At 50.3% G+C, this 55,026-nt stretch overlaps 3 protein-coding genes across 4 annotated transcripts; all 3 read left to right on the top strand.

The window, feature by feature from the left end:
• Positions 1 to 1,575: 1,575 nt before the first annotated feature.
• On the top strand, positions 1,576 to 10,159 carry bcl7ba (BAF chromatin remodeling complex subunit BCL7B a). 2 transcript variants are annotated; one of them, XM_088906756.1, is made up of 7 exons: positions 1,576 to 1,739; positions 3,250 to 3,325; positions 3,774 to 3,885; positions 5,161 to 5,325; positions 5,783 to 5,862; positions 6,085 to 6,197; positions 7,101 to 10,159. In XM_088906756.1, the coding sequence occupies exons 1-6, from the start codon at positions 1,648 to 1,650 to the stop codon at positions 6,175 to 6,177; spliced, it is 618 nt and encodes a 205-aa protein (XP_088762882.1). In that variant the 5' UTR covers positions 1,576 to 1,647; the 3' UTR covers positions 6,178 to 6,197; positions 7,101 to 10,159. The 2 variants fall into 2 exon arrangements, with proteins under 2 accessions (XP_088762882.1, XP_088762881.1); XM_088906755.1 differs by having other exon boundaries at positions 5,783 to 5,967.
• A 1,563-nt stretch (positions 10,160 to 11,722) lies between these two features.
• On the top strand, positions 11,723 to 24,322 carry mks1 (MKS transition zone complex subunit 1). The gene is made up of 18 exons (XM_088907071.1): positions 11,723 to 11,820; positions 12,603 to 12,724; positions 13,620 to 13,684; positions 14,682 to 14,837; positions 15,793 to 15,890; positions 16,519 to 16,647; positions 17,298 to 17,402; positions 17,643 to 17,751; positions 17,970 to 18,026; positions 18,337 to 18,379; positions 19,718 to 19,780; positions 20,254 to 20,324; positions 20,811 to 20,880; positions 21,165 to 21,272; positions 21,421 to 21,554; positions 22,094 to 22,176; positions 22,790 to 22,887; positions 23,887 to 24,322. The coding sequence occupies exons 1-18, from the start codon at positions 11,744 to 11,746 to the stop codon at positions 23,988 to 23,990; spliced, it is 1,692 nt and encodes a 563-aa protein (XP_088763197.1). The 5' UTR covers positions 11,723 to 11,743; the 3' UTR covers positions 23,991 to 24,322.
• Positions 24,323 to 26,264: 1,942 nt separating this feature from the next.
• Positions 26,265 to 48,003, top strand: baz1b (bromodomain adjacent to zinc finger domain, 1B). Its single transcript, XM_088907007.1, has 20 exons — positions 26,265 to 26,991; positions 29,620 to 29,736; positions 31,017 to 31,161; positions 31,332 to 31,524; positions 31,680 to 31,801; positions 32,360 to 32,557; positions 32,710 to 32,904; positions 33,218 to 34,841; positions 35,128 to 35,266; positions 35,793 to 35,923; positions 36,196 to 36,316; positions 37,125 to 37,223; positions 37,524 to 37,701; positions 37,999 to 38,184; positions 38,619 to 38,766; positions 40,061 to 40,208; positions 40,577 to 40,692; positions 42,365 to 42,504; positions 45,240 to 45,346; positions 45,699 to 48,003. Exons 1-20 carry the CDS (start codon positions 26,873 to 26,875, stop codon positions 46,447 to 46,449), a joined length of 4,977 nt encoding a protein of 1,658 aa, XP_088763133.1. The 5' UTR covers positions 26,265 to 26,872; the 3' UTR covers positions 46,450 to 48,003.
• Positions 48,004 to 55,026: the final 7,023 nt, after the last annotated feature.

Here is a 55,026-nt window from a genome sequence, read left to right as displayed (position 1 = left end):
AGCGATCATAGGTCTAGGTCTAGCTTAGGTCTAGAATGATATGAAGACTGATTTTACACATTAAAGAGCTTTTGCCCTTTGTAAAGTTGGCTCATGACAATGAGTCTGTTTACAAGTGCTTGAAAAGGCAACATACTGATCTTTCTTCTTTGACATTTCTGAGGCTGTAGCAACGGCCACAGTGGTTTCGGGAGGGAAAAGCTGTTCAGATACAGACAGGGATACGAGCTCATATCTCACAACGTGAAATGAACACGGAACACGGAAAAGATGTGATCAGTGTCTCACTAAACAGAAATAAAAATAAAAAATAAATAACACATGGAAAAGGCATGCAGTGATTAAAACCCTGACTGAACAGGTGAGTATTTAGATTTCAAAACTGTAAAATAGCCTGCAGCTCTCCTGTCGACGGGGAGTGAGCCCCAGAGCTGTGGAGGAGGGCGGCTGAGACACCTGTACCTGTAAGAAGGGACTAAAGATGCTTCTCGGAGTAAAGCCCTGCTTGGGCCAGGGGCGTAGGGAGAGGGGCGCTGTGCTGTGGCAGTGCTGGCCAATGGGGAGCCAGGGAGGACGTGTCAGAACTGGGGCGATGTGATCACGTAGCCTCCAACACGCTAGAGAGCGAGCGGCCGAGTTTCGGGTCGTTTGACGTTTGTTTAGGAGCTGGTGGGGAGACCTCTGTCAAGCCTGTTAACATTTCACCCGTCCAGTTGAGCTGTGAAGAAGTCTCTGATCAGGGTTTCTGCAGTGTGATCAAGGGAAGACCGAGTGCAGACACTGTTTCCGAGCAGAAAGTACAAGACTTCACAGGTGGCTTCAAATGAGCATCCAAAACATTTCATAAGAATTTCATAAATCACATGTATCTTCCCTGGAATTTATGCACACGCATCTCCTCAGTTTCAGTCAAGTTTAAATGGGGGGGAACTGAGCCCTCTTCGTGTGGGGGGAGAGGCGATAAGGCCAGGCCAGCTGGGTCTCCAGAGCATGTGAGAGACAGAGGCACAGGGCCACAAGCTGCAGTCAATCCTTCACCCTTTTCTGGCTGCATTATTTTCACAGCAGGGTCACAGGGGAGTCGGAGACTGTCCCAGCAAGCAACAGGCCCAAGGCAGGGTCCACCCTGATGGGGACAGCTGTCCATCACAGGACACACACACACCAGGGCCAGTATTCCCAGAAGCCAATTAACCTACTTGTTTGCATTTAGATATTGGAGGGAAACTGGAGCACCCAGAGGAAACCCACACAAACCCAGGGAGAACATGCAAACTCCACACAGACAGCATCCCAGGGTCCCAGCAGTGCGAGGCAGCAATTCTAACCACTGTGCCACCATACTCTTGTCCTTCCACATGCACTATGATAATAACAACAACAATAACACTAATAATAAGGAACGAGTGAAGGTTTATTCCGTGCTCAGGAGAGAGAAACACAGCGCTGCTCCTCCGGCGCGCGCACGCTTCAGGCGGACCACGTGGGGAGCCGGGCGGGTGCGGACTGGCGCGCGCGCGCGCGCGTGCGGAGGGGGCGGGGAGGGGGGGAGAGAAGTCTCGCGAGGTTAAAAAACCGGACGGCGAGACCCATTCGGTCGGATTGGCGACAAGAGGAAAAATATAAAAACCTGAGCCCCGAAATAAGATGTCAGGCCGCTCGGTTCGGGCCGAGACCCGGAGCCGCGCCAAGGATGACATTAAGAAGGTGATGGCGGCCATAGAGAGGGTCCGGCGATGGTGAGTGTGAGGGAAGAGCGCAGGAAGAAAAGATCGAGCAAACAATCCTGTAAGAGAAACTTCGGGGACGAGGAACAGGCGGGGCGGCGGCAGTGACTGGCGGGAGAGTGACGGGGCTGCTGGCCTATCGCCGGGCGGGAGAGCCGGTCTCCTTGGAGACGGGGGCGGGGCGGTGGCGGAGGTGGGACGAGTCGCCGAGAGCTGATTGGCAGGCGCGGACGGGTGGGCGGGCGCCGCTGCGGTGACTGACAGCGGCGTGTGCCGAAATTACCGAAGGGTATCGGCAATTCAGCCGAAACGAGGAAATAATGTATTTTTCCGTATCCTAGCTCGAACGGGTCTGCGACAGGCCGCGCCGACGGGAGCCGTGCCCTTAGTCGAGTGCACAGGGAGGAGGAGGGGGAATGTGCGCGGAGTTGGCTGTTAGTTAATACCCCAGGGAACCAGAAGTTTGAGGGTGAATTCTTTCAGACGTTAAAGCCGGGGCTGGAACAGGGGTTTGCCTGAAAATAGTGCCGAGTTTGCGAAAGGGGCAAGAACGGCGCCAACTGCAGGGCGCAGGAAACTGGTGCTGTTCTGTTACAGACCGAGTAACGAAATAAATGAACTGAAAGTTCGTCAGATATTTCCTCCTCCCCCCCCACGCAGTGAATGATTCCTTGAAAAACACGAGTGTGGTCAGTCTGGGCGGTGTGTTGTATATCCCACATGCGGCGCTCCGGAGGCATGAGCAGGGGTACCGTGTGACACGGACACGGGTGGCTTCGTGCAGCCTGAGGAGCGACTTCCGCTTCCCCCGTGCGTGGAACTGGCACGGGGCGCGAGGCTTGACCTGCGGAGGCTTGGCCTCACTGTGCGCTGCAGGCCAGCAGTCAGGACACCGATGTCCACAGAGACTGCAAACAGCCGCATTAACACCGTGAGCTTGACAGCCGACCGCGGGAGAGCGGGGAGAGCGTGGACACCGTGACACCCCACTGCAGCAGAGCTCGGGTGAGGAACCCAGTTTCTGGGCTCCCCCTCTAGTGGTCGCGGGATTCCTAGAGGTCCCGGCGGGGCCATGCCCAGGGGTCATTGTAAAGGTGATCCGACAGAAGTCCGGCTCTTCAGTCTCCCGTGTTAACTTGCTGCTCCTGCGGCTGTAACGCCAGGGGGTTTTAAATGAAGCTAGCCGTCTTTGAAAACTGCAGAGATCTGCTGTATTTTTGTTTTTAGTAGAATCAAAAATTAACCTTGAGAAGTATCCCTTGGAAGAGCTGAGGGGGTGGTGTGGTTTTGAGGAGTCTTGAGTGCCGCCTGCTCCTCCTGAGGCTCTGTCACAGAGCGTCTTTCCCCCTGATGCGGGGAGCGCTGTCTCTGTTGCTGAGTAGGGATTCGAGTTCCTTTTCCAGCCTCCTTACTGAAAGGAGAGGTAGTGTCTCCTCGGGTGAGAAAACCGCCCGACAGCGATATGGTGCTCCTTTGGAGGGTGTCCAGTTCGTGGGGGGTAACAGCTCTGTCGCCCCTACAGGGAGAAGAAGTGGGTGACCGTAGGCGACACCTCTCTGAGGATATTTAAGTGGGTGCCTGTTGTGGATACCAAGGAGGTAGGGCTCTTCGTGCTACAGTGTTTATCGCTCGTCTTTCTCTTTCTTTTTTTGCTTTAAAAATGTCTTCAGGTGAAATTTGCACAGAATAATGTCCATGGAAGGTTATGAGTGGAGTTTGCTGCTGACACCAACCTGTCCCTGTTTGTGATCAAATAGACAACTAGAGTACAAGATGCCACAGGGCTGCTGCTGTGGAACAGGAGGAATGCAGAAGAGAGTAAAATAGAGGTGTTTTAGGAGCTCTGTTGCTTAGAACATTAAGGTCAAGAGCAAAGGGTGTCCTTGTTTGATTGCTAGTAGATAGTCAATCTGAAGATCTTGTCCAGTCCTGCTCAGGCCTTATCTAGAGATCCTGCTCCACTTCAAGCGCAGCCACTGTTCTCTGTGAGCGTCTGCGGCAGGTCGCTGTACTTCAATGCAAAATGATCTTCTTCCTCTCTTGTAGAAAGAAAAGTGCAAAACCAATGGCAGCGCAGGGAGGGAGCTGAAGGGCTACCCTGCAGACCCCGGGGATACGGCTTCAGAGAACAACCGCTCTGTCCTGCTGGACTTCCAGGGTGCGACACTGTCCTTCGCACACGCACAGCGACTGCCTGTACAGCTCGTCAGCTGCACAGATCTAGGAGCTCAGAGGTTCCTCTGTGTTTACTGGCCCAGGGGCCTCTCGTCTGTAGGACTGTACCTCTCCTTGTTCATCCCAAAGACAAAAATGTGGTGTCGAAGTTCACTGCGCTAGATCGGGATCTGTAATTTCTGATCCATTGTTCACACCCTCACCAGTTGTTAAACGTGTGCCGTTCAAGTGCCCTGCAGTCATTTTCGAAACGCTGACTTCCAAATTCTTGTTTGCGTCATCTGTGGGTGTACCTAAAAATCACAAGATCTAAAAAAGCCTGCACTTCCGCAGCAACAGATCGTTGCTTTTAAGATCGTAATTATGTTCTGCATTTTGTTTGGATAATTATGTAGTTGGAGTCCACATGCCACGGCCTGAGCTTTGTTTTCTCGAGTGCACATTTTATGAGCTGCGGGTCTTGTTGAGCTGATCGAGTACACCATAGTCGAGAGGTTAACCCTCTGCCACGCCCAATATAGTAGAAATCTGGGTGACGAAGACCCCCTGTACCCCGTCTTTTTCCTGGCATTAGCTCCCCAGTTCCTTCCTCCTGGGGGGCGTGTGTGGGGAAGTGGGTGTTCAGCATCTGTGTCCTTATGGCCAGGCTGTTGTTCCCCAAGTCAGCGATCGATCAGGATCAGGGTCTTTCTCCTGCTCTAAACTGCCCAAAGCTCTTGAAATAACTTACCAATATTACTCATCTGCCCCTGCATATTTACCCCATGATAGTGAAGACATAATATTTAAATTAGCCAGAGGTGTTGCTGGGGCACGTTGGCGCAGTGGTTATTGGTACTGCCTCTCAGAGCTTGGACCCCCTCTTCATTCCTGGGGTGCTGTCTGTGTGGAGTTTATATGTTCCCCCCCATATTTGCGTGGGTTTCCTCCGGGCCCTCAGGTCCCTTCCACTGTCCAAAAACATACTGGTAGCTTAATTTGCTTCTGGGAAACCTGGCCCTGGTGTGAGTGTGTGTGTGTCCTGTGATGGACTGGAGTCCTGTCCAGGGTGCACCCTGCTATGTGCCGGTTGCTTGCCTGGATAGGCTCCAGCTCCCCCGTTATCCTGGATGGGACGAAGTGGGTAGGAAAGGGATGGATGTTGCAGGTAATCCAGTAGCTTAGAAGCCTTGGAGTTCCTGAGCAGCCTGAGTCTTGCCCGTGTTGCTTCAGGCCTCAGTCTCCTCCTCATTGCCACTGTGGTTGCGGTGCCTTGCAGATGACAACAGTAACCAGAGCTCGCTGTCGGACATGTACCAGCCCAAGGTGGACAGCAGCAGCAACTCCAGCCCCCAGCCCAGTGAGCCGGTCAGCCCGGCCCCCACCTCCGACTTCCGCACCGACGACTCCCAGCCGCCCACTCTGGGGCAGGAGACGCTGGAAGGTACGGCTCCGGACTGGGGGCTTCTGCGCTCCTTTCAGCGGGATGGGCGTGGATTTGCAGGCGGGCCGGGCTTTTAGCCGGAGAGAAGGGGCTTCTGGCGCAGGATGGCTGCCTTGCACTTCAGTGCAGGCTGAAGGGGGTCTGGGAGGGATGAGAGGCTCCATCTGAACATGAAGGATTCATTGTGTTGACCAGTTTTACAACACTGGCAAGCAGATTGTGTGTGAAGTAAAAGCTGATTTACCCTTAATGGGCTTGTCTGCGTGACGTGACGCTTCTGCTTCCTAGTCCTGTTTTCATTCCTGTGTAGACAAGAAATTTGTTTGAGGTGTTTTGATCGGAGTGAGATGGAGACTGTGGAGAATAAGCACAAAGACTGGGTGATAAGAAGGTAAGGTTCCCTTTGAATTTCGATTTTAAAATAACGGAAGTCTGTTTTTGGAAAAACAACTTCCAGAGTCGTCGCTGCAGACTTGCGAAGTTGCCGATGAGCCGCCCACTCTGACGAAGGAGGATCTGCTGCCTCTGAACGCCCAGGTAAACGGTGCTGCTTCTCCCCCATGCTGCTCTCCGATCTCCGGCGGTCTCCCTCTCGCCTGTCTCTCGGCGCCAGCCCTCACTGCCACCCGGCGCGGCTTTAAAGTGAGAGAAAGTAACGTATTTAACTTTTGCTGATTTTATGTTATTTTTCTTAAGTGAATTTATTGCTTCTTGCTTGTGTATGTGTGCAGTGCAGTAAAGGTGTGTGTCTGCACGCAGGGGGAGGAGGAGAGCCCTGAGGCAGGAGCCCCCCCGCTGAAGAGAGTCTGCACGGAGCCAAGCTCAGTCCTCCAGCCCTCGACTCTCAGCTAGCCCACGATGCACCTGGCTAGGTTGGCGGGATGGTGGTGGTGGGGTGGGGGGGGGCGCACTGCTGTCGGTCCAGCTGGGAATGACCGCAGACGTGCCAAGAGCACGTTTGTCTCGATCTTCAGAACAGCGCTTACGGCTGTATTCACCTCGAACGAGCAGTTTGTATCCTCTTTGCTTTCCTTTCAGTGTCTTTTGGAGTTGCTGTTAAATGTGTCCTGTGTGATCCCAGGGGCTCCCCCAGCCACTGGGGGGCGCAGTGGGGGCAGTGGCCCCTTGTGTCCTTGGTCCTGCACCCTCTCTAGGTGTCATAAGGAATAACAGTGGTAGAAACTCTAGTATTTGTAAGATGCCAGAAGGAAATGGAACAGATGATATCAACTTGTCAAAAATGACCGCATTGCCTAAAACATGATTTCGTCGTTTCGCTAGATCTCTTGTGCCCCTCTAAGGGGCCCAACAAGAGACCCCGAGCCAGTGGCTGGGCTTGTTTGGTTCTGGCTCGGTTCTGAGGTGAATACAGATCCTGAGGCGTTCGTGTCGATGGCCAGGCAGTCTCCCGTGCTCTGGAGACGCCGGCTGTGTGTTTGAAGCCCCGCTCTGGTTTGAGCTGGGAATGTGTGCACAGGGAGCCTGACTCTTCCTCAGACCAGCGCTGTCCGCGGTATCCCCGCAGAGAGAGACCGGAAATGGGGGCTCTGTGCTTCACCTTTCCCCGAAGGGGAACGTCGAGGAATCCGGAATAGTTGGCAATCATTCCCTTCTGCGCCACCGCTGCTTTCTTGCTCTGTCCCAGATCCCGGGTGTGAGAGGAAGTGTAGGAATTCAGATTCTTCCACATGCCAGTTTTGGAGTGAAGGAAGCCAAGGCTGATGTGGGAGACGTGAAGAAGCCCCAGAGCACTGACCCGCCTGCTTGTGTTTCAGCAGCCACAGCAGCGCTCATGGACGCCAGACCCGCGGTGGTGTACCGGCCGTGTGGGGGCGCTGTCTGCACCCTGAATCAAGGAACCCTCCTGCTCCGACGCTGCTGTGCCAGGACTGTGCTGCTCCCCTGGGGAGCCTGGACAGAGTCAGCGAAGACCCTCTGGGGCGCAGACTGCCTCCCCTGGAGCCTCTGCTGGGACAGAATATTCCTGAACCATTGTGGGACGTTTGTGTCCGTTATCTCGAGGCAAAGATCATGAGCAGGAAGCATCCAAGTGTGGAGTAGAAGACAAGATTGGGAAGTGTAAGTGGGCCTGAAAGTAATCTGTCTCTAGAAAAGCCCCATGTGTTGCTGCAGGCGTTGGATTGCTTCCGGTACCTGTGGCTGCTCCCTTTCAGGTCTTTCTCTCCAGCAGCTGTGAGTCAGGTCGAACAGAGAACATGCCCCCAGGCCAGACCTGCTGCTGCCTGTAATGTGTCAGACTGAGGTGCATTGTCCACATTTTCTAGGGATGCTCAATCACTATTTTAAAGCAAAGAGTCTGCATAGATTCTGATCTGTTTAGAAGCTTTGATAAAAGTCTTTCATATACACACCAGCTCGATTGAATGCCTGTTTGGAGCAATCACGTGGCCCGTGACTGTACACAGTCCTGTTAACTCCAGCAGCTGTGGAGCAGCGTGATTCAGTCCAGTCTTGTAATATTGGCAGTCTGCAACAACAATGAGGTAATGTCCTGGAATGTCCCAACTACTGCTTGCTGTGACAAATGAATGTGCACTTGAAGAGGGTGTCCTTAAGTATCTGGGCCTGACTATTTTTGCCTGTGAGCAAGGGGTTGGGAATCTGATTTGTTTATTGCGGAATGGGCTGTTTGCACATCATTTGCCTAAAGGGAAAATAAATTCCATTATGATCAAAATTTGGGGACTTTTTGCAGAGAAAGCATGTCAGTACATATATCTGTATCTTTCCACATACCCGTGACACCAACATGTTATATTTAAAATACAAAAAGTTGGGTTTCCTTGTAGCAATGGGGGACCAGATGTGAAAATTTATTTTCACCATTTTAGAAAGGGAAGGCTTTTTTTTTAACCTTGTGTGTGTGTGGTGGTGGGGGGGGGGGGGATCCATGCTTCATGTTTCTAATGAAGAGGAACAACAGCTACACATTTTGTTTTGCCCACTGAGTGAAGGCACTGATATTTACTCCTGGTCCTGGTAGCTACATAGGTAACTTACAAATCCTCAGTGGTTGAAGACCTATGAAACAGTAGTAATACAGATTAGTAAAGTGAACAGTTAATTGAAGAGTCCAGGGTGGAATGAAAACCAAAACATAGCTCTTCAGGAGCAGGAGTCAATATCCCTGCTTTCAATTAGAAATAAGTGTCCTATTGCATAGTATTTTGATTCATTTCAGTTATTTAAGTCTGCAATCTCTTATATATGGATGTTTATGGCTTATTCAGTGCATTTGCATATATCTATTTAGTTAAAATGCAATTAGTGCTTTTTATGCTACAGCTCTTACCAACACTGCAGCTGGTAATTCCTGGAGTGGATCAAAATGCTCTGTTGGGGGAGGTGAGTTCTTTATTTTTTTACCTGGTCTTTTTTTTCCCCCAAGACTTTTGCAAGCAGAAAAAGGTTGTCACATAGTACGTCAATATTTTGTTAAATGACTGCTCATTTGCTTTTAAATTGGATGCCTTTGCTGGAAGTGAGTTTTTATTGTGCTGAGCATGTTCATTGTCTGGGCTCGACGCTGTGTGAGTAGCAGAAGCAAGTCTTAGCTACTGTTGCTCATGCTTCAGCTTTGTGATGTTAAGCTATGTTCAAGTGTAAATCGTTAAAAATCATGTCAAATCAAATTCCTACAATAACCGGTTTCCAGAGGCTTCAAATAAGTAGTGCTGGGCTGTATGTTTTTGTTTTTTGTACAGAACTTTGAAAATTTGTTTATTTAACTTTTTTTTTTAATTAAGCGAATTACAGCTTACCTCCATCCTCCAATTTTTTGAAGAGGCTGTAGTGGTGTGTTCTACAGTGCTTCTGTACTGCTGCTACAGCTGTTTCAGTGACACACCTGCGCATTTTAGAGATGTCAAGATCAGACATTTCCTCCCACACTCTAAAGACATGCTGGTGGGTTAATTGGCTTCTGGGAAGATTGTCTGTGCCCTGTGATAAACTGGGGTCCCATCCAGGCTGGGTCTTGCCCTGCGCCTGTTGCTTGGGTGAAGAGGATGGAGAGTTCAGGGTCATGTTAGTGCCCTGTTGGTATGACCTTTGACCCTCTCCCCAGTACAAATAAAACGAATGTGTTGAGAATGAAGATGGTTATTAAAGCCCACTTTTCCTGAACTGAAAGCAAATCAATTAAGATGTACAATTATTGTGGAACGACTCAAAGGGCACAGCAGAGAGTCGTGAGTGTGCTTAGAGTTCAGCCTTTTTAGTTTTTCCCCAAACTGTCAAGATGTTACACATTAGCACTGTAGAGGCGATAGGTCTGTGAGTGAGACGGCTGAAGCAGTAGGAGAAGAGATTTAGAGCCCTGAGCCTGGCTCTGCCAGATCATGTTCTCACCAGATTGCTGGTGTGCTGGTCCTGTAACAAACACATCCACTGAGAGAGAAGGCTGTCAGTCCCCTATCATGAAACAAAGGCAAAACCTCCTGTTGGTTCTGCAAAGTCTGCTTGAGGTTTCTGATTCATAATTGTGTATTACTACATTTTATTTTTTCAAAAAGAAGGAGGAGTTGGAGGAAGAAAAAAGAATTTGTATACAAATTGTATTTTAATGGAAGCTGAAAATGTATTTTTAAAGTACTGAACAACAACTTTTTATAAAGGAGCTGTGGATTTGGATGAACTGTGTGTTTTTTTTTTTCAGATACTTTCTTACCACATTACCTTGTTTAACAATTTGGGGTTCAAGGAGTATCTTCCAAAACAAGATGATTGATTATACATGTAATATCTGTGAATTCAAGCTTACAGGAATATCTGTAAAAGGCCCACATGGAACAATAAAAATCTTGATGTGTAACTCGTCATCTCCATTGAGCATCTGAAAAGATGTCCTGATTAAGAAGAGGGTCTGCATTCTTGTACCGCTGGGTTTGATTGGTGGTTGTGGGGCCTGTCTGTGTGGAGTTTGCATGTTCTCTCCTGGTGCGTGTGTGGTTTTAGCTGTGGTTTCCTCCCAGGGGCTGATCAGGAGCTCTTGCGAGCACACTGAGCGGGGAGGGTGGGCTGTGTGTGGAGAGGGGGGGCTGTAGTCTTAGCCCTGCAGTCCAGCCTTGTCCTCTCAGGATGGGCTGTCCTGCTCCAGCTCTCGCCAGGACTGGCGGCCTTCCGCTCGTCGGCAGGGCCGCTGGGTGGATGAGGCCTGGGGCTTCTCCCGTGCTGTTCAAGGGCTTCGGCAGTGCACTTAGCCGTGACATCGTTACGTCTACTACTCCCTTACTCTGCAGTGTATAAATTCAGCTTCCCTGCTGCTGTCTTCACTGCTGCCCTGTGCTGGTGTCCCTCTCACTCGGGGGGCTGGGGTCTTTTGCATTAGATTGCTTGGAAACCTGTTCACAGCCAGCACAGCGTTCTTATGGCCAGTGAGGCGGTGTAGTTGAATTTGATGTGTCTTCACTGGACTCTGGGATGGTATGTAGAGTATTTTATATTTTTAATAACGCCTTACTTAGAGGCAGATCGCAATAACATAAGTGTGCAGTAGAAAGTTCAGAGACCTACAATACTCAATTTGTCACAGAAAGTAGAGGAATGATGACCTTAGCGACACAAAATACTGACTGACGAAACGGTACACACTGTAACAAATAATTTGATTAAATCGTCTCAATAACAAGTCTTTCGCATGAATTTGGACTCTGTGAGGCACAAAACACCAAAGTCACGAGTTTGTGCTGTCTGTACTGGGGCCAACTTCACAGAGCTCAAGGTAAGCTCTGCATGGTATTATAAATACAATATTTCGGACATATTTTGAATCTTGCACTCTTGCCTTGTGTTCATTGTGTTTTGCAATAAAATATTAACTTCAGAGTAAATTGTAAAACTACAGAACAATCTAAAAGCAGGCATACGAAATACTTAGAACTGTTACAGGCAACAAGTGAAAATGAGCTCTTGCAGCTTTTCTTTAGCTAAAGACAAAGTCCTCATATGAGAGACCTTTGCAAACTAGCTGTCAATTGAACGGGAATTTGCCGACTCTCTAGACAGTGACGAGATTATCGCCATATTCAATTCCAAGCCCCGACGCCTGCGTCTGATCTAGAAGGCCAAAACCTCACCAGAGGTAGGAACTGATTGTTTTTTATATGTGTCCGCCGTGGCTCAGTAGCGTACAGAAGCCTCTGTAATTGTTGCTTAACCTGTGTGTGAGAGAGACAATATGCATGTATAAGGTTCCGCTAATTCTGCTGTTTGATTATACCGCTCGAGGATGGCATTGTAAATTGAAGGGGTGCCCCTATGCTGGCAGGACGGTCAGTTAGAGCCCGGGCCACCACAAAATCAAGTCCTGGCTACACCCCTGCCTCCACCGCCCTGTGTCGGTAAACCGCAGGAAACGAGCCCTGCCGTTACCGTGACAACGCACACGTCCGCAAAGATGGCGGAGGGCTGGAGTGTGGATACGGGGGAAGGAGTTTATCGCTCCAGGGATCCAGTCGAAAACCTGAAAATAAGGTAACCGGGAACGACCCGAAAACACAAGAAAGAATTGAACGTACAAGCAGAGCACTTCACAGATTCGCGCTGGTTTTTATTGCCGGGAGTAACGTGGTATATTCAACGTTGCGAGTTCAGCTCGCCGGTTGAACATGACGATAACGCGTGTAAAGTGCACGTTCAGACAGCATCTAATCCAGCAGCGTTTTTAAAAATAAGAAGTGCAGCATGTACTTCGACGTTTGCTATTGGAGGTATTCCCGACATTCGCTGCTTTATTTCTTCTTATATTTTACATAAACGTAGGGGGTTGTTACATCCAAATGTAGTTAGAGCTGTTTACAGTTTGTAAAAGAGGATTGTTCTCGTACAGCTCCGTTTACTGTCGTATCGCAATTCAGTACTGTGTCAGTCTGTCAGTGTGGCGCTGGAGTGTAGCAGAATAACCTGTCAGTGTGGTGCAGCACTGTCTCAGTGTGTCAGTGTGGCTGTGTGTCAGTGTGGTGCAGCACTGTCTCAGTGTGGCAGTGTGTCAGTGTGGTGCAGCACTGTCTCAGTGTGGCAGTGTGTCAGTGTGGTGCAGCACTGTCTCAGTGTGGCTGTGTGTCAGTGTGGTGCAGCACTGTCTCAGTGTGGCAGTGTGTCAGTGTGGCAGTGTGTCAGTGTGGTGCAGCACTGTCTCAGTGTGGCTGTGTGGTGCAGCACTGTCTCAGTGTGGCAGTGCTGGTGCTGGAGTGGAGGAGAATAACTTGTCAGAGTGGCCCAGTACAGTGTCAGCACGTTGTGTCTCTGTGTTGCAGAGTGCGGCTCCAGCGCATCACGTCCCCCACAGTGTTCTCCCAGCAGCTCCAGCAGCAGGCTTCTGCCCTGCAGGAGAAGGGCCTTATTGAGCTCCTCACCTTCAGTGCTCAGGCCAGCTCAGGTGAGTATGCGTGCAGGGCCCAGGCCCTCTTTAACTGGGACCAGTTTCCTGGGGAGATCCATATCCAAAGGGTGTTAGTAGGACCTCTTAATGCCTTCGTGTCTGGATCTCAGGTCAGGGAGAGCGCCAGCACAGAGCTTCCAGCATGGCAGTCGCTGATATGGAGCAAACCAGAGAACAATACAACCAGAGAGGATATATTTCCTACTGACGTCAGCTGGTGCTGATACCGTTTCTTGAGTGCTGGCAGTTCTTTAAAGAGATGCATTTCTACCTACATGTTGTTCAAAATAACATTTTTCACACATGGGATATAATAATTACCTAGATTATTGCAAGAAAATAAAATCTAATTGTTGTAATTTAAACTTTTTTCCTTTTGGTAGCCATCTGACCCTTTTTTATACATGGTGGCGGAGCAGAGCTGTGAGGGCTTGTGCTGGGAGTGTGCGGCTTACAGAGCAGTCTGAGAAAGTGCAGCTGTCACACACGGTGGAGAGAGGAGGATCCTGTCTGCTGTGCTCAGTCCCTGGGCTCTCGCAGGTTTAAACAGGCTCACAGGGGTCGCTCTCTCCGAGGGGGGTCCGCTGGGGCACAGGCAGGTTACAGACCACGTCAGGGTGGGGAAGGTTTTACAACAGTGATGACCTGTCCTGATCCCCAGTTGTGCGTTATCAAAGGTTATAGCAAATAGGGTGCAGATACCCCGTAACCGGGGGTCGGGGTCCTCCCTGCTGCGCTGCCAGGGTAAGGGTGTCCCGCCACACACTCGCACGCATTGTAGGAACACGGGTTCTGGTTGGTTTGTTGGCAGTGAGGACTGTGGAGGAGCGCAGTGTAAGTGGCGGCCGGTGTCCGCTGGGGCGCTCAGTAACGGGCCTGTCTTGTGTTCCAGTGGGCGGTCAGCAGGACGACAAGGAGGACGTGACGGTGGGGTGGCAGGAGAAGCTCTTCAGTCAGGTGGGGGCCGCAGTGTCCCCTCCCCGGGATACAGAAGGGCCCGGCTTCTACACAAGCAGGAAGCGACCCTTTCTTAGCTGTAGCGTGAACACTTACAGAGAGAGCGCAGCGATCCTCCCTCAGTTTCCCTGACCGTCAGCCAGGGGGCAGAACTGCCGCTCACCCAGGCTTATAGTGCTTTAACAGGTGTGTGTGCTGATCATGCAGGAGATGGAGTCCAAGAGAGAGAAGCAGGAAGCACACAGATAAATAAAACTTTCTCCCTTTCTATAGGCAGAGGTCACAGAAATAAAAAAAAACATTAAAGCCATATAATTTGAACAAACACCAAAAGTAACATACACTTAAAAAATATACAGTACAGTAAATATATTAATTAAGACAGAACTAGGTTTTAACATATATACAGTATATTGTGTTACACTTACTAATTACTGTTCATTAATTACAGATAGATACAGTAATAAAATCAGCTGGGCACTTCCCTGTCCTGATGGCAGTAGGGGTTACTCACAGTCTTCAATGAAAAAGCAGGAGGTACTGTAATGTGCTCAGGCTGCCACACCTGAAGAGTGTGACAGGGCCCTGGTGCTGTGGTGGGGACTGTGTTCCTCGCACTCTGCGCTGGCCGTCCTCGGAGAGAGTTCCCACACTCCCTTCTCTTCACGAGTCCAACCGAGTGAGGCTGCACACAGCACAGTCCAGTCTTAGGAAATCCAGGGAGAGGAGCGATGGATGTTTCTGAAAAGTGTGAAATGAATCCAGGAAGTCACCTGATGCTGCATCATTATTGGGCTTATTTTGTTCTACAATGATTTTTTTCTGAAAAACCATGTCCATGTTTTTATCTTTAACATCTTGGCAAGAAACAGTGTTGGTACAGAAGGGGGGACCTATTTTTTCACGCCAAGCGCTAGCGTCTGCAGTAGGAGTGTAGTGGGAGCTGGGCTTTGTCTTTTCCCTGAGATGTTTCTCCTGACCTGTGGGGTGTGTGCAGAGTGAGGTGGCCCTGCTGCAGACCGAGGCGGCATGTCGAAGCCCCCTGGAGAGGCAGTACCGTGCTGAGATCGCTGCTCTGGAGAGGGCAGGGGGGCGGTCCGGCCGCAGGATCTTCACCTACACCGACTGCGACCTGCTGTCCGGGGAAATGGAGGTGGGTCCGCTCTGCCACCGGCTCGGGCTTTAAAGGGCCAGAGATTATTTTCTTACAGAATGGGGCTCAAGAGATCATTGGTTTTTGTGTGCTGTGTTTCTGGGATTTTACTGTGGAGCGTGCTGTTTATGAAGAAAACTAGTCAGAAGCTACACTTGTAATTGAGGAATGAAAGATGCAGACAGTAATCAAGTTCAAGTTCATTGTCATATGTACCTCAGTACAATGAAATGTTAGAACTGTAAAAGTATAAAATGATAAGTAAATAAACATAGAAAACATTGTGCACTAAAATAATAAGCAGCCACATGCAAGTTTTAAATAACTGTTTTTTACTTGAAAGTGTTCATTTTGAGATTTGAAGTTTTTTTAAGTTAGCTGTTGAGTCCTGGGTTCAATTCTGAACAGGGCACCTTCTGTGTGAGGTTTGCATGCTTCCATTATGTCCATGTGGGCTGTCTTTAGTGGGTCCCATTTCCCCCCACTATCCAAAGACACACTGGCCAGGTTAACTGGTGCCTGTGGGTACGCTCTGCAGTGCACTGGTGTTTCGTCCAGGGTGTAGTCCTGCCCTGCGCCCCCTGCTGCTGGATTAGGCTCAAGGTTGTCCATCCCTTACTAGGAATAAACAGCATTCTGGTAACAAATGGGATATTAATTTTAATTTGAAAGTAACAAGCTTAAATATGAAATGTGAATGCGGGTTGATAAAGATGTGTTTTTGGCTGAGATTTAAAAACAGTAGGAGAGGCCGACCACACAGACTGGACTGGCAGTGCCACATTTGAGGAGCTCTTAAACAGAAAGCTCTGTGGAGCTGAAGTGTCCTTCTGACACATGTTTATTGTGTGGCTGCTGCCCTTTCCTTGAATGACTGTCTGTTGTTGCCTGTAGGATGCAAGGCAGAGTGCATATAAAGATGAGAGCACTAAGTCGCATTTGTGTGTCTCTGCAGCACAGTCTCCCAGTGCTGAACCCGGACTGGGCTGCCCCCACCTTGTTGGCGGAGAGAATGGCGCATGTGAGGCACAGGAGACAGGAGAGGCGCCCAGTGTGAGCAGCAGTCTCTTCTTCCCCCTCTGGCCGTACACATACACACAGCGCTGATAAACATTACTTTGCAAATAAATACAGCATTACATAAAATATGTAATATTTATTTGTACATTTCTATGTTTTTTGCAAGTTTCTGTGTTGTGAAACATGGCTCTTGGATGCAAAACAAATTCGTAAGAAATCTGACGAAGTATTATCATTTTGGATTATACTGTGCCCATTTCACGGCCTGAGACAAGATGAGTGTTACGTTTTTTAGGGACCTTTTAGTTACTCTCTGCCATTCTTGAGGGCTCACAGAATGATTTGGTGTCTAAGCTGAAGGAAGACGCTTCAAATTAGATCCGAAAATGGTGTTGCATGGTGTAAGGAATTGTAACCTCCAAATATCACTTTGCCACCTTCACCTTATATCCAGGCCCCACTCTGCTTCTCAATACGTTGTGACCTGTATGATGTTAACCTACAGTTCACAACAGAAAAGAAAATTGTAAAATCTTCAGCCACATCACGACGTGATGTTTAAGACCAGCATGGTGCTGGCTGGATGCAGATCTACTTGTATCGTATGAGCCTGGATCTCTGTCTGACTGTGACTTTCCTACACCTGGCCTCTGCCCTCCAGGGAAGGCAGTGTGCCCAAGTCCCGGACCGTCACCTGGGAGCCCACGGAGGACTTTGTGAAGAACAACCATGTGATCAACACACCGGTGCAGACCATGCACATCATGGCCGACCTGGGACCTTCTGGGGAGTGAGTGATGCACTGGCCGCCTCAACCTCAGTCTCTTACCCCCTGTGTCCAGGTGTCCAGTTAGTTTCCACCCCACGTTCTGAAGCCCTGCTGCTCTACGTTAATTCTGAAGCTTCTGATTTTCACAAATTTGTTCTAGCATTAGAGTACTAACATTAAGCAATACAGATGAATGCTGGCTAGGAGTATTTTAAAGCTCTGCTTGCTGAGCCTTAAAATACCCCTGATATGTGGAATTAACCCCACAGTGGGTGGGGAGCTAGTGTCTGGGAGTCAAATGATTTCAAAATAATGAGTGTCCCTCCCTTACTCAGTTGTTTTTTACTTCTAGGAGTTGGAAGCCATAAAGGACACAGGCTTTTATGGAACCATGAGGGCTTAATAAGATGGAATGTTGTTGAACTTGATTGTTCCAAAATTAAACCACTTGCTTCAGGGCGCAATTAATCTGTCGAATGCAAATATTCAAACCCGTCACTCAATTCAATGTGCGTTTTTTAATTGGTTAGGGGGACTAAGTTAATTGAATCCGCGTTCATATATTATCATTTACTTCTGGTTGTGATGGGTGGGAGTAAGCCCTGAATGGCGTCAGAGCTGACGTCGTGTGTGTGTGTGTGTGTGTGTGTGTGTGTGTGTGTGTGTTACAGGCTGGGCCAGACGGCGAACGAGCGAGTGCTGTGCACTGTGCGAGTGGACGCCAGTGGAGTCATCACCGTCAAGCCCGACTTCAACAACAGCAGAGGACCTTACAGGCACGTGGCTCCATCAGCCTCCGCTCTTCACCCATCTCTCGCTGTGCTTTCTTTCACCGAGTGGCCTAATGGCTACCCAGCAGAAAAACAAACCGCAGCCCCTGCTGTGCCCTGTGAGAGGAGGCCACTGTGCCCGCTTTGTTACTGAGGTTGCTTCTAGCTGTTCAGCCCCAGCAGCGCTGCTCGGTTGGCGCTGCGCTGCCGGTGCTGTCGGCTCAAGCGGTCTGTGTGCTCTGCCAGGCTGGAGATGGAGGGGCAGCGGCGGGAGCGGTGGCAGTACACCCTGGAGGACGCGTCTCGGACCATCGGCCCGGAGGAGAGGGAGCGTGAGCAGCGCATGTTCAGAGATGTGAGTGAGGGGCTCCTGGCCCCCCGGTGAAGAGAGAGAGACACACCCTCTGAAATGTCTGCTGTACCGCATTTTAATCTTATTCATTTCCCTTTGTATGCCTGATTTGCTTTCTGTCTTGTTTTTCCTTCCATCCAATCACCTGTCTACAGTTTATACGAAGGTTTTGAACTGAATGCGCTGCCTTGTTGGCTAACAGCGAACCCCTCTCTTCCTAGCTCTACACACGCCACAGAGAGTATCTGAACAGCCTGGTCGGCCAGGACTTTGAAATGGTGCGTTGCACGTCAGTGTGCTGCTGAGAAGCAGCTTTTATGATGTCTTAGTCCTTGGTTTCTTATTTGACATACAGTTTATAAGCATTGAATATATTGTACTGGATGTAAACAATCCTCCCTTAAATCTGTAGTTTAAAAGCTAGGTGAGCAACTTTGGGATAAATTACTTCCAGAAATAACAGCTGGAACGCCTTTCCAAGATAACACATTAGACACTTTCTCCATTTTAAGTTGGTTAGTAATACATGAAGGTTTTTCCCTGAAGACGATTGACAGGGCCCTAATCATTACTGTGTCCCCTTTCCAGCCTCCCCCTGGCATTCTGCGCCTGCTGGTGAACGGAGAGATCGGTGAGCCTGGCTCCGGCCTCAGACCGGCCTGCGGGCTTGTGCGCGCTCGTGCCAGAGTGACCGCGTGCCGACAGCACGTGGCCCTGCATTCTTGGGGAAAAACAGTTGTGAGACAGTTTTGTTTGACAGCTAAAACAACAGGAGACTAACCTGATTTTGAAACAAACAGGGGCTAAACCAGGAACAGCACAACCTCTCGTTATCTCATCATCATCCTGTTTTTTTGTAGCGTACTCATGTTCTTCAAAGCCTTCTGTTCCAGTGCCAGTCTGCCTGATGCTCACTTTCAGTCTCAGCCTATCAAACCGTTTTTGAAACCTCCTATGATACAGAACATAATTGAACATATTAACATATATACTGTTTCTCCGGCTTAATAAGCAGTTCAGCATGTTAGATCCCTCTGCCTCAGTGCACAGCATCACAACACAGCAGCACAATGGCTGGGCCATGGGCAAGAACTGAAAGAGATAGCCACCACTGCTGTGTGTTAATTCAGAGAGCCATCGTTTTGACCAGATTTAATTGATAAGAACAGAAAGAAGGTTAAGAGCTAGAAGATGCCGTCTAGCCCACCCAGTGCAGGAATGCACAGTCCTGGGGCTGGAGCTGCTGGCCTCCACTCCTGCTGAGCTCCCTTACACAACTGAGACTGAAATAGCAAGCTGCTGGATTGGAATATTTAATTGGAATTATTCAACTCAAAGTATATTTTTTTTACTTACAAAATGCAATAGTTAAAAGGCAAACACCAATATATTTAAGAGCTGAAAACAATCAACCAGTTCAAATTAACCCTCTTATTAAGGGCTGATTGTGTAACTTACAGCTGTTTTTTCACAATTGTGTAACTGAAATTGTTTGAACCTCCAAGTCCAGCTTGTGAACCCCTGATCTAGTGCAGCTTCTTGGAGGAATCCATGGTATCATTTTTAACAAAGTGACTGATGGGGTGGCTTGTTCCACACTCCTACATCCTTTTGTGTAAAGATGTACACCCTGTTCTCAGTATCAAATTTGTTTTCTGGTTTATATTTTGCTTTCGACTAAAGAGGTCTATTAGGTTGAGCTTGTTTGTATTTGTAAGGGGTTTGAATACTTGAATCCAGTCCCCTTGTACTGTCCTCTGTACTATTTAATATTTTGGCAGGGCCTTTGTCTCTTCTGTCTCTATAATGCAGGCAGATTCTTGGTGTAGTGTTCTTCCCAAAATTTGGCATTTAGAAGGGAATGTTCTTGTCCGAAACCTTACATCTTGTTCTGCTGTCCTAGATTCTGTAATAGTCTGAAGGGTCAGACTTGCTTCTCTACTGAAGGCTCTGTTTGATCTGTTTGCAGTCTCTGCGAAAGGCTATGAGTACGACAACCTGTATGTCCACTTCTTCTTTGAGCTCCCCAACAGTAAGTTGCCATCCGATGGAGCACTCTCTCGTCCGCGGGGTCGCGCTCCGCAGTGGGCCCAGAGAGCACAGCTGTGGGGTGCTGTAGCTCTTCCTGGGTCTGGACAGATTCTTTCACACGAGTCTCCCTGCTGCTCTGGAAGAATACAGTGAAGGGTGGCATTGAATTTAAAACACCCAAGAGACAGAAATAATATTGCATATACACCATGCCTGTGTAATTTCATGTCCTTAGTGCCGAGCCACCAAATTTGAGGTTTTATTTTTATTTTAGTAATCCCTTAAGCTCCATTTTCAGTTAACTATATGAGGCTTTCTTAGTCCCATTTAGAGACATATGTTAATTTGCAGCTTAGCAAAGGTCCATTTGTGTGTGATTTTTCTAAAAATTAACAGCTCTAATACTATGAATTCCAACCTGCCTCAAGAGCCGAGCAGTTTAACAGTGAGCTGGTCTGGTGTTTCCGATTCCAGACTGGTCCAGCCTGCCGTCCCAGTCTCTGTCTGGAGTCACTCAGACCTGCCGCACGCGCACGGTGGGCCGGGTAAGATGGGGGCGGGGGGGTCTTGTTTACGTTTCTTCTCTGTTATGGTCGATTGCGGGTGTAGTAAGTGTGGATCAACCTGAAGTCATTGTGACTTTCACTGTAGTGTACACAGTGCGCCCCTCAAAGCTTTGTGTCAGACACAGAGCCTGTTGTTTTCACAAAGATCTCCATTGCTTGATGCCTGATGTCCACAACAGGTTCGACTCTGCTGTGTCCCTGGCTGCTGTCCTTAAACTTGCATTCCCTTCCTCCACTGTCTGACTGACTGGCTGTGTGCTTGACACACAAGAGCACCTCAAGTAGCCGAGAGACCTCTGTTGTACAGTGACTGGAAACGTACCCCACAAAATCACCTTCCAGCTTGCAGCTACTGCTCAAGTATTGATCAGCAGGCTGTCACATCAAGCTAGACTTATTGCCCTCTGTGGGGAAAAATCGAAGTGCCTTGTTTAAAAAGTATAAATGTGAAACTTGTGTTTCCAGGAGAATGCTGCCTTCTTCTCTTACCCCTTCAACTTTGAGGCTTTCTTCAGGAAAGAAGATGAGACAGAAGGTCAGGCTGCAGGACAGTTCTTAATCTTTCTTCCAGCGTTCCAGTGGGATCCCCAGGTCTTAGTGAATTTAAGGATTAGAGCTTACTTGGTCCTACCTAGTATATCTTTTACTCAATATAGTTTTTAAAACATCATGTGATTGACTTTAATGAAGACTAAATATACTCTACAGCCACATTGTCCGAGTATTTTGTCCGTGTTTCTAACTGGTCATGCTGTTCTGATTGGTTCTGCTTTATTCCCACGTGCTTCGCTCTGTGCGGATGACTGTCTGCTCCTGCAGACTCCGTGCCCCAGTGGCCAGTGCTGTACTTTGAGGTTCTTTCCCTGGATTTCTGGCAGCGCTACAGAAATGAGGGTTACGGCTACGTGGTCATGCCTGCAACTCCAGGTAGGCTTTCATAGGGAATTTGGCCATTTCATTGGCCATGTCACTGTTTGCTCCTGAGAAGGTAAATTTCTGAAGCATTGAAAGGAAAGAATCAAGTTATTCAACATGAGCTGTGTCAGATTTGGACGTGATCCCTTGTTACCCACAGGGCACCACACGGTGACCTGTACCACATGGCGGCCTGTGCGGATGGGAACGGTGGCGGAGCTGCGACGGTTCTTTATTGGAGGAGCCCCAGAGCTGGAGGACGTCAGCTACGTCCGGGTGCCTGGGACCTTTAAGGTGGGTCATGTGAGCAGTTGGCACTTCCACTGCAAGGAGATACAACCGTGATCACCCTGCAGGAGATCGAATAACACTGATCCTTCATTATCAGCTTGTGGAAGAGGCATGTGAAAGGCATCAGAGTTTTATGTTAAACCTATTATAGCAATTATAGGTTAGAGTGGGGAGCCACATCAGCATTGCCGTATAGCCAATAGTGTAAAGAAGGAGGAATTTACTAGTTTGCCAGTTAAAACGGGGTTGGGGTTGAATTAAGACTGAGAGACGGAGCTGGAATGTAGGTAGGGCGCCGGAGCTAGAGCTGCTGCTGTCATGCCCTCTGCCACAAACATCACATGCTTCTTTTAGCACTTCCTGTTAGCCTTTAGGCACCTCCTGCAGCTCGGTGTTTTCTGAAAAGTGCCTCAATATGCATTTGATACAATAGTTGCGATTGTAGAGACGCAGGTATGCTCCTGTTGGCAACAGGACGGGCATGAGAAGCTGAATACCCTCCTCTGCCTCGCTACTCTCACCCATGGCTCTTCCTTCCCCAGGGGGAGCGTCTGAGCCGCTTCGGCTTCCGCAGCGAGACCACTGGCCGTGTGACCTTCTCCCTGCACTGCATTCAGCACGCACGGTGAGGGGTGAGGGTCCGCCGTGGGCACCGGCTTCCCCCTCCCCGTCTCCTGTGTCACTCACGACACCGAAACGTCTGGTGTTTCTAAAGAGGATGGACTCATTTGGGAGGGGAGCAGAACTTTGTTGTCTGATTTGTGTAAAGTGGGGGAATCAAATAAATGAGTTGACCCCAAGGTCGTGACCTGACATCCAGTCCCCCCCCACCCCCATCTGATGACTGCATGAACCCCTCTGGGAATCAGGCTGTTCATCCCCAGATTATGCAAAACAGATGCAAATATGTACTGTAAAGGAAGATGTTGATGTCCAGCCCTGCACATTATAAATGACTTAAGGAGAACTGCACAAGTAAGAATGTGTCATAAGTTGAAGCAAAGGTATCACATAATTATTGTTGGTCTTTATCTTGCATGATGATTTAAGGAGAACTGAAAATCCTGCTGAATTCTGATCAGTGATGACTCTCGAGCTAGAAAAAATATTTTTAAAATAAAAAGGAATATGTGTTGCAGCAGGGCTTTCTTAATCAGAAATCAAAACATAGAAGCATTACTGTGCTGAGTGGCACCAGGCCTTAACACTCTTCCTGTTGTTGTCTCTCCACATCACAGGGCTTTTATTGATGCCAGTGCTCTGAGGAAGAGGAGGCAGAGTGTCCTGGACCAGCTGGGAGGGTTCAGCCAGCAGGGCTCCATCTACAATGTGCTGGGTAAGACACTGGCTCAGACTTGCACACCCCTGCAGTTCTCTGTACCCTCCTTGCCCACACCTGGTGAGAGAATTCTGGGAACAAAAGTGTTCAACAAAAGAATTAAAATCAAGGGAAGTAAAATTTTAAAATGCACTAAAGAGATGTGGAAGTGCATTCAAAAGCCAGAACAGAAGGCCCTACTTTACCCTTAGGCTTGTGGGAGTATGTAACAAGTTACCCAGCCATGCTGTTGGAGCTCCAGGGGTGCTGTACAATGGCTGCGCTCTGACCCCAAGCTTCTCTCCCTGTCTGTGTGTCTGTGTCTCATGGAGAGCAAGCTGGGGTATGCGAAAAGACAAATTCCTAATGCAAGAAATTGTATATGGCCAATAAAGTGATGTTTTCTCTCTTATGTCTTTGGACTGTGGAAGGAAACCCACATGAACATGCAAACTCCACACAGACCGCACCCATTCATTTATTAAACCCAGGGCCCTAGCACTGCGAGGCAGCAAGGCTAACCACTCCTTCACCGTGCTGTCCCTAATTAGATCTATTCAGTCAATCACGACCTTGAAGTGGAATACAAAGCAATAATACTGATAGCCCACCAGGAACTGAGTATGACACCCCTTCCTTATGATAGATTTTTTGCTTTACAGTCAGGTACAGTCTGCTGTTTTCTGAGCAATCTACCTGGGTTTCTTTGTGAAAATGCAAGCTGATGGGGTGAATGACCTTTCCTAACCATAACACGTCCATAGTCCATTATGCTCAGAGGGAGAAATGAGAGGTTGAATTCCAGATTCCTTGTACTTTGCAGGCTGGTATCCTAGACTTCGGACACGCCCTTTCTTTGGGGTGGGGCCTGGACTCTTCGACCTGGGTGCTAGTTTCATTAATGACCATTTCAGCTACTGTGATTTCTGTCAGAAAAACCTTGGTGTGCTCCTGAGCAATAAAAGTGACCCGTGTAATTAAAAGTACAATCTTAATCACTTTCTCTGCTCTTCCCAGAGGCGTTTCAGAGGGCCCGGAGACGAATGCAGGAGGCTAGGGAGAGCCTTCCCAGCGACCTCATTAACACCACAGCGCCCCCTGCCTCTGAGTCCACTGCATAGACCCCCAGAATCAGCACGGGGAACATGTATGCAGCTCTCACAGAAGGCCCGGGAAACATGCTTTCAGTCCTCCTGCAGATCACCTTGACAGATATGCTCAATTAGGAAATCTACAGAAAAAGGCAAAGAGATGCCTTGAAATGATTTTTACGAGACACTTTTATATTGAATCTGAAATATTTTATAGTAATTGATATCTAGTCTGTAATTTATCTGTGTATGGTATTATGTGCTAGTATTAAATGAATTTGGATTGGAGGGTATTTTTATACCGTTTGTATTGTAATTGTTTTATATGGAGAATTGTAAATAAAGTTTGTTCTTTGATGTTTTATTTAAGCCATATTTTATAAGATTGAAAGAGTTCACTTTCTCTTTTTTATATTTTATTGCACTATTTTTCTGAAATGCTCATCACAGCATCAGTGTTAAAACTGGTCACATGATATCCTCAGGGATATCTTGAGGATCTGGGTCTGTGTTGAGGCATTGAATCTCAGTGACTTTTTAACTGGTAGGACTTGTCCTTCTGCAACACTTGGGCGAGATTAGGACGGTCTGGTAACCCACTGAAGCTCAGCAGGTGTGAGCCTGGTCAGTACCTGGATGGGAGACCTCCTGGGAAAAACTAAGGCTGCTGCTGGAAGAGGTGTTAGTGGGGCCAGCAGGGGGCGCTCACCCTGCGGTCCATGTGGCTCCTAATGTCCCAGTATAGTGATGGGGACACTATACTGTAAACAGGCGCCGTCCTTCGTATGAGACATAAAAACCGAGGTCCTGACTCTCTGTGGTCATTAAAAATCCCAGGGCGTTTCTTGAAAAGAGTATGGGTGTAACCCCAGCGTCCTGGCAACATTTCCCATTGGCCTGTACCAATCATGGCCTCCTAATAATCCTCATCTATGAGCTGGCTTCATCACTCTGCTCTCCTCCCCACTGAGAGCTGATGTGTGATGAGCGTTCTGGTGCACTATGGCTGCTGTCACATCATATGGCTGCACATTGGTGGTGGTGGAGGGGATCCCCATTACCTGTAAAGCGCTTTGAGTGGAGTGTCCAGAAAAGCGCTATATAAGTGTAAGCAATTATTATTATTATATAAAAATGTGTGAATGTACTGCGAGTGAAACATCACAATGACACCTATTCCAAGAACACTACTTTCACTGGGACAAGGTTCAACAAAAGCAAGGTCCTTGCAGAGAGGCAATATGAGGACCTGCAGAACCCGGTGCTCCAGGGGAATTATTTGTGAGCGTTTTACTCTCGGGGTCCAGATTTCAGCCACATCTGCTGCTGAGCACTTATCTGACGCTCGGATGGGTTTTCTTAGACTCCTAGGACTAGGGCAATCTCATTCCAGGGGTGTCCATCCAAATCACCACACCCTCGGCACTGATAGCACTGGGAAGTCGGGGGTCTGGACTGGAAACGGCAAGGCTGTAGGCTCGGTTCTCAGGCTGCGGAAAAGCTGTACACACGCCATTTGCTCTGGATTAGACTGGTGTCAGTCAAATAATTACTTTTAATAGCCGTCTGCATGGCGCGGGACGATGCATTAAACTTGGACTTAATTCTGTCTTTCAATAATAATAAAATGCACTTTACAATAATAAAATGCAGGCCTATCGTCAAAAAATAAATTGAAAATAAGTAACCGACTCCAAAGATCCCACAAAGCTGTTACATACGCAGAAACTACTGTTAGAAAGAAGTGTCTCGAATACACAAAACATTATCTAACAGCGGTGTTTAATAAACAACAATGGATGATAACCATCGTTTTCTCTCCCTTATTCCAAATAAGCTGCAGCTGCAGGCTAGGATGTGACAATTTCTCTGCCCCGTCTGTCTCTAACCGCTCGCAGGCGCTGCGCATTGTTACCGAGCGCCAGCCTGCGGATCTTCGCATAATGGCGCAGCCAGACCTACTTTCGAAACCGCCCGGACACCGTCGCGGAATATTCACGAAAACAACCACCAAAAATCATTCGTAACGGAGGGGAGCGAATAGAATTGCCGCTCGGCACAATTAAACAAAACAGAGCGGGGCAATTTATTGATTTATTTATTTTATGCCACCGCTTGACCTTTAACCCTTCGCTTCAACCTAACACCACATCCTCCTCAGGGACGGGGGAGGGCTGCGGAGGGGCGTGGCTGCCGTTAATGGACAGCAGGAGCGCCAATGGGCCGGCGCGGCCGTGCTCGCGACGGCGTAGGCAGCCAATGAGCAGGAAGGGACACGGGGGCGGGATCAAGCCGAGCCTGCTGCCGGGGTAACGGAGTTTTTTTGGGGTTGCCGGCGGAGTCGGATCTCCCGCCATTTTTCAATAAGGATTTCACCCTGTTGTTTGTTTTCGCACCTGCTTTATTGTCGCTCACCTTCCCCCTGCGCGTCAGGTGAACGGCGAGCCGGGAGCGCCAGAGAGCGGTGTCGTCCTGCGGCGAGAAGCGAGCCGGGAGAAGGCGCGACAGACCCCCGCCTGCGCCGCTGTCTCCGGGAGAGCCCGTCTCCATCCTCAGCCGCACACAGCGGGATCTCCGCGGCCAGGAGGCCAATCACACTTCCCGGCCCGGGCTCCATCGCCGCTCCCCATCCCCGCGCAGACCAGGAGGATGCCGGCGCCGGCTGCCTGAGCCAGCCAGCCAGCCAGCCGCAGACGGGCCGGCGAGCCGGCGGGGGAGCCGGCGTGTGACCGTGGCGCCGGGCGAGCCGAGCCTCCTGCATGCCCTACGCGCGGGGTCCCCGGAGCCGCTGTGTGATCCTGCAGTCTGGACTTCATGCGAAGGGCCTCCCCGCTCTCTGTGCGGGATTTCGGACAGCTGCCTGAGCCGAGGAGTTTCATTCGTCGCCCGTCCGCGCTCCTCTCGCCGGCCCGATGGCACCGCTGCTGGGCCGGAAGCCCTACCCGCTGGTGAAGCCGCTGGCGGAGCCGCCAGGCCCCGAGGAGCTGGTCTACACCATCGAGCACACGAAGGAGGCCTTCAGGAACAAAGAGTATCCTTGCCTCGCCCGCCCCGGGCCTGTCCGCAGCCAGCCCCGGGTGTGCCTGATCCGTGCCCGGGGTCCGGGAGCTCCTCCCCGGCCGCTGAGCCTCTTTGTCCGCCGACAACAACAGGGCTCCACCGCCGCCTCCGCTCTTCGCGCCGGCTTTTGTTCCGATCGGGGTCTCGCTGGCTGGCCGGGGGTGGGGGGGCTCTGGGTTTTGACTGTGTGGCTCAACATGTGCTCGTTTGCGGCGGGGTTGCACATGTGCGCGTCTCGGCTGAGACAAAGGAAGTTGCCCGGTGAGGCGCGCAGGGCGGCGGGCTGACAGCGCTGACAGGCGCCGCGGCGGGGGCCGTCCGGCCGTTTCCTCGGCGCACAGCTCGGGTGTGACGCTCGGCTGCGAGAATACGGGTGCAGGCGCAGCGGCGTTATTGGCAGATTGGCGGTGTTTTATTCTGGGATCGCAGGCAGTCGCAGCGTCGCTCTCATGCGTCCGGCGATTGCAGTGTCCTCTTGGCGCTGTCGTGTGCGCCTCGCTGCTGGAGTTGGAAGAGGTTTCACACGGTCCGCTGTCCGCTGCTGCGCTGGGGATGGGGCTGTCTGGGCAGGGTGGGGGAGTCCGGGCTCGCAGGCTCTTCTGATCACATCTGTGATGGTTTTCAAAGGCGGGGGCGGACAGCAGCCAGCCTATCCTCAGCCCCACTCCGTGACACGGTGTTTGGAGTGTTTCACAAAATCCCGACCCCCGGGAGTCATTGAACAGGAGCCACCGGATGGTTTCCCTTTCGTGTCGGTGTGAATGTGCCTCAGTCCCGGGGTGGGCGGTGTGGTGTCACCGGGGGCACTGACTGGCACACCAGCTGCTCAGTGGCTGTGCTGACCCTGCCCGCTGGCGCTGGGGGAGAGAGGGGTGCCCGGCGTGTGACCGTGGGCAGGGTGGCGACCCCAGAGCCCGGCTAGGCAGTTGTTCTCCCGGGCTGGAGCTGTGTCCCCTGTTGCGCCTCAGCGTGGTGCCCCGCCAGCTGGGGGGGGTGCTGCACCCTGTGTCTCTTGCTGGGTGGAAAGCTGCGCTGTGTGGCGATTGTGTGGGTGATGGAGGGGTACAGAGCTCTGCTGGGCCCCAGGCCCGGGGGTACCCTGCAGGTTAGCGGCCGGGTGTCATTGCTGTGCTGGGTCTGGCCCCGTGACCTTGTGCGATGCAGCTTGTCGGTGGGATCTGCTTTCTGGGGGTTGATCGCGGAGAGGCCTGTGGTCGCTGGTGACCGCTCCGGCGGGCGTGGGCGAGGTCAGGGCGCCCCAATGGGTCTGGTGGATCCCCAGGGCCCATGGTGACTGTCAGGGGGTCCCCGAGACCAAGGGCAGATGTGTTGCCCCCCAGCTGTGGCAGAGCCAAGTTGTGCACTTGCATGGTGGGTGTGCTCTGTGTTAATTTAGCGAAGGGCGTAAGGCTTGCTTGTTCGTGTGCTTTTCGTTTCACCTTGAGCCTCCAGTTAAATAAATCTTATTTTCTTAGACATAGAATGTTTCTTTTTAAGGCTTTTAAGCCTCATTACTCAGAAAATTGACTTACTAGTACAGTCGCCAGTAAAACACCTCAGGCTCGGTTATACGTGTTGCACTTATGCTGCAAAATAACGGTCCGAACTGTGGAATTGTGATTTCAGGTACTGAAAACCAGAAGACGCTGTAAACTCGGGAACTGAATCTGACACCTACACTTAAGGTTGCACTTCTAATACTGTGCCTTGTAATAGTTTCATTATTCATAGCTGACACCAGTGTTTGATTTCATGAGCTCTAGGTTCTTATGGTAGAAGTTCTACCTATCAGATATAAAATTAATGTACACTTATTGTTTTGAATTAATTAATCTTTCACTATTGAATATCTGGAATAAGCTTTAAATGCAGCATTCTCTCCTGCTCGCGTAGCGCCTGCCGCTGTGAAACGGGCCACTAAGTCGCGCTGCGCTGTTGTCCTGAGTTGCGTCCACACCCATGTATTGTTCCAGTACTTAAAAGAACTAATTTTCAAATGGGGAAAAAAATCTTTGACGTCTGTCCTTTTAGTTCCTCTTTTCTGAATCATTAAGCCAGATAGGTTAATTCTCTTTTGCCCAGATGGCCTGGGCAGTTACCTGTCTATGCAGCAGGGTTTTAACTAGAGAAAGAATGACACCTCTCCTGGGATTTGAACCCGCAACATCCTGGTCTGGAGTCCACTCCCCCACGCTGCTTGGCCTATGTTGTCACCCGTCCCTCTGAAGCTGTGCAGTTCCTCCAGTATGGGGGAGGAGGGTGTAGGATTACTGGAGATTTCTAGCGTTTGCTAGTTCAGTATATGTTTCTGGGGAGCATCTAAGCACCGGCTATGATGGACTGGCGTCCAGTCCGCGGTGTGACCTGCCTTGCCAGGTTAGGCTCTGGCTCCGCTGCGACCTGAATTGGATAAAGCAGTTAGAAACTGAGCTCGGGGTTTGTGTAAACTTGAGGCTTGAAATCCGTTCTGCTGCGGACATTTCTACAGTCGAATGTGTCCCACACAGTCGCTGCCATGAGGACGGACTCTGGAGTGCAGTGGGTCTGATCTGAAGGTGTCGTGCTCTCCAGCTGTTTTCCTGAGCTCTTGTGCGCACAGGGAGTACGAGGCGCGCCTGCAGAGGTACAGCGAGCGCATCTGGACATGCAAGAGCACTGGCAGCAACCAGCTCACTCACAAGGAGGCCTGGGAGGAGGAGCAGGAGGTGACTGAGCTGTGAGTAACCTTTCCTCCAGCCTCCGCTGCACGGAGCTGTGCTCTCAGGTCACTGTCCCTCAGCACACAGGAGCACTGCGGGCAGAGCTGTGCAGCCTGGCTATAGCCTGGGATCTTGTGTATTAAATCTGTTAAACTGGAAACAGAATGGGTGGTTATAGTAAGAAAGTGGGGTTACTGGGTCATATGTAGGGGAACCTAGTGGGGTTTCTAAAGATTGATTTGCTTTACCTAGTGTCTTGGCTATATTAGTGGTTATTCTCCAGTGGGTTCAATTTAAACAGCATCCTTTTTATACAAGTATCTAATTCAGTCTTGTTTCTTTACATGTTTGATATCAAGAGCACCATATCTGACAGTCTAACGTGGTAGAGACTTAACGGGGCCAGAGGCACTCATACACATATATGGCCTGGTAAAGTTTAGTGAGAACCAGGTTAAGAATAATTAAACAATTGCTTCTATATTTTCTTTCTAAAGAATCCCAGAGCGCTTCATTTTTAGGTGGGGGACCAAAATTATCCAGAATTTCAGCTCCTACCTGGGTAATGTGCAGCAGCCATTATGTAATGACAGCCCCAATATAAGGCAACTCAAGTAGAGAAGTGAATCTGAAATAAAACATAACCTTTATCAATGAAGGGCACAGACTTTCTGTAGCATTTGACTTTAATTTAATTTCTGCCTGCAGTATTGAGTGTTGACAGCTGGGAGTCCACAGACACACAAGGCTGCTTTATTTGATTAGGAACACTGACCAGGATCTGTGTGAAAAACTTCCAGAAACATGGAAGGGTTGCAAGTGAGAGGAGGTCATGCAGTGTTGTGAAGGAGCCCTTGATGGCTGGTTTCCAGGCAGCCCTGACTCTTGTGTTGCTCTGCTCCTTGTTGGGCTGGAGTCTGCAGCCGGGTGACTTTGCGAGATCCTCTGGCTGGCAGGGAGAGCGTGGCTCTGTGCTGACGCCAACGCTGACAGGTGGCCCTTGGGGCGGGGGCAGGGGGTGACACACCTGTGGGGAGCTCAGGTCCCAGCCGGGGTGTGTCTGTGTGTCCAGAGCTGCAGTCCTACGCGTGTTCCAGCCAGACGTTGACTCAGCGTCTTGCCCAGTGGGACCGGGATTAAGGCCAGGGATTTGTCACACCCGAGCCATTTCCTATTTTAAATGTTTCTTCATCACCGACTAGCCATGTTGACTGTTGTGTTTTTTAACATTTCCGAGGGTAGCCAGCTGCGTTCAGGTCCAACGCTCATCTCTTGCTTTGCTGTCTGTGCTCGGCAGGCTCAAGGAGGAGTACCCCCCCTGGTTTGAGAAACCGGTTCTGGAGATGGTCCATCACAACACCATCTCTCTGGACAAGCTGGTTGACCAGGCCTGGGTGGAAATCCTCACCAAGTACGCAGTGGACGAGGAGTGCGACTTCCTGGTAAGCTTGAGTCTGACCACCAAGCTGGCAGCAGGTGTCCCAGTGATCCCCTCTCGTTCTGGGAGGCAAAGTCCTTAGTGAAGCAAGAAAATCCACCCCTTTTCCCACACTTGTCCCTCTAGCGCTCAGCCGGCTGGGTGTTTGATTCCTCGCGGTCTCTGTGCCCCCAGGTGGGGAAGGACAGGAGCCTGCGGGTGAAGGTGGTGAAGGTGCACCCTCTGGAGAAGCCAGAGGAGGACTCCGCGGAGAAGAAGCTGGAGGGTGCCTGCGACTCGCCCTCTAGTGACAAGGAGAACTCCAGCCAGGAGAACCAGACGAAGGAGCCGCCGGGCAAGGAGGAGGAGAACAGGAGAGAGAGCCTCTGTATGTGTTCCAAAGGAACATAAGTTTCAAAAGAGGTCTTCCAGACCATTTTGTGATTTAGTCGCTTGTTGATCTAAGGTTTTCATCCAAGCATTTCTTGAAAGAAGCAGGGTATCGTGTCAGCTTGAGTGTTGTGTGTCCTCTGTCCCCGTTAGGTGACCGGGCCCGTCGCTCTCCCAGAAAGCTTCCCACCAGCCTGAAGGAGGAGAAGAAGAAGTGGGTCATGCCAAAGTTCCTGCCACACAAGTATGATGTCAGGCTGATCACTGAAGACAAGGTGAGGGATGAGGCTGGCAGGCTGGCTGGGGCGGACCACCTCACAGGCAGTCTCTGAAACATAGTCATGATAGTCTTCGCCTGTAGAATTGAAACTAAACTATAAGACAGGTTTAATTATTCAGGCATAGAACAGCGCTGCGCTTGTCAGTGCAATACATGTTACCACTCTTTACCAGTGCAGCTCCATTTTTACAGATTCTCCTGTGTGGAAGTGTCCAACAGTGGGGTGTTTTTCTAGGTATGGCAAATAATTGCTTGAGACTACAACAGCACCGTCTTGTCTGTTGTTTTGTGAGTCTCTGATCCCACCTGATGCTTAGCTGTTTTTAAAACAATATCTGGTAAGTAGATGAAAGTAAACAAATCAGAGGTATCAAATTCAGTTGCAGAAGTTTTGCAGGCTGATTTCCTGATTTCCTACAAAAAACAAAGGATGTAAGAAGTGCCAAAGCTGTCCCGTCCCTGTGACGCTCCGTGATGCTTCTGCCCCTGCATGTGAAGACCTTTCAAGGCTCTTCTGGAGACCCGTGATCTTGAGATCCTTGTCGTTCTGCAGGTCATCAGCAATGTCCCTGCTGACAGCCTTTTCCGCACGGAGCGACCCCCCAACAAGGAGATCATGCGGTACTTCATCCGACACAACGCCCTGCGCCTGGGCACAGGGGAGAGCGCCCCCTGGGTGGTGGAGGACGAGCTGGTGAAGAAATACTCTCTGCCCAGCAAGTTCAGCGACTTCCTGCTGGATCCATACAAGGTGTTTACCCACGCTAGATGCCTGTACCGCGGGTTTACTGAGCACAGTACCGTCGGTCACAAGCAGTGTTTGTGTTTTGGAAACTGCCAGATTCATTGACCCTTGTCTGTTCTGCAACGTCCTTGACTTTGTCTTCCTTTTTCCCCTGGCAGTATATGACCCACAATCCCTCAACCAAGCGTAAGAGTTTGAGCTCCCCAGACAGGAAGCCCTCCAAGAAGCTCAAAACAGCCGAGTCAGGAGGAGACTCGGACGTGCTGAAGGAGAAAGGAGACAAAGAGAAGAAGAAGAGGAAAAAAAACCCACTCGCTCCCCCCCTAAGCCCCACACTGTGGAGTCACGTGCAGGTGAGGCTGACTGTTCTTTCGGCTTCTGTTGAGAGGCGGAGTGTGCAAACGTCAACAATGACTTAAATTTTAATGCCCTTGTTTAATGGCCGCTCTGCAGTGGTTTTATAGGTCACCTCTTCAGCTGATTAAGAACTACAGTTTAAGTAAGTCCAGGTGTGGAATTAATTTCAATGAAAACTAAAATGTAGTTCTTGTTACAACTAACACGAGTCCGTGGCCATTCAGCCATTCCTCTACAGAATAGACTTCACCTTGAGACTAAATTACGAGAGCTTGTGTTTGTTTCTTGCTCTTTCTCCCCTGCCTCCAGATGAAGAAGGTGAACGGCTCTCCTCTGAAGGTGAAGAACTCGGGGACCCCCAAGAAACCAAGCTCGGATGGGGAGGAGGAGAACCTGGATGAGGTGATCATCGTGAACAAGTTGGGCTCCAGCTTGAGCATGGGTGGCAAGAAAGGCTCCAAGACGAACAAGAAGCCCCGAGAGAAGAAGCCGAAGGATGGCAAGCAGGCGAAGAGCAAGAAGAGTGGAGCCAAGGTCCTTAATGGCCAGAAGGCATCCAAGAAAGAAGGGAAGGGAGCCAAGAAGCCCAAGATGAAGCAGATGACCCTTCTGGACATGACCAAGAGCAGTCCGTCGCGCAGCCCGCAGAAGAGGCCCAAAAGCTCTGCAGGGGGGACGCCCAAGCTGGGCAAGCCCTTGCCGCCTATGGCCCTCCACCTCCTGCGGTACTACAAGGAAAACAAGGGCAAGGAGGACAAGAAGAGCGCGCTGTCCAGCCTCATCTCCAAGGCAGCCAAAGTCCTGTCCCCCGAGGACCGCGGCCGGCTGCCCGAGGAGCTGAGGGACCTCGTCCAGAAGCGCTGGGAGCTCCTGGAGCACAAGAGGCGCTGGGCCGCCATGAGCGAGGAGGAGAAGCAGGACGTGCTGCGCAAGAAGCGGGAGGAGATCAAGGAGAAGCTGCGGGAAAGGGCTAAGGAGCGGCGCGAGAAGGAGATGCTGGAGCGGAGGGAGAAGCTGCGGCGCTACGAGGACCAGGAGCTCACCGGGAAAAGCCTCCCCAACTTCAAGCTGGTGGACATGCCCGAGGGCCTGCCCAATGCCCTCTTCGGAGACGTGGCCATGGTGGCCGACTTCCTCAGCTGCTACTCCGGCCTGCTGATGCCCGACGATCAGTACCCCGTTACCGCCATGGCCCTCATGGAGGCCCTGGTAGCAGACAAAGGAGGCTTCCTTTACCTGAACCGCGTGCTGGTGATCCTGCTGCAGACGCTGCTGCAGGACGAGCTGGCTGAGGGCTACAGCGAGCTGGACATGGTCCTCTCGGAGATCCCCCTCACCCTGCACTCCGTGTCCGAGCTGGTCCGCCTCTGCCTGCGCCCCTGGGACGCCCAAGAAGAAAGCGCTCAGGGCTCGGAGGAGTGGGCCCTGGGGGGCTTCGACGATGTGGTGAGCAACGAGTTCCTGGAGAAGCTGGAGACGGCAGAGGTCTTCGAGCTGACGTCCCAGGAGAAGGTCAGCCTGCTGGTGGCACTGTGCCACCGCATCCTCATGACCTACTCGGTGGAGGACCACATGGAGGCCATGCAGCAGCGCTCGGCGGAGCTGTGGAAGGAGCGGCTGGCGACGCTCAAGGAGGTGAACGACCGCAAGAGGGCCGAGAAGCAGCGGCGCAAGGAGCAGATGGAGGCCAAGGGGGCGGCCGAGGGCTGGGTGAAGGTCGAGGGCGGAGGCAGCACCACCCCGGTCTCCTCCGCGGCGAAGCCGGAGAAGAAGAAAAGCCAGACCTCCGAAAAGAAAGAGGCTGGCAAAGGGAAAGCCGAGCCTCCGCCTGCCGAGCCCGAGCCGGAGGACATGATCAGCACAGTGAAGAGCCGGCGGCTGATGGCCATCCAGGCTAAGAAGGAAAAGGAGGAGCAGGAGAGGCAGAACCGGGGTAAGGAGACGGGCTCTGGGGGTAAGAGGGGTGCAGGGCTGCATGGGGAGTCCTGCTGAGCTTCGCTGGCTTGTGTACAGGAGGGTCTGACCTGTGTGGTGTCCAGCAGTGGAGCCTGAGCCCGCACTGGCTAGTTTGTGTTTTGTAGTGCACTTGTTTGAGATCAGGAGCGGGCTGTGGACCGGCAGGGCTCTGCGGTCCCTGTTCCAGGCTGACAGGAGGATGTCTGGGCTCAAGAGGTTCATGAGCGCGAGCAGGCGCTCGGCTGACTGCCTTGTCTACACAGAGAGAATGGAGAAGGAGGCCGAGGAGGAGAGGATCCGAAAGCAGAAGGCCGCAGCGGAGAGAGCCTTCCAGGAGGGCATCACCAAAGCCAAGCTTGTGATGCGGCGCCTCCCACTGGGTACTGACCGCAACCACAACAGGTCAGTGGGCTCCTGACAGTGGGCCCCTCCACCCCCGTCTTGTGCTTCTGTCACTGCTCATCTCTGCTTGAAGCTGGAGTGCTGTTCACTATTGCCAAGTGTGCGCAGTACTTTTACAACTAATACCTGTCCAGTTGCAGCTCTGAATGTTGTTGAAACGTATCATGGTGACAACAGGCAGTTCTGCTCACCAGAGCTTGTCAAATTGGAAAAGCTCTGGTAATTGTTTTTTAATGGGGAAATAAAACACCTGGAATCAGTGCGTTACGTTTGCAATTTCTGAAATTAAACATCTGTCTTAAGCTAAATTAAGCTACTGTTAAGGCCTTTGTATATATTTAACTCATTCAAAGGCTGCTTTCCTGAATTTGAAAGTTTTCAAATGCAGCAGGTAGCCCTGAGATCAGGAGCGAGTGTTTAACTGTGGCCTTAGTGCGCCTGGCAGGGAGCGAGGATGTCAGGTGTGTTGGACCCTGTCTCTCGGGCGCTGCGGTGTACACAATGCTTGATTTCTGCTGTGCGGCAGGTATTGGCTGTTCTCAGATGTGGTGCCGGGTCTGTACATCGAGAAGGGCTGGGTGCACGACAGCATTGATTACAGCTTCACACTGCCCCCCGAGGAGGTGAAGAAGGAGGAGCTGGACACCGAGGGCGAGGGTGAGCGATGATCCTCATGCACAGCGTTCTAACCGCCACTTATATAGAAGGGCAAATCTTCCTCTAAATGAGTTCTGTGTCTGGCTCCTGCTGTGGTCTTCACATTAAACCCCAGCTCACCTTGCAGGCCAGTATACTTTTGTTTCATGCAGTTTCAAATTCTGAGCTTTCAAGGTGCTGTCAGACCTACTCAGAGGAACAGCTCAAAACGGAACTTGATTTCGGCATCTGGACCGCCATGCCAGTTTAACTTGCTTTGTTAATCGTTGCAGTGGAAAAAGAGGAGGAAGACGGCACGGAGAGCACCTTGAGCGAAGCTGGCCAGCAGGGGGCGCTGGCGAATCCTGAAACCTGCATAGAGACGACCGTTCCCAAGCAGGGGCAGAACCTCTGGTACAACGCTTAGCGTTTGAGTTCCTCAGACGACAAGACAGCCTAGCTTTCCTTTCCTGGTTTCAGCTACTGTTGTAGGGAAGCACACACTGGGAAAGGAGAATACAGGGAGGATCCTCTTACAGTTTACACCTTCTTGAGTTTACCAGATACTTGATGTGTTACAAAGTTCTCCTGCTGTAGTTGAGGGCATTATCAGGGAAATATTATAAATGCCTTTAAATATTTGAAATGCTAAAAATGTAAAAACCATTATTCATTTTCAGCTCTCTAGAGATTCTTATTTTTAAACCTGTAATGACCAAACAGAAAAAATTAAGTATAAAGAAATTTGACACATTCAGAAAGTCAGATCTCATGCGTAACTGTTAAGGATATGGTTAACGTTGCTCCTTTAAGAGCACTTAGTGCTTTGGGGAGTTGCGAGTTGAGAACTGGCGTGAATTTCCTTGATGGTCTGCTTGAGGTTGCTAGGTGACGAGGTGCCAGAAGAGGAGTCCGTCTCCTCTGTGACAGCTGGCATGCTGGGCGTGATGAAAATAAATGCCATGCCTCAGTACTCGTTAATTTGTTTGGAAGTCAAGATTTCCCTGTTGTTTTCAGCATTTGGCTAGGCCAGAGACCATACAGGAGAGAAGCATGACTGGCAATTGATTTCCTAGATTCCAGATGTGGTCAAACCAGGAATGTGCTAGAATGTCCTCAAGCCGTGTCCCTGTTCTGTACTGCCCAAGCGTCAGTGGGCGTTGTGCTCATGAAGCCCAGAAGCCCGAGTGGGCAGTGTTGAGATGGTCTCCCTCTCTCCCAGGTTCCTGTGCGACACGCAGCGGGAGCTGGACGAATTAATCGACAGCCTGCATCCTCAGGGCGTGAGGGAGAGTGAGCTCAAGAGCCAGCTGCAGGCCAGGTGAGTCCCGCAGGTGTGCCCGGGCTGCGGTCTCTTTCCTTGACAGGATAGCGTGTTGTTCTGCAAGTTCTGGGCTGGCTCACTAGGGATGTGCAGTTCTTCATAATTTAGGTTGGTTCACTTTCTGGTCAGTTTTATTTTTTTTTTTTAAATTTCGGGGGGTTTTTTAGTGATGGATTTACAGATGCCGTTAATATTACGTTTTCAAAGACCATAACATGCTGCAAAGAAAGCATTAATAAATGCAGAGTTTGAAATGAAACGGTTTTCCTCATCCTTATTCGGCCTCCCGTCCGCCAGGTACCAGGAGATCGTGCACTCCATCTACCTGGCGCGCCGGCCCAACCTGGGCCTGAAGACGTGCGACGGGCACCACGAGCTGCTCAAGTTCCTGCGCAGCGACATCATCGAGGTGGCCTCACGGCTACAGAAGGGCGGCCTGGGGTACATGGACGACACGAGCGAGTTCGAGGAGAGGGTGAGCCGGGGGCGGTGGGGGGCTGCCCGGGAGTATTCGGGGATCCTCCCCCTGGGGGGACAGTCTCGTTAGAAGCTGTCTGAGAGTGGGGAGACTGAGAGATTCACACCCGAAGAAGGCTCCACAGCCTTTCTTCTCTTTTCAGTGTGGAATAAACTTTTACATATTTCTGCTAAGATATACCATCCAGATGCCGCCTTACAGATTGCATGGATCGAATGTTCAGGCGGTTCTGGGGTGGACTGGGGTCTGACTGCCGTGTGTCGCTGACATTCCCTCACCCCCCCCCGACTCCAGGTGCGTTCCTTGGAAAACCTGAAGGACTTCGGGGAGTGCATCATCACCCTGCAGGCGAGTGTCATCAAGAAGTTTCTGCAGGGCTTCATGGCCCCCAAGCAGAAGAAGAAGAGGAAGCAGGGCGGGGAGGAGAGCAGCAAGGCGGAGGAGGTGGACGAGGAGAAGAGGCTGGCCGAGGAGGCCAGGGTGAGTGACCCGTCGCCTCGCGGCTCAGCGCACAGCAGGCCCAGGGGTGCCCGCCCAGCTGGCCCGAGGGTTTCAGCTCCAGCAGCACGGTCCCACTCCAGAGCAGGAGAGCCAGTGTTGAGCCCAAGAATAGTGTACAGATCTTGCACGTCAGACAACGGGGAATCAAAAGCAAGTACATTCTTTAAAAGTTTCAGTTTCAGTATGTAATTTAATGTGGTTGCATTCTTAGAGACTACATAGAGCAAAATGTCAATCATTTTGCATGCTTCATTTCAGACTTGTGTTTTTGCATTTGAAATAGTCTTGAATTCTGTGGGGCTGTTTCTGTTCTGCCACCTTGAACAAGCTTGCTCCAGTGCGGAGCGCCTCCTGCTGGCCGGAGCGGTGCTGTGTCTCTGAGCTTGTGCGCTCCGTCTCTGTCCGTGCTGCAGGTGGCCACCGCTGTGGAGAAGTGGAAGACCATGATCCGCGAGGCCCAGACCTTCTCTCGCGTGCACGTGCTCCTGGGCATGCTGGACGCCTGCATCAAGTGGGACATGTCGGCGGAGAACGCTCGCTGCAAGGTCTGCCGCCGGAAAGGTAAGGGCCGCCGCCCAGCTTCTCGCGCCGCAGGGGTTGTCTGAGGAGCTCGTTTCTCCGTTTCTCACCCCCAGAGAAGGGGATTGCTTTCCGCCAGGTGAAAGTTGTCTGAATCCCAGTGATTGATTCTGTCCCGTGTGCCAGATTCATATCGAGACGTTCTCTTTGTATGCTTGTTGTGCATAGCCCTACCAGCATGTCTCCCGTGTGCTGGACTTTACCCAGCCTCGTTAGTAACCTGGTCACTTGAGCATACACTACAACTCAACAGTATTGATGGAGAGAACCCACAAGACCTTTGAAGCTGTGAGTGCAGTATTTTTTAATTGGCAAAGGAATGGCAATTCCTTGTGTAATGGAGAACAAAGATCAGCAGGTGCTTTTTTAGTTGACTTCTGTCTTATTAAAAGAGTGCATCAGCCTCCACGGGCTCAGTTGAGGTTTCTTCCTTGCAGTGTAAAGTCTTGCTGTCCTGTATGACCAGTGTTGTATGTGCTGCTGTGGGTGTTTGATCTGTGATGCTTCCAGAGGTTTTGCTGCCTTTACCCCTTTCAGTGCCTTTTCTTCAGGGTGTCGGAAGTCTCCAGCCCAGCCCTCGCTCACCAGGAGCTCAGCGCCGCGCAGTATCCATAGACTGAGGTTTAGTGTCAGGGAGGCTGTAGTGCACCTGGAGCCCTGTGTACTAGACCGGCCCGCTGCAGTTAGAGTAGGAGGAAGAGGGCGTCCTGAGAAAGGAGCAAAGAAACAAGGTATTTTAGACAGCAAGCCAGGGACTGCAGATCTCGAGACCGCTTTACTCCACTCTGAGGAGCCTGCAGGGATCCATCACTGGAATACTGCCCCATCAGTGGAATTGTTCTTAAAAGGGAATACTCGTTAAGTCTGGGAGCAAACCTTATTACCATGTGCCAGGTTATTCAGTCCATTGGAGTTTTCTTATTCAGCGCCACTAGTAATTCCATCATTTATAGTTTGTATGATGGTATTTACATTAGTTTTTAGATGCTCTTAGAACCAGGAAATTTGCTCTCACTGAACGATCCAGCGCCAGGGAGGGTCTGTTTGACTGTTCCTGCGGCCGCTGTGTTGGCCGTCGCCATGTTCCCTCTGCTGGCAGCACTGGGCTGCTGGGGACGGTGGAGGCTGAGCGCTGTTGCTTCCATGGGGGACCCCTTGGTGACAAACTCGGGCACAGTGCTATTGGTGGTGCTGGGAGAGGGGGAACTTTGGGTGCCAGGGAGTGCTTGCTCTAACTGCTGTGACAGGAGCTCACCCAGCCTGTTCTCTCCCCCAGGTGAGGACGATAAGCTGATCCTGTGTGATGAGTGCAACAAGGCCTTCCACCTGTTCTGCCTCCGGCCCGCCCTGTACTCCATCCCCGACGGAGAGTGGCTGTGCCCAGCCTGCCAGCCTGCCATGGCACGGCGCTGCTCCCGGGGCAGGTAGGCACCGGCGCGCAGCACTGTTGATCTTGGGCTTCAGGGCAGTGCTGGCTGAGCACCAGGCAGCATAGTCTCACTAGTAAGGAATCGAGAAGAACACCGACTTCCCTCTGTTAACCTGCAGGACACTGGTGATCTGTTTACTTTACAGGCAGAATTTGTGTCTCAGACCCCTCATTTCAGGACCAGATGTACAGATTAGTTTTCCTCATCCTTATTCGATCAGAGCCTGGTGACGTTCTGAGGAGCTGCGGGGGTCTGCGTGTTGTTGAGATTAACGGAGTGTTTTCTCTCTGCTGCCACCTTGTTTTCAGGCCACTGATGCTTTTCCTTCCTGTTTTCTTTTTCTTGCTTCTGCCATGTGTTAGAAATTACAATGAAGAGACCGAGGAGGAAGATGAAGAGGAGGAGGAGGATAATGAGGAGGAAGAGGACGAGGAAGAGGAGGTGTCAGATGACGAAGACCGGCCCATTGGACTGAGCTGTACGTACTCTTTTCTTTTCAAACAGTTTAGATAAGATCTCTTTATTAGCCATATACAATTTCTTGCATTACGAATTTGTCTTTTCGCATACCCCAACAGACACACAGACAGGGAGAGAAGCCTGGGGTCAGAGCGCAGGGTCAGCCATTGTACAGCGCCCCTGGAGCAGTTGGGGTTAAGAGCCTTGCTCAGGGACCCAACGGAGTAGGGTTCCTCTGCTGGCCGTGGGATGTGAACCGGCAACCTTCCAGCCACAGGCGCAGATCCTTAGCCACAGAGCCACCACTCCGTTTATCCTCAGAATTGAGCACTTAGCCTAATAGTTTCATACCAGTTCAACGGAGAGAGGTTTTTGTCCATGCTTTGTGAAATTCAGTTCTCCTCCCCCCCCCACAAGCCTCTCGAGGGTTATTTTCAGTTCTGCAGCCCAATTAGGGGGCTGATAAACGGACTGCTGCTGAGGGAGAGCGGTTTTCCCCCAGCCCTCCTCAGCTCGCCAGAAGATCTGGGGCGCTAATGAAACAAAAGAGGCCTCCATGACTGTGCCGAGCTGGCTGAGCTCCCCGTAAAGCAATGACGGGCAGTCTTGACATGTGGACAAAAGCCAGTCTGCTGTCGCGCTGGGACTGACACCCCACGCCCATCTGTGACAGGCCCCGCCCCTCACTAGGTCAGTGGCGCTTCAGGGGGAGGGGCCTGAGACAGGAGGGGGGTGATGTCATGTAAGGGGAGTGGCCTTATGAGTGTGCAGAGGTGCAAGCCACGAAGACCGAAACAATTGACTGCAAATGTCTTGTGCAGGGATAGGGAACGGTTGCAGTGCGTGTCGGAAATTCTCATCTTTTTTCCATCTTACATCGTCAAATTCAAACCATGTCTTTTCTCATCAGATGAGTGTGCGTCACACCGCTTCTCGGATCTCTGAATGCCCAAGCTTTACCACGCGGTCAAGTGAAGTTCTTGTTGCCAAACATGGGCGTTTTCCAGGAACACTGAGTTACACTGCCCTCGTTTTTCACACTACTGCTCATCCCACTGTGATAGACTGTGTTCTGCTGCCTACCCCTCAGATTAATGAGCCTTCTACCCATCTGCTCTTTTCTTTATCCACTGGCCCACACCGTATCCTAAAATGGCATTTTTACTTGATGAGCTATAAGAAGTGTTGATGCATGTTTGGTGCCACAGCCTTGGGCTTGCCTGACTGGAGACCTGGGACTTGCAGACATGAAAGATTTTTGAAAGAAAGTGTCAGATGGGTGATATCCTGGGGGTTTACTCTCTTGTGATTTAGAGGGAGGATCAAGCTCTGTTCTTCCACCCTATGTGTACACATGAAGTTAAGAAATTACTGAGCCGCTTGAAATAGAGGGATGAAATTCAGAAACAGTAGCTGAGCTTGCCAGGGTACCGGCTTTCGAACCTCTGCTCTTCTGAAGAGTGCCTTGGGAATTTCAGTGTGTTAGGACCTCAGCCGAACACTAAACCTCTGTGCATTCTAGCTTGTTTTAAAGTGACCATTATTTCTAACCCTGAACTTATGAACAGCTGGAAGAAAAAGAAGAAGGAGAAAAGGCGGAGGCAAATAGCAGTTTTTGTTTTCAAGGAAGTGAAGTGGGCCGTGTGTGTGCAGGTGCGTGCTGGCCTAACGCCTGCCTGTGTGTTTTGCAGTGAGGTCTCGGAAGGCCGCCAAGGGCAAGCAGTGCCCGCGCCTGAAGCAGGGCGGCAAGGCCACGGCCCCAAAGAAGCCGTCCCCCCGGAGCGGCCGGCAGAAGGGCCAGCTCAGCAGCCCGGCCGACATCGACGAGCTGGTGAGCACCTGGGCTTCTGGGGTCGGCATGGCTTGTTTTTCACTCCTCCCCCCCTCGAACCTCGCGCCAGGCACGCTGCCAGTGCCCAGATGAGCCAGGGTTCATCTGTCAGCGCCGGGCTTCACGGGGGAAAGGGCCTGGCTAAGCGGCACCCCCTCCCTCCCTCGTCCGCGAACAGGTGGCGCCTGTCTTGCTTTCATCAGAGCAGCTCGCCTGCTGCACACGCGTCGCCAGGCGGAGGTCCTGCTGGCGGTGCCCGCTGGCTCCCCCTTCTCTCCCTCAGGCCCAGGGTGCAGCCGCTTGCCAAGTATCCGCGGCATCTTCATTAGAGGCCCCGCGCACTTTGTCTCCTGATTACCAGATGACCCAGGGCTTGTTCAGAGCGGGCGCGTGTGGAGTGGAGTCGGTGTGGCGCTGGCACAGCTCTGATCTCATTAAGCGTCAGAATGCCAGCTATGTGCCTGCCTGCTGCCTCCTGGGCTGAGCTGGCATCTGACACCCCTTGCAGTCCGCCGGGGAGAGAGAGCAGGGACTCGGGGTGTCAGAGTCTTTGTGCAGTGACCTTCTCCCTGGGACCGAGACCCAGAGCAAACAGGAGGCGAGAGGCTCTTTATGTGTAGCAATCTTAGCCGATGTGTTGAAACTGCTCTCTAAACACCGGGATCTTGGCAGTTTCTCTTGTCCATTTATAAAGCCAGGTTTAAAGGAGCCAGCACAGTTTGCAGAAATGGTCAACCATTGACATTTAAGTTTTGGGAGAGCAAGTTTTAATAGAAATTTTAACCAAGTTGTGATTTATGACATGCCTTTGAAGACTTGAAAGCCAGAAACACTGAAACATGTGAGGTGTAGGTATGCTTACTGAAGAGGACACTTTGTACCTGAGCAGCTTCCCAACATTGGTACTATACAGCAGTCCACAGGGCTGTGTATCTTTCGATTGCCAGTAATATGACATGCTTCTGGGTTGTTATACTGCACGTGTCACAAAGCAGATTGACAGCAGAGATCCCACTGTAGTCAGATCTCAGAAGCTCAAAAGGCTGGGCCTGTTCAGGACCGGGATCCTCCAAGGAACAGGTCTAGTCAGCATGTTAAAGTATGGGGTTCTATAATATGGGGTTTTGCTAGTATTTATTATAGTCTTACTTAAGCACCCATACTAAGCATGTGATAGAAAATTTGTATGCTTGCTCTGGCCCTGCAGTTCTGTATGGGTATCATTAAACCCATGGTTATGGTTATATTAAAATGAATGGTAATGCTACCTTCAGATCAGGTAGCACTGCACTTTATGGATAGGTGACCTTCCACCTCCACTACCTGACCCCTGCCGCGTGTGCCACTGTGCCCGCTGGGCTTGACACATGTCAGCCTGGGTCACTGGGTGGCACTGATCCTCGCTGCTAATTCTTTAGAATAGAAAGTGGTTGACAAAAACTAATTACAACTATTCGAATACAGAGCCATTATTCTGTGCCATTCAGCAACAATTGCAGGAACAACGTCAAACACAGTGGTGTTCATAAAAAGTTTTTTTGTGCTCGTCTAGGAAGTGAGAATATAAGATTACAGGCGAAAGGAGCCCATTTGAGTCATCTGCCCCATTTGGTATTACAGCTTATTGATTTCGGGATCCTTTCCAGCCGTTTCTGGAAAGACATCGGGGTATGTGCCTGGGTAGCTTGTTCAATAAGTATTAAAGTGTGCTTTCTTAAAAGTAAGTGTACATAATTTAGGAGCTAAGATTGAATGTACTACTGCTGATTCAATAGGCATACTGTGTATCAGAGTCAGAGTTTGGTTTATTTGTCATGTGTACAAGTGCAGTGAAATACGTATTTGCATGTGTGCTCCAATAGAAAGGCATTAAGGAAAACCAGGCACTGGTCAGTCATACAGAACTGCTGACAAAGACGTAGACAAGTATTGTGCAACACGTCACTGCTTTCTGGCGCCATGATGAAGGGTCTGGTGTATCACTGTTAATGTTGGTGTAGTGATTAAAGAAATCAGGTTGCAGGCTGTGCGTTTGAAAGTGCTATTTTATGTGTTTAAATTACATAAAAACATACTGAAGTATTGTGCCAGTGTTCCAAGGCATTTGTTGCAACCCGTTTCTCTGTTATGCCTGTAGCACTGGTGTCTTTGAAGCAGTGTGTGTGCAGCAATATGGTCACCCAGGTCACACTCTGAAAGAAGCACATTGAACTCGCATAGGAACACAGCAGTGTGTAAACAGGATGGCAACATGCCCATCACACCCTTCTGTTGCTAAAGCTGCAGCAGCTATGAGCCAACACACTGCTACACCGATTTTAAAATCGTTTCATTAATGACTTCTGACCTTAATGCACTGGTGGACATGGTTGGAATATTTCTGAATGCTCCAACTGGAATAACAAATTCCACATTCTACAAAAAATGGAGTCTGCACAAAGTAACAGGACACAGCCTGGAAAAGGCTGAGAAAAGGTGGTTTTCCTGGAAATGTATGATGTGCGGCTTGTTACAGCATGACTTTGAAATAGGAGGATAGGAATAGAAATGATGGAAACATTTCTGGATAAACACAGTACTGCCTGCTGTTCTTCATGTGTATCAGTATGATTGATTCTCCGTTATAGAGAGAGTGTCAGTTTCTTGCGAGATGGCGAGTTGCTACAGCACTCTTATAGCAGCTGCTCCATGCTGTTAGCTGGTCCCGCTGATGTGTCCCCTCTTTCCCCCTCCAGGTGCGCCAGAGCTCCAGGCAGGGCATCAGCAGACAGGCCCTGGAGCTGGAGAAGTGTGAGGAGATCCTCTGTAAACTGGTCAAGTTTCGCTACAGCTGGCCCTTCAGGTGTGTTATTTTTAGGACTTCTGATTTTTATTTTTGACCAGGTGATGCCTCACTAGGTTAGTTGCTCTTAATTTTGTCTTGATTGAACTTAATGCTTTGCTTTACACGCACAGTATTGATCAACCCATCTGACTGGCATTCCTTCACCCCAATAACCTAATCTAGCCTCCAGCATGTTTGCTGGTTTGTTTTTGCATGTTTTTTACGGAAATAGCATTTAAAAAATGATTTGTAGTAAGCATCCCAGATGGGCCAGTTTCTGAGAGGTGTGGTTTCCGCTCATGTTCCAAAAGCCGGTTGGCCAGGTGTGGCAGTGAGTGATGGGTGCTGTCCTTCTCTCCCTGCGCCCCAGAGAGCCGGTGTCTCCTGAGGAGGCGGAGGACTATCTGGATGTTATCTCTCAGCCCATGGACTTCCAGACCATGCTGCGCAAGTGTGCCGCTGGGCAGTACCGCAATGGCAGCGACTTCCTGGAGGACATGAAGCTGGTCTTCTCGAACGCCGAGGAGTACAACCAGCCTGGCAGCACGGTCCTGTCCTGCCTGGCCAAGACGGAGCAGTGCTTCACAGACCTGCTGCACAAGCTCCTCCCGGGGCTCAGCTACCTGCGCCGCCGGCCGCGCAAGAGGGGCAGCCGCGACCCCACCCAGGAGGAGGAGCAGGAGAGCGAGGCGGAGGCCGAGGTGGAGCTCGGGCGCCGGGCGCGCCACGGCAAGCACAGCAGAGTCGACAGAGGGGAAGGCGAGGAGAGTGGGAGGAAGGCGAGGCAGAGCAGGCGCAAGGCCAGCGAGGAGGAGAGCGAGGAGGAGGAGGAGGCCTACGTGGGGAGAAGGAAGAGCCAGCGTGCGGCCGCCACCTCCGGCAGGAAGGATTATAGGGAGCAGGATAGTGACAGCGAGCAGGAGGGCAGCAGGTGGCGCAGGGCGGCGGCCAGGAGGAGCAGCAAGCTGGAGCAGGACGAGGAGGAGGAGGAGGGCAGCGGGGAGGAGGAGGAGCAGGAGAGCCGGAGAACTCGGCATGGCAAACGGGGCGCTCAGGGAGACAGCAGCGATGAGGACAGAGGCAGTCAGCGACATTCCAAACGGCAGAAACGCTCCGTGTGAAAGTCAGTGCCCGGGGGGAGGGGAGGGTCTCTTCTCGTTATTTTGTCATCATATATTTACATTGTTTTGTTTTTCCAAATTCTTCCCTTATTGATTCAGATTTTACACCCATGGCTATCTGACTGGATTGTCAGTTGTTTTTCGTTTTCTTATGTTCATATTTTGGAAAAGATTTATATTCATAGCCTGTTTATGGGTGACTTGTTTTTCGACCAGAAGGAAAAGAGAACTCTTCAAAAAGAGGACACCCAAGGAACTCGTACAGGTCTTTCCCCCGCCTGAGATTCAGTGACAAATATTAAAACTGAACTGCTTGTGGTTTGGCTTCTCTGTGTCGGTCAGCCAGTTCCTGGGGTTGATGTCTTTGTCGCGGAGCGCGGAGAGGGGTGGGAGGGAGCTGCTGGAGGGGGTGCGGGGGTTAAACAGCTGCGAGGAAAGAGTGATATTAGCAGCTGTGAGGAACTGCGGTACTCTTTATTTTTATATGCCACGCGAGACTCCCAGCGTCGGCGGCCAGTCTCCTGGCTCCAGCTGTGATTGCTCTTCTGGGCTCAAGTGCAGTACAGGAGCAGGTGGGGTGATAAATGTAGATTTTATTTTCCCTTATTGAGGTTTTACCCCTCTACTCCTAAAGCTCTCCCTTCATGTCGGGGGGGGGGATAATCTTTGGATTATCTCGTGCTGAACCCCAATGATTGAAGGGTGCCACCCTAAAAGAAAGTGCCGCTCCCGGGGATGAGAGTTTCAGCACAGCCCCAGTCTCTTCATGTGATGCTTCATCATCTTTCCATGCAGCGTGATGGAGGCAGGCGTTTTAACTTCAGTTTTGTAAATGAAGCCGTGTTTAGCAAGAGGTACAACCGAAGCAAAAAAAAGGATGGCAGGTGACTGCTTCTGGACCGCAGGTCTTCTGAACGTGGATGCTGTGCTGAAAGCAACAGAGCAGGATTTGACAGAAGAAACGACTGTCCTCCGTTTATCCAGGGATGCCACGGCAGAATTAAGAACAGCCTTCCTCCTCCTATCATGCGTGAGGTGCAGAGCTTCTGAGCTGTCAAAGCGGCTACAGGAACGTGTGGCGAGACATGAGCATGGAGCTCTGAAACAGGAGAGTCGAGGTTCATGTGCTGCTGGAGCTGCCCTACTGCAAGGAGAAAATACCACCCTCTGGACTCCACGAGCTACTCAGTGTTCACAGCAGCACCGGTAGAAAAATATGCATTTGTTTAAAAAGGTGGGGAGGAGTATAGATTCGGAGTGCAATGTCTAATAGGGTCTTCTATATACGCTCTTTGGCAAGTCTTTCTTAAGGTTGAATGATCAGTGTATATGTGTATTGCTATTTTATTCTTTCATATGTAGATTTCTATTCATTGTCCCCCAGCAAGTTTCCAGACTGCCCTGAAAGGATCTTTTGAGCTACTTATCTGGAGAGAGCAGCACTTGAATTTATTAAGAGGTGTGAAAAGCACAAGTTTTTTTATTATTATGTTGAAAACTTAGTTTATGCAGTCAAGCCAAACTGTTGAAATAAACGTTTTTCCCCTATTGAAATAACTTGCTTATTTCTCTGAAAAATGCGTGCTGACCTTCCCCTGAAGTCTGGGCCTTGCAAAGCTGAATTTTTATTCCTGTGCTTGTTTGTGAAACTTGCAATTTTGATCTCTGGCCCAGTATTCAAACAAAACAGTGATCTGCCCCATCAGAGTAGAAACATGATGTTTGGACTTTGCAGAAGGCAGACAGGTCCCATTTTCTTTTTGGCTGGGCCCTGATCTCTAACTGCAGATATGTTTGATGTGCAGATGGTGTCTTCTAGATGGGTAGAAGGAATGTAGCTACTTCAACACCCAGTGATGTTTGTAAACCCAGCCACCTCTTAATTGCCCACAGCCTTTTCCCGCACTGTGGTGCGTTAACAGTGCCGAGGTATAGTCTAGAAACCGGAGATCAGGTTTTTTAAAGGGCTGCCATATTGCTGAAATTGAACACTTGTTGATAAGCCCATTTGTAGTGCAATCATGACTTTTTGAAGAAAGATTATGTTAACAGTGTTCCCTGGGGGGTTGATTTTATTTCAGATTCCAGCAGTGATTCAAGTTTGCTAAGCTGGTTACTAAGAAAACCATACCAGTGTATTGGCAGCATCTCTTAATTTGGGGTTGTATATTCATGCCAAGTACCTTTCAGAACAACATGGTGAAACTTGATGTTTTTTGCCTTTGACTATCCTCTCAAGCTATGTGAAACCAGCAAATTCTTTCAGACCTGGGCAGCAGGAGTCGACCTGTGGAAATTGACCTATAAGTGTTCCAATCTGAAGATCAGCAGGGTTAATTCCTGCACAGTTGGCAGTCTTCCTTCTCAACCCTTGGCTGTAGAAGTTGGCACAGGGACCATGGTGCATTTTGCCAGTTTTGTTCACAAATGAAAGTACCAGACAATTTTTTTCATGTCTATAAATAAACCTACTCTGATTTATTCAACTATATTATGCAAAAATGAATCCAAACTGATTTTACACACATACTGGATTCAGACTGTAGTTTTCATAGTGTTCTTACAATGGAAAACGCAGTGACTTGCTGTTCAGGTCTGCAGGTTGGGCACACTGGATATTTCTTTAGTTCAGTCCCAATAGCGTCATAAAGACCTGTCCAAGATCAGAGCCGTTGGCTGTTCACCGATTTCTACCATGCCCAGGTTCTGTTTACCCTTCTAGTGTGATTGCCCAGTCTGAGGTTCCTGCAAGTCTTTATGTGACCAGTGGGTGTCGCTGGTGGTCTACTGTGCTTCACCTTGGAGTGCTGCCATCTGTAAAGGGACTCTGGTCTCATTCTGGAATCGGTCCTCCTCCTGTCCTTGCTCGTGTCTGCAGAATCACCAGCCCAGGCCTGACACCAGCACACCGAGGCAGGAGAAAGATACGCACTGGCCGCTGTTTTTTACGTATTGCAACTCGGTATGTGTTTTTAAAATAGATTCCCCCCCCCCCCCCCCCCCCAGAAAAGGATTTCTTGTAGCATACTCGGCTTTAAGGTATGCAAATATCTTCCTGTGTTGGGTTATTTTTCAAATGAAGTGGACAGTGGTGTACAGAGGACATGTTTTTGTTTTAAATCAAAGCAGTTGGTCTGTCTTTTCCAGTGTTGTACAGAACCTCACCTGAAGAGGCTGCTCTAATGTTCTACTTTCAGGCCGATCCACGACCCTCACTCCCTCATTTGCCTCTTTTCCAGTGGTCAGCATTCCCCGCCCCCCCCCCCCCCCAAAACCAAAACGTCTCTTGAGTTTTTATCCTACCTTCCTGTCGGGCTCCCGTCCCGCCTCCCCCCCCTCCACACGCCAGCACCCCTTGGATTCTGTATCCAAAAGCCTTTTTTTAAACAATCGTGCTTTTCTGAGATCCTGTCAGAGCCTTGTCCTGACAAGTCTATGATTGTTCGCTACCTAAAGCCAGATCCAGATGGGTTTTTTTATTTTGTAAAAAAATATCTAAAAGGCAAAAAAAAGATGATCAGACTTTAGTTTTACCACCTGGATGTCAGCTGTTGTCTGCCCTCGTTTCTGTTCTTGTCCTCAGGATGCGGCAGTCTTGTGGTGGTGTGATTTTTTTATGGGTTTAAAGAGGCGAGGGGGTGGGGCGAGGGGCTTTCTTGTAATAAATTCCTAATAAAGATTATGCATTTGAAGTGTCGATTGTTCTGTTGTGTTCTGTTCTGTTGCGGCTCCTTTCTCAGAGTGCTCCGCGAGATGGTGGCGCTCTGACAAGCCCGTGGCCGCCGGCTTCCTGTTTGACGAATCACTCTCGCGATTTGGAGGACAGGACCTCCTGATAGTCTTTGAATTGCACTGTAAGCTGATCTACTGTCCAAGTTGTCCAAACCACGTTACCATTTCATTACTTTCACCTCGTTAGCTCTGTGTTGATTTAGTGGAGCCCATTTTGATCAGGCATGGGCCCACCTGCAAGGCTAATCCCCCAGGCTCTCGGCCTCAGGGTGGGAGAATTGGGAACACTGGTTTCAGTTTGCAAGTGTGCAAATTAGCCTACAGAGCCAACCAGTTGCCTTTCCTTGAACCCACAGCCAACCCAGACACCCTCCCCTACTGCAGTTACTTTAAAGATGTTTCCCCATTGCTAACTATGGGTAGTTTGTGTTCCTGGTTTTCCAGGAGCTGTCATTTTTTTTGTTGGATTTTGTAATCTCATCTCTTTCATTAAAACGGATGAAAAGGAATGACCACAAATATAGCAGTCAGCATGACCGTACAGCAAGTGGACGCAGGAGCTACCTTTCCCCAAAGGACTCTTAGTATAACCACACTGTGCATGCAGACGTCCAAGCATCAGTGCAGAGCAAAGCCAGTAGTATTTCTTAATGGCGCCGATGCGATGTGCTTCTTCATTATAGACGCAGCGCAAGCAGCCCCCGGTGCCAATTCCCTTCAACACAAAATATATCGGAGCCCTGTAGTGCGCTACAATGAGGCATTGCTAGAATTGCAAAACCAGTTTTTTTCCTTTCAAAGAAATTAACTGTTACAGCATTTTTTTTCCTGTCTGTAATTAGTAAAAGCTGAAAAAGATCCGTGTGAGTTCTGCAGGTGTGCGTGTCCTCCCCCAGCAGGCTAAAGTACAGGGGAAGGATTTCTGGGAAAAGACACACCTGAAGTGGCTGTTGCTGCCCTTTTGGACCCTTCCCCACCCCCCCCCCCCGCCCCCCATGTGCTCAGGGCACCTGTCTGCTGTTCCGACAGGCAGGAGGTCATGGCCATCACCAGGTGAGCTCTCACCTTTATTGCAGCCCCTGGCATTGATCTGTTTCCACCTGGCAGCGGCTCAGAGAGACAGCAGCTGGCGCGTCCCCGAGGCATCACTGTTGTCCTTGTTTTATTACCTGGGACTTGCACACAAAATTGCCTTTATGCCCCATTTTTAACTGCAGCTCTGGCTGCTGTGAAGGCAGTTCTCTTTCATGTGCAGTTTAATTTTCCCAGGAGGAATAGCACCTGTGTTTCTGTTCAGCTTTGCCTCAAGGGGTTTGGGTGGGAGCTGTGCCAGAGCCCTCTCACTTCGCGGGCGCTGTTCCTGCCGTGTGTGAAGCGCTCAGACGAGCTCTACGCTATGATGGGCCTGCTTCAATCCAAGCCACCCGCCCACTTGCTTCACACAAAGAGCACGTTTGCAATTTGAACTGAGCGAGTGGGTGAACATTCGGGTTCTTCTGCATCCTGTTTGAATGGTTATGCAACAGTGGTCCAGTCACTGCCATTTTTGGACCATTACCTGATCATTTCTTCACCCTTGTTTCAACTGCAGTTTTCCAAGTTGTTTGCTCTATCCAAGACCATACTGACTAATTCAGTTGCCTTGCTGTTTGGCTGTGTGTTGGTCACTGTCCCCCAGCTAGAGCAAATGAATCCGTATACGATTGTTTTTCACATTATCTTTAGATAAACAGTTTGTTTTTTCCCGTAGGTGTGAAATTAGACTATGAAAGTAAACGATAGTAGTTAGCACACACTCGCAACGCTGGGGCCCTGGATTCAATTCCTGGGATGCTATCTGTGTGTGTCTAGGTTTCTTCTGGGTGCTCCAGTTTCCTCCCCCAGTCCAGAGATATGCTGGTAGGTTAACAGTCTTCTAGTAAAACTGGCCCTGTTGTGAGTGTGTGTCTGGATGTGCCCTGCGATGGACAGGCGTCCCGTCCAGGGTGTGTCCCGCCTACCATCCATCGCTTGCTGGGATAGTGTCTGGTTCTCCCGCCACTCTAAACTGGCTTGTTTTTTTGTTATGCAGTTGTAAAGTTTAACATGCAGCCAAAACTGCTTTATCCTTAACACCCTTAATAAACCCAAGTCTTTCTTCTGGCCTCAGTCTCCGTGCCTCAGCTGACTCCTCCCAGACTCTGCTCACCCAGGCCCTGGAAGGTGTCGGCATTCTAAACATTCCCTGTGTTATCAGGCACTGGGAGCTCCAGAGGCGCAAAATGCCTGGAGTGGAGACCTGCTTCCCTGCAGTCGTGTCAGAGTGTGTGTGGGCACACAGTCTCTCCTGCGTGAAGGGCTGACGGACTGTCCTCACCTATCATTCCTGTCCTCTGACTTCGCTGACACAAACAACATCCCATCCCAACACCCTAATCCTAACACACTGCGAGGCAGTGCAGGGCTTAAAGGTGCCTCTGAGCTGAGTGCACTCTATACAAGGGAATGTAAGAAGAATTCCAACGTCCTAGCTAGTCATGGATCCAGCCTGCAGTTCCCTGAAAGACCTTTGAATGTAAATGAAGTGAAACTGACTTGGTTGCCAGATGGCTAGATGATCAGCCCTATTTAAAGTAATAAGGCCGAATTTATGCCGTGCAACTGATTGGAACCAATGATGTGTGTTGCCTCCTGGTTCAGGGACACCGGAGAGGTGATGTCTGATTCAGACAAACTTGAATCTAAATGCATACAATGTGTCTGAGTTGCTTTAAAATATTGTTGGAATACCACCTGGAAATACAGCAGCAATACCAGTTTATGCTCTTGTTCAAACTCCTGTTGTTTCACTTTCCGTGTTTTCAAAGTGTAACAAGCGGAGATCTGATAGCTCCTGGGGAAAACAGGGCTAGCGGCTCTCTGGCCGGTCCAGTCAGACCCGGGTCCTCAGCAGTAGCTTGTATCGCACAACGCCTGTGCTTCAGTGTCAGCGGTGTATCGCTGCGTGCTGTACACCGCCTGACCACGGCTGGCGTCATCCCTCTCTCACAGCCACAGAGCCAGCGAGAGCCCCCGGCAGCTGAGCCAGCCCCCGTGAGAGGCAGCGCGCGGGACACTAGCAGCCTCGGCACAAGTTCTCAGGAAAGTGGATTGAAAGCTGTTCTGGCTCACGGCCAGAGCAGCCCCCCCTCCACTGTGTCCGGCGGGCTTCTGCTCTGTGTCTCTGTCAGTGAGGTGGCCTGCTGGACCCTTCTCTCTCGCCCCCTGTGTTAGATACCCCAGTGGCCTTCTCCAGAAGCACCAGCACTGCTCCACAGCAGGTACCTCACAGATCTAAGATACCATAGTCAAAGGGATCTGCCAAGCTCCAGGTTACAAATCTAAAAATTGAACAGGTTTGTTTCTTTCAAATGCACATGGAGCACAGTACTGCTTTTCCAAGCCTGGTGGATGTTGCGCTCACTGACGCCCCTCCTGGAGGACCGAGGAATTGCAGAGCAGCTGTTGGGCACCATTTGGTGGAGAGGTAAGGAAATGGCACGATCCCTCCTGCACAACAACTGTGAACTCTGAACAAGGCCCAGCCTGTGAGAGATGGCACTTGAGAGGAATGTAAAACCTCCCAGCCATCTCCCCCATTCCTCCCCAGGGATTTCAGCTCACTCTCTCATGCCCCCGTTCTCTCTCTCAGCTCTCTCTTTCGGAGCCGGGGGTATAAAAACTAGCTAGCAGCAAAGTGCAAGGTTTGCGCAATTGTTTTCCTTGTCTCAGTTTTTGGAATCGTCAGTTATTATTTTTATCACACGCCCATGCGGTTTGAGGTCGCCAGTAATTTGGAGTTTCATGGCAGCGGTGCCTGTATCGGCTCAGGAAGCAGCATACCTGCTCCTCCAACATGGCCCTCGGCGGAGCCGTTCGGTCGCCGCGCTGCGATCGCCACCGCACCTGCCAGAGCTGCTGGAGGGGCGTGGCTCTCGCTGACGGCCTGACCCCGACCCAGCAGCTCGGTAAATCCAGACCGTTAGGGCACTGTGATTGTCAAACCTACTCCTGTCTACATCCATGGGAGTGGCGTGGAGATGGTGGACTCGTACAAGTACCTGGGAGTGCACATCGATGATAGACTGGAATGGTCTAAGAACATCGAGGCCATCTATAAGAAGGGACAGAGCCGACTCTACTTCTTGAGGAGGCTCAGGTCCTTCAATGTGTGTAGTAAGATGCTACACATGTTCTATCAGTCGGTGGTAGCGAGTGCCATTTTCTACGCAGTGGTGTGCTGGGGCTCTGGGATTAGAGCAGTAGATTCCAAAAGGCTGAACAAGCTCATCAGGAGAGCAAGCTCTGTCATTGGGTTTGACCTGGACTCCTTGGAGGTAGTGGCTGAGAGGAGAATGAGGTCCAAACTAGAGGCCATCATGGACAACTTCTCCCATCCCCTCTTTGACAGGCTGGCAGGAATGAAGAGCACGTTCAGCAATAGACTGATTCATCCACGGTGCGACAGGGAGCGCTACAGGAGGTCATTCTTGCCGTCTGCCATAAGACTGTACAACGCATCCACCTTGCGTCTTGGCAGAGGCAACATCGACAGTGACCTGTTTCTGGACTAAACGCATCTACACATCTACTGCTATATCTGTTCTCTTTCTTTTTCTTTTTCTTTTTCCCGTTTACAACCACTTTTTGTGCAATATATGCCAGGGACCTGTGCAATACATTTATATTTATATCTATAGTTACATCTATATTTATATTCATATGTGTGATATGAGTGTGATACGATTTTCTGTGTACTGTTCTGTTCTAGTTTGTTCTTGTGCGTCCGGACTGTGAGTAACTCTTGTATTGTATTGTATGTATTGT

This window comes from Atractosteus spatula, chromosome 27 (assembly GCF_055471065.1).
Source record: "Atractosteus spatula isolate fAtrSpa1 chromosome 27, fAtrSpa1.hap1, whole genome shotgun sequence".
Classification (NCBI taxonomy): Eukaryota; Metazoa; Chordata; class Actinopteri; order Semionotiformes; family Lepisosteidae; genus Atractosteus; species Atractosteus spatula.
This window is presented reverse-complemented; position numbering and strand designations above follow the sequence as displayed.

Excerpts from the sequence above, each read along its gene's own strand:
- baz1b (XM_088907007.1), top strand. The coding sequence starts at position 26,873 with ATGGCACCGCTGCTGGGCCGGAAGCCCTACCCGCTGGTGAAGCCGCTG. Across the intron at positions 37,702-37,998 it reads CGAGCGAGTTCGAGGAGAGG|GTGCGTTCCTTGGAAAACCT; the intron begins GTGAGCCGGGGG and ends CCCCGACTCCAG. Across the intron at positions 40,209-40,576 it reads CGGCGCTGCTCCCGGGGCAG|AAATTACAATGAAGAGACCG; the intron begins GTAGGCACCGGC and ends GCCATGTGTTAG.
- mks1 (XM_088907071.1), top strand. The coding sequence starts at position 11,744 with ATGGCGGAGGGCTGGAGTGTGGATACGGGGGAAGGAGTTTATCGCTCC. Across the intron at positions 19,781-20,253 it reads CTTCTTTGAGCTCCCCAACA|ACTGGTCCAGCCTGCCGTCC; the intron begins GTAAGTTGCCAT and ends TTCCGATTCCAG. Across the intron at positions 22,888-23,886 it reads CTCCATCTACAATGTGCTGG|AGGCGTTTCAGAGGGCCCGG; the intron begins GTAAGACACTGG and ends TGCTCTTCCCAG.
- bcl7ba (XM_088906755.1), top strand. The coding sequence starts at position 1,648 with ATGTCAGGCCGCTCGGTTCGGGCCGAGACCCGGAGCCGCGCCAAGGAT. Across the intron at positions 3,886-5,160 it reads TGTCCTGCTGGACTTCCAGG|ATGACAACAGTAACCAGAGC; the intron begins GTGCGACACTGT and ends GGTGCCTTGCAG. Across the intron at positions 5,326-5,782 it reads GGGGCAGGAGACGCTGGAAG|AGTCGTCGCTGCAGACTTGC; the intron begins GTACGGCTCCGG and ends AACAACTTCCAG.